This window comes from Grampus griseus (assembly GCF_964374135.1).
Source record: "Grampus griseus genome assembly, chromosome: 3".
Lineage (NCBI taxonomy): Eukaryota > Metazoa > Chordata > Mammalia > Artiodactyla > Delphinidae > Grampus > Grampus griseus.
Genome location: NC_139019.1, coordinates 154,205,873 through 154,276,876, shown reverse-complemented (window position 1 = coordinate 154,276,876; position 71,004 = coordinate 154,205,873). Strand labels below are relative to the sequence as shown.

General features: G+C 51.0%; 1 protein-coding gene across 1 annotated transcript; it reads right to left on the bottom strand.

Annotated features, from left to right (window-relative positions):
• Positions 1–31,965: 31,965 nt before the first annotated feature.
• On the bottom strand, positions 31,966–68,602 carry FLT4 (fms related receptor tyrosine kinase 4; the record flags this gene model as incomplete). Its single annotated transcript, XM_082651867.1, has 30 exons — positions 31,966–32,161; positions 34,343–34,428; positions 35,502–35,622; positions 36,573–36,724; positions 37,360–37,465; positions 37,825–37,924; positions 39,200–39,311; positions 40,437–40,559; positions 40,952–41,046; positions 41,528–41,678; positions 41,819–41,907; positions 42,106–42,219; positions 42,568–42,672; positions 43,147–43,282; positions 43,570–43,676; positions 43,845–43,976; positions 44,077–44,223; positions 44,482–44,844; positions 45,859–45,967; positions 47,073–47,199; positions 48,662–48,824; positions 48,914–49,068; positions 51,827–51,944; positions 52,233–52,401; positions 52,697–52,836; positions 53,043–53,205; positions 53,330–53,442; positions 53,638–53,882; positions 54,580–54,676; positions 68,539–68,602. 30 exons carry the CDS (start codon positions 68,600–68,602, stop codon positions 31,966–31,968), a joined length of 4,098 nt encoding a protein of 1,365 aa, XP_082507993.1.
• Between the last annotated feature and the right edge of the window lie 2,402 nt (positions 68,603–71,004).

Here is a 71,004-nt window from a genome sequence, read left to right as displayed (position 1 = left end):
GGTTACCACATAGACTATTTTCCCCTGTATCAAAATCATATGGATTTGAACATATTTAGTGAATTTCATCCATTGTTTTTACTACCACTACTGATGTTCAAGTTACCCCATCTTTGGCCAGTGGGAGCTTTATTCAGACTGGTCCCTGTGTATTTTTGGCACAATCCCAATAGTGTTTGGTAGCCTCCTTCTATTCTGTATGGAAAGATGTTCCAGGTTCATCTTTCACATTTCCTGCTTCAGGCCTGGAACTAGGCATTCCTCCAAAGATTCTTGGTTCCTTTAGTGGGAAATGTTATCTAGAGGCCACAGTTCTCATTAGTCATGTTACAGGATTAGTCAGTTTCTTGGTCCTTTTAGGCGACAGAGATAAGAGGGGTTTTTTCCCCCTAAGGATAAAATACATCAGGATAATTATACTTCCAGTTCAAATTATACTTCCAGTTCAAATCTTGAGCTATAAGGTTTTTACTCTAATCATCTCATATCAGTATCTTCTTTCAACTTTGCCAGAAATCTCAGGTTTCAATGACACTAACATAATTACTCATTTGACTTAGAATATGCAAAGAATGACCTCAGTATGGCAATGACACCAACCAGAAAACTTCCGTTTTTACAGTTCTTCTTGTCCTTGGGGTACAGGATGCAGAGTTCCAAATTACTGTGCTTTTGTGTTACTTGAAATAGTTCCTCTCTGCTGATTATACCATCACTGAAAGCAAAGTTAAGTTTATATGTTACTTTAAAAAATTTTTTTAATTGAAGTATAGTTGATTTACAATATTATAAATATTAGTTTCAGGTGTACAGAAATAGTGATGCAGTATTTTTATAGATTATAAAAGTTAAAGTTTTAAAGTTATCACATTGAAAGTTATTACAGAATGCAGGGGCACAGTCGAGATGGTGGAGTAAGAGGATGTGGAGTTCGCATCTCCTCACAAGTAGAGCACCTACGAGCTGGTGGGGGACCTCGGACATCCTAGGGGATGGGAGGAATCCGTGTGTGACCAGGTAGGACGTGCAAGAGAAGGAGGAGAGGAAGAAAAGTGGAGGCGGGACAGGACCAGCACCCCTGAGGTGGCGCTGGGGGAGAGAAGTTCCCATGATCAGAGGGGGCCACTCATGGTGGGGTATCAGCAGGGATGGAGAGGGACTTTTGGGGGACTGGGGGATCTGAGAGGATGCAGCCAGCATCTCCCCTGCCTACTCGGGCCCTGGTGAGCGTGATGGAGTCCAGGGCCTGAACACACCCCCCCCACCCCCCATCCTGCTAAGGCCACTTCCAGCCACATGAGTCCCAGATCTGAGCCCCACCCCCACAAGGCCTCTTCTGGCTGAAGCCCCGCCCCCTGGGTCCCCTCCAGCTGCGTGGGTCCCAGGCCTGAGCCCCGCACCAGCTGGGGCCTCTTCCAGCCACATGGGTCCTGGTGGACCTGAGTACCAGCCCCCACAAAGCTGCTGTGATGTGAGCTTTGCAGGTCCCAAGAGCCCACACACCACCCCGACAAAGCCTCTTCTGGCAGAGTGGGTCCTGGGCCTGAGCCCCACCCCCACCAAAGCCTCCTCTGGCTTTGTGGGAACTGGCAGCCCGAGTGATGCCCCTGACAGGGTCTCTGGCCATGTGGGTCCTGGCGGGCTGAAAGCTGTCCCCCTCCAAGTCCTAGTCCGGCTGCACCAGCCCCTGCAGTTATGCCTGTGGAGGCCTGCATCTCAGCTGTCCTGCGCAGGCACATGTGCTCCAGTCCAACTTCAGGAATAGATGCTGGTGAGAGAAACACATGCAGACACACGTGTGGGGCTGACACAGCACATCCAGAAACCCACCTAGAGGTCTTGGAGGCCTACTGAGGAGGCAGGGGTTGGTTGGCTGTAGCTCACTGTGGGGGCAAGGACACTGATACAGGAGGCACCAGGGAGTTTTAAATTTTTTTATCTTTTTTTAGTTTAGTTTTTATTATTTTTTATTCTTATCTTTTAATTAATTTTTTATTTTAAAATTTTCTTTATTTTCTTGCTGTTGTGGCTGTTTTGTTCTGTTGTTGTTCCATTTTTGTTGTTATTTTTCCTAAAATATTTTTTATTTTTCTAATTGTACTTTATTTTTTATTCTTCGTTATTGTTCTGCTCTTTTCTGTTTGTTTCTTTTTTCTTTTTTTCTTTCTGCCCGAGTATCTGTGGTGGGAGTGTCGGGTCCAAGCCACTGGACTAACAGAGAACTTCAGGTCCCAGGGAATATTAATCAATGTGAGGTCTCCTCGAGGTCCTCATCTCGACATCAAGAACCAACTCCACCCAATGGCCTGTAAACTCCAGTGCTGGACGCCTCAGGCCAAACAACAAGCAAGATATGAACAGAGCCCCACCCATCAGCAGACAGGCTGCCTAAAGTCGTACTAAGCTCACTGACACCTGAAATCACACCACCTGACGTGGCCCTGCCCATCAGAGGGAAAAGACTCAGCTCCACCCATCAGAGCATGGGCACAAGTCCCTCACACCAGGAAGCCTACACAAACCCCTGAACTAACCTCACTCACCAGGGGAGAGACAACAGAAGCAAGAGGAACCATGACTCAGCAGCCTGCAGAAAGGAGAACATAAACACAATAGGTTAGACAAAATGAGACAACAGAGAAATATGTTACAGATGAAGGAGCAAGGTAAAATCCCACAAGGTCAAATAAATGAAGAGGAAATAGGCAATCTACCCAAAAAAGAATTCAGAGTAATGATAGTAAAGATGATCCAAGATCTCGGAAATAGCATGGAGGCACTGCTTAAGAAGATACAAGAAATGTTTAACAAGGACCTAGAATAACTAAAGAACAAATAAACAGTGATGAACAACACAAAAACTGAAATGAAAAATACACTAGAAGGAAACAAAAGCAGAATAACTGAGACCAAATAACCAATAAGTGAGCTGGAAGATATAATGGTGGATAAAACTGTGGAGCAAAATAAAGAAAAAAGAATAAAAAGAAATGAGGACAGTCTCAGCTCTGGGACAACGTGAAACGCACCAACATTTGAATTATAGGGGTCTCAGAAGAAGAAGAGAAAGGGAATGGGCCTGAGAAAATATTTGAAGAGATTATAGTCGAAAATTTCCCTAACATGGGAAAGGAAATAGTCAAGTCCAGGAAGCACAGACAGTCCCATACAGGATAAATCCAAGGAGAAACGTGCTGAGGACACATGTTAATCAAACTAACAAAAATTAAATACAAAGAAAAAATATTAAAAGCTGCAAGGGAAAAGGCACAAATAGCATACAAAGGAATCCCCATAAGGTTACCAGCTGACTTTTCAGCAGAAACTCTGCAAGCCAGAAGGGAGTGGCAGGACATATTTAAAGGGATGAAAGGGAAAAAGCTACAACCAAGATTACTCTACCCAGCAAGGATCTCATTCTGATTCGATGGAGAAATCAAAAGCATTACAGACAAGCAAAAGCTAAGAGAATTCAACACCACAAAACCAGCTTTAAAACAAATGCTAAAGGAACTTCTCTAGGTGGGAAACACAAGAGATGAAAAAGACGTACAAAAACAAGCCCAAAACAATTAAGAAAATGGTAATAGGAACATACATATTGATAGTTACCTTAAACCCTCCAACCAAAAGACACAGACTAGCTGAACAGATACAAAAACAGGACTTGTATATATTCTGTCCACTTCAGACTTAGGAACACATACAGACTGAAAGTGAGGGGATGGAAAAAGATTTTCCATGCAAATGGGAATCAAAAGAAAGTTGGACTAGCAATACTCATATCAGACAAAACAGACTTTAAAATAACCATTACAAGAGACAAGAAAGGACGCTACATAATGGTCAAGGGATCAGTCCAAGAAAAACATAACAATTGTAAATATTTATGCACCCAACAGAGGAGAGCCTCAATACATAAGGCAAATGCTGACAGCCATAAAAGGGGAAATCAACAGTAACACAATAATAGTGGGAGACTTTAACACTCCACTTTACACCAATGGATAGATCATTCAGACAGAAAATTAATAAGGAAACACAAGCCTTAAAAGACACATTAGACCAGATGGACTTAATTGATATTTATAGGACATTCCATTCCAAAAGCATTAGAATACAATTTCTTCTCAAGTGGACACGAAACGTTCTCTAGGATAGATTACATCCTGGGTCACAATCAAGCCTTAGGAAATTTAAGAAAATTGAAATCATATCAAACATCTTTTCTGACAAAAACAAACACTATGAGAATAGAAATCAATTACAGGAAAAAAAACTGTAAAAAAACATAAACACATGGAGGCTAAACAATATGCTACTAAATAACCAAGAGATCACTGAAGAAATCAAAGAGGAAATCAAAAAAATACATAGAAACAAATGACAACAAAAACACAACAACCCAAAACATGGGGTGCAGCAAAAGCAGTTCTAAGAGGGAAGTTTATAGCAATTTAATCCTACCTTAAGAAACAAGAAAAATCTCAAATAAACAAACTAAGCTTACACTTAAAGCAACTAGAGAAAGAAGAACAAACAAAACCCAAAGTTAGTAGAAGGAAAGAAAACATAAAAATCAAAGCAGAAGGCTTCCCTGGTGGTGCAGTGGTTGAGAGTCTGCCTGTCGATACAGGGGACACGAGTTCATGCCCCGGTCTGGGAAGATCCCACATGCCATGGAGTGGCTAAGCCTGTGAGCCATGGCCACTGAACCTGTGTGTCCGGAGCCTGTGCTCTGCAATGGGAGAGGCCACAACAGTAAGAGGCCCATGTACCGCAAAAAAAAAAAAAAAAAAAAATCAAAGCAGAAATAAATGAAATAGAAATGAACAAAACAATTGCAAAAAATCAATGAAACTAAAAGCTGGTTCTTTGAGAAGATAAACAAAATTGATAAACCTTTAGCCAGACACATCAAGAAAAAAGGCGAGAGGATTCAAATCAATAAAATTTGAATTGAAAAAGGAGAAATTATAAAGGACACTGCAGAAATACAAAGGATCATAAGAGACTACTACAAGCAACTACATGCCAATAAAATGGACAACCTGGAAGAAATGGACAAATTCTTAGAAAGGCATAACCTTCCAAGACTGAAGCAGGAAGAAATACAAAATATGAGGAAACATCACAAGTAATGAACTTGAAACTGCCATCGAAAATCTTCCAACAAACGGAAGTGCAAGACCAGATGGCTTCACAGGCAAATTCTATCAAACATTTAGAGAAGGGCTAACACCCATCCTTCTCAAACTCTTCCAAAAAATTGCAGCTGAAGGAACACTCCCAAGCTCATTATATGAGTCCACAATTACCCTGATACAAAAACCAGACAAAGATACTACAAAAAAAAAAGAAAATTAAAGACCAGTATCACTGATGAACATAGATGGAAAAATGCTCAATAAAATACTAGCAAACAAAATCCAACAACACATTAAAAGAATCATACACCATGATCAAGTGGGATTTATCCCAGGGATGCAAGGATTTTTAAATACACACAAATCAATCAATATGATAAACCATATTAACAAATTAAAGAATAAAAACCATTATGATCATCTTGATAGATGCAGATAAACTTTTGACAAAATCCAACACCCATCTATGTTAAAAACTCTCCAGAAAGTGGTCAATGAGGGAACCTAGCTCAATATAAGAAAGACCATATACGATGAACCCACAGTAAACATCATTCACAATGGTGAAAAACTGAAAGCATTTCCTCTAAGATCAGGAACAAGACAAGGATATCCACTCTTGCCCCTTTTATTCAACATATATTGGAAGTCCTAGCTATGGCAATCAGAGGAGAAAAAGAAATAAAAATTGGAAAAGAAGAAGTTAAACTGTCACTGTTTGCAGATGACATGACACTATACATAGAAAATCCTAAAGATGCTACCAGAAAACTACTAGAACTCATCAATGAATTTGGTAAAGTTGCAGGATACAAAATTGATGCACAGAAATCTCTTGCATTCCTATACACTAAAACAAAAGATCAGAAAGAGAAATTAAGGAAACACTCCCATTTACCATTGCAACAAAAAGAATAAAATACCTAGGAATAAACCTACCTAAGGAGGCAAAAGACCTGTACTCAGAAAACTATAAGACACTAATGAAAGAAATCAAAGATGACACAAACAGATGGAGAGCTATACCATGTTCTTGGATTGGAAGAATCAACATTGTGAAAATGACTATACTACCCAAAGCAATCTACAGATTCAATACAATCCCTATCAAACTACCAATGGCACTTTCCACAGAATGAGAACAAAAATTTTTACAATTTGTATGGAAACACAAAAGACCACGAATAGCCAAAGCAATCCTGAGATAGAAAAACGGAGCTGGAGGAATCAGGCTCCCTGACTTCAGACTATACTACAAAGCTACAGTAATCAAGACAGCATGGTATGGCATGAAAACAGAAATATAGATCAATGGAACAGGATAGGAATCCCAGAGATAAAACACACGCACCTATGGTCACCTAATCTATGAAAAAGGAGGCAAGAATAAACAGTGGAGAAAAGACAGTCTCTTCGATAAGTGGTGCTGGGAAAACTGGACAGCTACATGTAAAAGAATGAAATTAGAACACTCCCCAGCACCATACATAAAGATAAACTCAAAATGGATTAAAGACCTAAATGTAAGGCCAAACACTATAAAACTCTTAGAGGAAAACATAGGAAGAACACTCTTTGACATAAATCACAGCAAGACCTTTTTTGACCCACCTCCTAGAGTAATGGAAATAAAAATAAACAATTGGGACCTAATGAAACTTAAAAGCATTTGCACAGCAAAGGAAGCTATAAACAAGATGAAAAGACAACCCTTAGAATGGGAGAAAATATTTGCAAATGAAGCAATGGACAAAGGATTAATCTCCAAAATATATAAACATTTCATTCAGCTCAATATTAAAAAAACAAACAGCCCAATCCAAAAATGGGCAGAAGATCTAAATAGACATTTCTTCAAAGAAGACATACAGATGGCCAAGAGGCACACGAAAAGCTGCTCAACATCACCTAATCATTAGAGAAATGCAAAAAAAAACTACAATGAGGTATCACCTCACACCCGTTAGAATGGGCATCATCAGAAAATCCACAAACAACAAATGCTGGAGAGGTTGTGGAGAAAAGGGAACCCTCTTGCACTGTTGGTGGGAATGTACATTGATACAGCCACTATGGAGCACATTATGGAGGTTCCTTAAAAACCTAAAAATAGAATTACCATATGACCCAGCAATCCCACTACTGAGCATATAGCCAGAGAAAACCATAATTCAAAAAGTCACATGCACCGCAATGTTCACTGCAGCACTATTTACAATAGCCAGATCACAGAATAACCTAAAGGCCCATCAACAGACGAACGGATAAAGATGTTGTACATATATACAATGGAATATTACTCAGCCTTAAAAAGGAACAAAACTGGGTCATTTTTAGAGATGTGGTTGGACCTAGAGTCTGTCATACATAGTGAAGTAAGTCAGAAAGAGAAAAACATGTATCGTATATTAATGCATATATGTGGAATCTAGAAACAAAACAGATGAACCTGTTTGCAGGGCAGGAATACAGATGCAGATGCAGAGAATGGACTTGTGGACACAGTGGGGAAGAGGAGGGTGAGATGAATTGGGAGATTAGGTTTGACATAAATGCACTACCATGTGTAAAATAGATAGCTAGTGGGAACCTGCTATAAAGCACAGGTAGCTCAGCTTGGTGCTCTGTGACAACCTAGATGAGTGGGATCTGGGTGGGGTGGGGTGAGATCAGGGTGGGGTGGGGTGGGATGGAGGCCCAAAAGGGAGGGGATATATGTATACGTAATGCTGATTCACTTAACTGTACAGCAGAGACTAATGCAACATTGTACACAATTATACTCCAATAAAAACAAATTAATTAATTTAAAAAATAATGAGCCTAACAGGGAAAAAGTTTCCTCGTTAATTTTCAAATCCAGTTTAATACAGATGCTTGCCTGATCCCTGTCACCTTTCATTATTGGCTCTATGCCACCTACCACATGTCAATTATAATTCTCTCTCTCTCTCTCTCTCACACACACACACACACACACACACACACTCTCTCTCTCTCTCTCTCTCTCTCTCTCTCTCTCACACACACACATAATCTGAGGGCATGGTGTACCTCCTGAGGTGTAGGGACCAACACAGCCTTAGCCCCAGGCTGAGGCCCCTCTTCCTTCACTATTGTTCACAGCAGGGAGAGGAACGGGAATTAGCATAAAGGTGAGAAGACATCAACCCCAAAGCTGCTCTTATCCATGTGTATTGAGAGAATAGGGGAAGGGTACGAATGCTCAGGGCTGGGCAGCAGGTCCCCAGCCTGTAGGTGGCAGCATCTTGTCCACAGGCTGGGATAGTCCAGCCTCAGCTCAGCCAGAGAATGTCAGGGCACCCTGAAAAGGAGAAGCCAAGCTTGAGTGTGCTCCCCCTCCAGCCACTGCCACTGGGAGAGTGAGGAGAGGCCGTAGACACCTGAAGCACCTCAGGGAGGAAGGTACAGCTGCAACTCTAGGGAGGGTTCCCAGGTGGGTCATGACACATACTTTGTGCTGGGACAGGCATGGGCAGCATCCCTGTGATAGGTACGTCCAGTACCTTACCCCTCCGGGCCTCCACAGCCCCCGCTGCCGTTCAGATATGACCATCATCCTGATTCCTGCCCAGGAACAGCTAGCTTCTCCTGGGGGTGGGAAATGAGGTTTCCTTGACATAGGACCCAGATGCCTCTTGTAGGATTTTGAGGAGTGAAGTACTTCCACTCTGCTGGAGGATGGCTGGCGGGGGCTGCTGGCACGGGGAGGGTGCCCACATTACCACAGAGCCTTCAGGGCCCCCATGGCCTCAGGGTCCAGCTCAGCCACACACTTCCTGGAGCCCTCCACGAGATGCTCCACTGGGTTTCCAGTGGAGGCTGGCCAGGATGAACTTCAGAGGGTTGAAGTCTTTGAGAAAGTGGTTGGCCGCAGCCCCAGCCCTGGTCTCCACGGGAGGGGAGAGGGCAGCCGAAGGTGGGGCCACAGGCTTGGCTATGAAGTTCACGAAGAAAGCAGCAGCTGCAAACACAAGTAGAGATTGAGAAATGGAATATTTCCTGCCATATCATTAAACAAAAGATGTCATAGTCATCAGCAAATGCAGCCACCAGGAATGTGAGCTGGTGAGCCCTGAGGAAAATCAGGAAGGAAAGGATACCTGCCATCTAGCAGCCATCAGACTGCAGCCACTCCTACAGTGAGCCCTGAGGAAACTCAGGATGTGAAAATACAGGATACTGGCCCCAGATAGCTGAGGCACATATCAAAGGAATGATTTCAGTGAGCTCAGACTCTTGCATCTTCCCATATATAGAAAAGCGCTAAATTCCTCAACTTGGGATATCTGGTTTTCTTTAATTTACAATAAACTCTTGATGGTCAGACCACCTGCCCTTTGTTGCAAAACTTCTACATAACCAGGTTTCCCCCTCGCCTCCTCAGAGCAGTTTTCTCAGGGTTACTTGAGATGCTGCCTCCTGGGCTTAAGTCCTAAAAATTTCCACTGAATGAAACATTAGGCTGTGAATAGTTTTTTAAATCCACAAGATGAACTGCCCCCCTGGACCTGGGGCCCCAAGGAGGCCTGCTGAAGGCGTGTCCCCTACAGGAGGTGCCCAGGGCGCCTTTACAGCCTAACCAGCATCCCTGGCCACGCACTCCCTCCCTCATTGACAGCTGGCCTGTGCTGCATCCAGGCAGGCCTGGCCGATTGGGAGAGGCAGCTGTATAAGCAGAGAGCTGGTGCCCAGCAAGGAGGTGGCTGGACAGGAGGACATAGGAGGTGGCTTAAGAGTGGAAGGAGGGCTTCCCTGGTGGCGCAGTGGTTGAGAGTCCGCCTGCCAATGTAGGGGACACGGGTTTGTGCCCCGGTCCAGGAAGATCCCACATGCTGCGGAGTGGCTAGGTCCATGAGCCATGGCCACTAAGCCTGCGCGTCTGGAGCCTGTGCTTCACAACGGGAGAGGACACAGTGAGAGGCCCGCGTACCGCAAAAAAAAAAAGAGTGGAAGGAGAGAAGGTGAACTCTGTGCAAGCAAGGGCAGGCTTCCCAGAGGAAGGGACATCTGGGCTGTGCCTTAAAGAATGAAGCAGAGAGCAGACGAATGTTCCCATACTAGGGCCCGTGCTTGCACCAGCTTAAGGGTGGGAGAGCCTGGTGTTGTTGGGTAAAGAAAAGAAACTGGGGTGGGCAGGGGCATGAGAGGAGGCCTGAGGGCTCAAGTGGGGCAGACCCCACAGGGCTTGAAGACCTTAGGGATGAGCAAGACTTCGTGCGCAGAGGGATGGGGAGCCCTGGGAGGTGGTAAGCAGAGGAATGTCCTGGTTCCTCCAGGGCACTAGACGGACCAGCATGAGGAGCCTGGTGCCCCAGGTGCAGAGGCAGAAGGGTCAGGACCGGCTGGAGTGGAAGAGGGGGACAAGCAGAACCACTGTCAGGGGCCCATGGCGAGGCGCCATGAACCAAGTCCTGAGGGCTTCCCAAAGCGGAGACTGGTTCTGGGGTAAGTCAGGACGATAGCACAAGGCGGGTAAGGAAAATGTGGACACAGCTGAGAGGTTTCTCCCAGTTTCAAACTGAGGAGATTCTGTCTTTCCCCACCTTCCTCTTCCCCATATCAACATGAATCTCCTGCCATTTTCTCAGCCCAAGACAGGAACGTGGAGTCCCCTGCTCTATGTCCCCTCCCAGGAGCACCACCTCTGCTTGGGATGGAGAATATTTGCCCTAAGGAGAAGTGGCTGGGGCAGCTGAGAATTGTCAGTAAAATTTCCTCACTGTGTGTGTGTGTGTGTGTGTGTGTGTGTGTGTGTGTGTGTGTGTGTGTGTTGGCTGGTGCCGGAAAGTTCTTATATGCCCTCTTGTCCCTTTGAGACTTGGGGACATGGGACTTGCAAGAGCAGGTATGGTTCATGCCAGCTTGGGGTTGGGGAGAAGTGTCAGTTTTTCCCAGGGGCCCCCGACTGCTGAGGTCCACCCACAGCTGAAGTGCCCCAGACCCACTGTGGGCCAGCAGTGGTGGGTACAGGGGGGTCTCTGGCCCAGGAGGGCCACATGGAAAGACCGAGGAGGGCTGAGGTCAGACCGCCATTTGCCGTGGGGATTTCAGTCAGGACTTTCTTCAGTTGACATTCTGTTGTGGGGATTGCAGAAAGGACTACACTCCTACAAATGGCAGACTGCAGGTCGCGGCATTGTCGGCTTCAGACAGACCCCTTTGTCGTCTGGTTGTCAAAGAGCAACCCTGTCTATAGAGCTTGGACAACACAGCTGAGCATGATTCCCAATCAGAACTGGAACATGGCAGAATTCGGTGTTAGTAGGTCCTCAGAGTCGACGTAATCACTGACCCATTTCACGGCTCTCGGGCTGCATCTAAGCAGCTTTCTTTAGGATACCAGGAGCCACAGCCATGTCCCTAATGGCCAGGATCAGTAGGTCCTGACACCGCCCCAGGCCCAGTAGGTCACACCCTTAGCTGTGAGAAAGAGTGGGTTACAGAAGAAAGAAAAAGATGGACCAAGTCTTCCTACAGGGGAAAGAGATCTCGGCCCCTCTGCTTCCCTGCCCCCACCCCAGCCACTGCCTCCCCCAAAAGATGGCTCCTGCCAGCCAGTTCCCTGCCTTGGATGGTTTGATGGTGCGTCCCCTCAGTAGTCAGCCCACTGCTCTTCCTCTTTTTCCTGGTGCATGTTGTTCATCCAGTGCTGACCTTGGCTCTTCTCTCTCGCAGCTACAAGACCAGGGAAGCAGCTCCTTAGACCTGCAGTCTAGGCTCTGGGCTCCAATCCAGCATACCAGACCTATGAGTTCAGGACCCAAAATACACTGGCGTTTTGCTTTTCTTTGCCATTGCTTCCTTGGGGGTCCCAAATGGACAGCTGAAGCAAGACAGAATTCCTTGCATTCTTGGCCAAAACCCATCTAATGGCACCCCAATCCTAAAAGCGGCTTCACTAGGGGCAGATGACTTTTTCTAGTGCTTTATCTGACCTTCTGGATCAAATAAATTAATGAGGGCCGGGGCTCAGCCAGGGAAGATGGTTGAAGAGTTGACCTGGAATTACAGAGCCAGGGTGTGCTGGGATCTAAACCTCCATGACCTTCTTCACCAGAGCCACACCACCATCACTGTGTGCCTAACTGGCTCTCACCTTTGCTTCTTGGTGCCAGGGCAAGCAAATATATGTTACATCTGAGATGAGAAGGGCAATTAAAGTATTTAATGAGGTTACATTAAAAACATTTTTTGTAATTTTTTTTCTGATATTAAACACAAGTTCCTCATGTTTTATTTGTGGAGTTTTCCCTGCTGCTAATTGCTGATTCTTCCCAAACTCTCCAGTGGAAAGCTTCATCACCAGGGTCCTCTATGGGATGTAGATTTGTTTATGGAGATGGCTTTGTCAAGACTTCTGTCCTGCTCCATTCCGGTGAAGGGGTTCTCATGGCTGTCCCGTCCTGGGAATTCCCTTTGTTCTCTCCTGGGTGGTATGAGTCCCATTACCCTCCACTTCCCCAGAGAGTCAACCACAGGCTCCAACCAGGATGGGACATTGGAGGTCAGCTGGCTGTGTGGGGTGGGAAGGGGACATGCGCCTTCAGCTCCTCCCCCCTCATAGGACCGTCAACTGGCCAGTCCTTTTCCAGCCCTTGCATGGCCTCCCTGAGCCCTGCACGGGGCAGTCCCTGTGCAGACTGTGGGCTGCTAATCCCTCCACCTTCCAACCCTCAGGAAATGATTGTTCTTTTGTTCATCTAATAAAGTTTTTAAGAAATTATTGTTGAGATGAGATTCACATAACATAAAAATAACCATTTCAAAGCAAACCATTCAGCAGCACAATGTTGTGCAACCATAACCTTTATCGAGCTCCAGAACATCTCATCACCCCAAAAGGAAACCTCATACCCACTAAGCAGCCCCTCCCTAATCCTGCCTCCTCCCCGGCCCCTGGCGACTTGCAGTTGGTTATGTCTGTCTCTATGAATTTGCTTATTCTGGATATCTCATATAAATGGAATCATACATTATACGACATTTTTTGTATTGGCCAGCTTCTCTCACTTAGCATAGTATTTTGGAGGTTTATTTATGCTGTAGCATATGTCAGTGTTTCATTTCTTTTTATGGCTGAATAACATTCTATTGTAAGAATATACTGCAATTTGTTTACCCACTTATCCATTGATGCGAGCTGTTTCCACCTTTTGGTTATTGTGAATAGTGCTGCTATAAACATGTATGTACAAGTATTTATTTGAGTACCTGTTTTCACTTCATCGGGATATATACCCAGGAGTGGAATAGCTGGGTCAAATGGTTATTCTATGTTTAACTTACTGAGGAACTTCCTAACTGCTTTTCCAGAGGGCCTGGACTGTTTTCCAGAGGACCTGGACGGCTATATAAATATAGCAATGTATGAGGCTTCCAATTTTTCCACACCCTCACCAACACTTGTTATTTCTTGTTTTTTTTTCTATTGTAGCCATCCTAATGTCTATGAAATGGTATTTTATTATAGTTTTAATTTGCATATCCCTAATGACTGGTGGCAAACATCATCTTTTCATGTTCTTATTGGCCATTTCTTTATCTTCTTTGGATAAATTTCTGTTTAAGTCCTTTGCACATTTTTAATTGGATTGTTTGTTTTTTGTTGTTGTTGTGAGTCTTAGAGTTCTTTATATTGATCAATTTTGATTGGTCACTGATCAATTTTAATTTTTTCTTTATTGGGCCGAGCTGCACAGCATGCAGAACTGCCCTGACCAGGGATCGAAACTGTGCCCCCGGCATTGGAAGCCTTAACCACTGGACCGCCAGGGATGTCTCATCACTGATCATTATTGAGTTAATTTTTTTTAATTTAATTTAATTTTTATAAGCAGGTTCTTATTATTTATTTTATACATATTAGTGTATATATGTCAATCCCAATATCCCAGTTCATCCCACCACCAGCACCAACACCACCACCCCTTCCCCACATTGGTGTCCATACATTTGTTCTCTACATCTGTGTCTCTATTTCTGCCTTGCAAACCAGTTCATCTGCACCATTTTTCTAGATTCCACATATATACATTAATATACGATATTTGTTTTTCTCTTTCTGACTTACTTCACTCTGTATGACAGTCTCTAGGTCCTTCCACATCTCTACAGATGACCCAATTTCATTCCATTTTATGTCTCAGTAATATTGCATTGTATGTCTGTACCAGATCTTCTTTATCCATTTGTCTGTCGATGGGCCTTTAGGTTATTCTGTGATCTGGCTATTGTAAATAGTGCTGCAATGAACATTGGGGTGCATGTGTCTTTTTGAATTATGGTTTTCTCTGGCTATATGATCAGTAGTGGGATTGCTGGGTCATATGGTAATTCTATTTTTAGGTTTTTAAGGAACCTCCATAATGTGCTCCATAGTGGCTGTATCAATGTACATTCCCACCAACAATGCAAGAGGGTTCCCTTTTCTCCACAACCTCTCCAGCATGTTGTTTGTGGATTTTCTGATGATGCCCATTCTAACGGGTCTGGGGTGATACCTTACTGTAGTTTTGATTTGCATTTCTCTAATGATTAGTGATGTTGAGCAGCTTTTCATGTGCCTCTTGGCCATCTGTATGTCTTCTTTGAAGAAATGTCTATTTAGGTCTTCTGCCCATTTTTTGATTGGGTTGTTAGTTTTTTTAATATTGAGCTGAATGAAACGTTTATATATTTTGGAGATTAATCCTTTACCCATTGATTCATTTGCAAATATTTTCCCCCATTCTGAGGGTTGTCTTTTCATCTTGTTTATAGTTTCCTTTGCTGTGCAAAAGATTTTAAGTTTCATTAGGTCCTATTTGTTTATTTTTATTTCCATTACTCTAGGAGATGGGTCAAAAAAGATCTTGCTGTGATTTATGTCAAAGAGTGTTCTTCCTATGTTTTCCTCTAAGAGTTTTATAGTGTCTGGCCTTACATTTAGGTCTTTAATCCATTTTGAGTTTATCTTTATGTATGGTGCTGGGGAGTGTTCTAATTTCATTCTTTTACATGTAGCTGTCCAGTTTTCCCAGCACCACTTATCGAAGAGACTGCCTTTTCTCCACTGTATATTCTTGCCTCCTTTTTCATAGATTAGGTGACCATAGGTGCATGTGTTTATCGCTGGGCTTCCTATCCTGTTCCATTGATCTGTATTTCTGTTTTCCTGCCAGTACCATGATGTCTTGGAATACTGTAGCTTTGTAGTATAGTCTGAAGTCAGGGAGCCTGATTCCTCCAGCTCCGTTTTTCTTTCTCAAGATTGCTTTGGCTATTTGGGGTCTTTTGTGTTTCCATACAAATTGTAAATTTTTTTTTCTCATGCTGTGGAAAATGCCATTGGTAATTTGTTAGGGATTGTATTGAATCTGTAGATTGCTTTGGGTAGTATAGTCATTTTCACAATATTGATTCTTCCAATCCAAGAACATGGTATATCTCTCCATCTGTTTGTGTCATCTTTGATTTCTTTCATCAGTGTCTGATAGTTTTCTGAGTACAGGTCTTTTACCTCCTTAGGTAGGTTTATTTCTAGGTATTTTATTCTTTTTTTTGCAATGGTGATTGGAATGTTTCCTTAATTTCTCTTTCTGATCTTTTGTTGTTAGTGTATAGGAATGCAAGAGATTTCTGTGCATTAATTTTGTATCCTGCAACTTTATCAAATTCATTGATTAGCTCTAGTAGTTTTCTGTAGCATCTTTAGGATTCTCTATGTATAGTATCATGTCATCTGCAAACAGTGACAGTTTTACTTTTTTTCAATTTGTGTTCCTTTTATTTCTTTTTCTTCTCTGATTTCCATGGCTAGGACTTCCATGACTATGTTGAATAATAGTGGCGAGAGTGGACATCCTTGTCTTGTTCCTGATCTTAGAGGAAATGCTTTCAATTTTTCACCAATGAAAATGAAAATTTTGCTGTGGGTTTGTTGTATATGGCCTTTATTATGTTGAGGTAGGTTCCCTCTATGGCCACTTTCTGGAGAGTTTTTATCATAAATTGGTGTTGAATTTTGTCAAAAGCTTTTTCTGCCTCTATTGAGGTGATCATATGGTTTTTATTCTTCAGTTTGTTAGTATGGTGTATCACATTGATTGATTTGTGTATACTGTAGAATTCTTGCATCACTGGGATAAATCCCACTTGATTATGGTGTATGATCCTTTTACTGTGTTGGTGGATTCTGTTTGCTAGTATTTTGTGGAGGATTTTTGCACCTATATTCATCAGAGATATTGGTCTGTAATTTTGTTTTTTGGGGGTTTTTTGTATTATCTTTGTCTGGTTTTGGTATCAGGGTGATGGTGACCTTGTAGAATGAGTTTGGGAGTGTTCCTTCCTCTGCAATTTTTGCAAGAGTTTGAGAAGGATGATGTTAGTTCTTGAAGTGTTTGATAGAATTCTCCTGTGAAACCATCTGGTCCTGGACTTTGTTGGAAGATTTTCAATTGCAGTTTCAATTTCATTACTTGTGATTGGTCTGTTCATATTTTTGTTTCTTCCTGGTTCAGTCTTGGAAGGTTATAGTTTTCTAAGAATTTGTCCATTTCTTCCAGGTTGTCCATTTTATTGGCATAGAGTTGCTTGTAGGATGCTTTGTTTTTCTGCAGTGTCCATTATAACTTCTCCTTTTTCATTTCTAATTTTATTGATTTGAATCCTCTCCCTCTTTTCTTGATGAGTCTGGCTAAAAGTTTGTCAGTTTTGTTTATCTTCTCAAAGAACAAGCTTTTAGTTTTATTGATCTTTGTTATTGTTTTCTTTGTTTCTCTTTTATTTATTTCTGCTCTGATCTTTATGATTTCTTTCCTTCTACTAACTTTTGGTTTTGCTTGCTCTTCTTTCTCTAGCTCCTTTAGGTGCAAGTTTAGATTGTTTATTTGAGATTTTTCTTCTTTCTTGAGGAAGGATTGTATTGTTATGAACTTCCCTCTTAGAACTGCTTTTGCTGCATCCCATATGTTTTGGGTCATCGTGTTTTTGTTGTCATTTGTCTCTAGGTAGTTTTTGATGTCCTCCTTGATTTCGTCAATGATCTCTTGGTTATTTAGTAACGCATTGTTTAGCTTCCACGTGTTTGTGTCCTTTATGGTTTTTTCCCTGTTATTGATTTCTAATCTCATAGCGTTGTGGTTGGAAAAGATGTTGATATGATTTCAATTTTCTTAAATTTACCGAGGCTTGATTTGTGACACAAGATGTGATCTATTCTGGAGAATGTTACATGTGCACTTGAGAAGAAAGTGTAGTCTGCTGTTTACAGGTGGAATGTCCTATAAATATCAATTAAATATATCTGGTCTATTGTGTCATTTAAAGATTGTGTTTATTTATTAATTTTCTGTCTGGATTATCTGTCCATTGGTGTAAGTGAGGTTTTAAAGTCCCCCACTATTATTGTCTTACTGTCAATTTCCTGTTTTATAGTTGTTAGGATTTGCCTTATGTATTGAGGTGGTCCTATGTTGGTGTATATATATTTATAATTGTTATATCTTCTTCTTGGATTGCTCTTGTAACATTATTTATTTTAAAGTCTATTTTATCTGATATGAGTATTGCTACTCCAGCTTTCTTTTGATTTCCATTTGCATGGAAAATCTTTTTCCATCCCCTCACTTTCAGTCTGTATGTGTCCCTAGGTCTGAAGTGGGTCTCTTGTAGACAGTGGGTCTTGTTTTTGTATCCATTCAGCGAGCCTGTGTCTTTTGGTTGGAGCATTTAATCCATTCACACTTAAGGTAATTATCGATATGTATGTTCCTATTACCATTTTCTTAATTGTTTTGGTTATTATTTTAAATAAATTTATTTATTTTATTTATTCATTTTTGGCTGCATTGGGTCTTCATTGCTGCACGGGCTTTCTCTAGTTGTGGTGAGTAGGGGCTACTCTTCGTAGCAGTGCATGGGCTACTCATTGCAGTGGCTTCTCTTGTTGTGGAGCATGGGCTCTAGGCACATGAGTTTCAGTAGTTGTATCAAGTGGCTCAGGAGGTGTAGCTGGGGCTCCAGAGCACAGACTCAGTAGTTGTGGTGCATGGGCTTAGTTGCTCTGTGGCATGTGGAATCTTCCTGGACCAGGGCTCGAACCCGTGTCTCCTGCATTGGCAGGTGGATTCTTAACCACTGTGCCACCAGGGAAGCCCTGGGTTTGTTTTTGTAGGTCCTTTTCTTCTCTTGTGTTTCCCACTTAGAGAAGTTTCTTTTTTTTGTTTTTTTTTTTACTTCTAAAAGAGTGTTTTTATTTTTTATTTTTTTATTTTTTTACATCTTTATTGGAATATAATTGCTTTACACTGGGGTGCTAGTTTCTGCTTTATAACAAAGTGAATCAGTTATACATATACATATGTTCCCATATCCCTTCCCTCTAGCGTCTCCCTCCCTCCCAGCCTCCCTATCCCACCCCTCCAAGCGGTCACAAAGCACCGAGCTGATCTCCCTGTGCTATGCGGCTGCTTCCCACTAGTTATCTACCTTATGTTTGGTACTGTATATATGTCCATGCCTCTCTCTCGCTTTGTCACAGCTTACCCTTCCCCCTCCCCATATCCTCAAGTCCATTCTCTAGTAGGTCTGTGTCTTTATTCCTGTCTTTCCCCTAGGTTCTTCATGACATTTTTTTCCTTAAATTCCATATATATGTGTTAGCATACGGTATTTGTCTTTCTCTTTCTGACTTACTTCACTCTGTAGGACAGACTCTAGGTCTACCCACCTCATTACAAATAGCTCAATTTCGTTTCTTTTTATGGCTGAGTAATATTCCATTGTATATATGTGCCACATCTTCTTTATCCATTCATCCGATGATGGACATTTAGGTTGTTTCCATCTCCGGGCTATTGTAAATAGAGCTGTAATGAACATTTTGGTACATGACTCTTTTTGAATTATGGTTTTCTAAGGGTATATGCCCAGTAGTGGGATTGCTGGGTCATAAGATAGTTCTATTTGTAGTTTTTTAAGGAACCTCCATACTGTTCTCCATAGTGGCTGTATCAATTTACATTCCCACCAACAGTGCAAGAGGGTTCCCTTTTCTCCACACCCTCTCCAGCATTTATTGTTTCTAGATTTTTTGATGATGGCCATTCTGACTGGTGTAGTTTTGATTTGCATTTCTCTAATGATTAATGATGTTGAGCATTCTTTCATCTGTTTGTTGACAGTCTGTATATCTTCTTTGGAGAAATGTCTATTTAGGTCTTCTGCCCATTTTTGGATTGGGTTGTTTGTTTTTTTGTTATTGAACTGCATGAGCTGCTTATAAATTTTGGCGATTAATCCTTTGTCAGTTGCTTCATTTGCAAATATTTTCTCCCATTCTGAGGGTTGTCTTTTAGTCTTGTTTATGGTTTCCTTTGCTGTGCAAAAGCTTTGAAGTTTCACTAGGTCCCATTTGTTTATTTTTGGTTTTATTTCCATTTTTCTAGGAGGTGGGTCAAAAAGAATCTTGCTGTGATTTATGTCATAGAGTGTTCTGCCTATGTTTTCCTCTAAGAGTTTGATAGTTTCTGGCCTTACATTTAGGTCTTTAATCCATTTTGAGCTTATTTTTGTGTATGGTGTTAGGGAGTGATCTAATCTCATACTTTTACATGTACCTGTCCAGTTTTCCCAACACCACTTATTGAAGAGGCTGTCCTTTCTCCACTGTACATTCCTGCCTCCTTTATCAAAGATAAGGTGACCATATGTGCGTGGGTTTATCTCTGGTCTTTCTATCCTGTTCCATTGATCTATCTTTCTGTTTTTGTGCCAGTACCATACTGTCTTGATTACTGTAGATTTGTAGTATAGTCTGAAGTCAGGGAGCCTGATTCCTCCAGCTCCATTTTTTGTTTAGAGAAGTTTCTTTAGCATTTGTTTTAGAGCTGGTTTGATGTTGCTGAATTCTCTTAGATTTTGCTTGTCTGTAAAGCTTTTGATTTCTCCATCAAATCTGAATGAGATCCTTGCCGGGTAGAGTAATGTTGGTTGTAGGTTCTTCCCTTTCATCACTTTAAATATATCCTGTCACTCCCTTCTGACTTGTAGAGTTTCTGCTGAGAAATCAGCTGTTCACCTTATGGGAATGCCCTTGTATGTTGTCATTTTTCCCTTGTTGCTTTTAATAATTTTTCTTTGTCTTTAATTTTTGTCAATTTGATTACTATGTGTCTTGGCATGTTTCTCCTTGGGTTTATCCTGCCTGGGACTCTCTGCACTTCCTGGACTTGGGCGGCTATTTCCTTTCCCATATTTGGGAAGTTTTCAACTATAATCTCTTCTTCAAATATTTTCTCGGTCCTTTCTCTCTCTCTTCTCCTTATGGGACCCCTCTAATGTGAATGTTGGTGCACTTAATGTTGTTCCAGAGGTCTCTTAGGTTGTCTTCATTTCTTTTCATTCTTTTTTTCTTTATTCTGTTCTGTTGCAGTGAATTCCACCATTCTGTCCTCCAGGTCACTTATCCGTTCTTCTGCCTCAGTTATTCTTCTATTGATTCCTTCTAGTGTATTTTTCATTTTAGTTATTGTATTGTTCATCTCTGTTTGTTCTTTAGTTCTTCTAGGTGTTTGTTCTTTGATTCTTCTAGATCTTTGTTAAACATTTCTTGCATCTTCTCGATTTTTGCCTCCATTCTTTTTCCGACGTCCTGGATTATCTTCACTATCATCACTCTGAATTCTTTTTCTGGAAGTTTGCCCATCTCCACTTCATTTAATTGTTTTTCTGGTGTTTTATCTTGTTCCTTCATCTGGTACATAGTCTTCTGTCTTTTCACTTTGTCTATCTTTCTGTGAATGTGGTTTTCACTGCACTCGCTGCAGGATTATAGTTCTTGCTTCTGTTGTCTGCCCTCTGGTGGATGAGGCTCTCTAAGAGGCTTGTGCCGGGTTCCTGATGGGAGGGACTGGTGGTGGGTAGAGCTGGGTGGTGCTCTGGTGGACAGAGCTCAGTAAAACTTTAATCCACTTGTTTGCTGATGAGTGGGGCTGAGTTCCCTTACTGTTGGTTGTTTTGCCTGAAGCGACCCAGCACTGGAGCCTACAGGCTCTTTGGTAGGGCTAATGGCAGACTCTGGGAGGGCTCATGTCAAGGAGTACTTCCCAGAACTTCTGCTGCCAGTGTCCTTGTCCCCATGGTGAGCCACAGCCACCCCCCACCTCTGCAGAAGACCCTCCAACACTAGCTGGTAGGTCTGGTTCAGTCTCCTACAGGGTCACTGCTCCTTCACCCTGGCTCCCGATGTGCACACTACTTTGTGTTTGCCCTCCAGGAATGGAGTCTCTGTTTCCCCCAGTCCTGTTGAAGTCCTGCAATCAAATCTGGCTAGCCTTCAAAGTCTGATTCTCTGGGAATTCCTCCTCCTGTGCTGGACCCCCAGGTTGGGAAGCCTGATGTGGGACTCAGAACCTTCACTCCAGTGGGTGGACTTCAGTGGTATAATTGTTCTCCAGTTTGTGAGGCACCCACCCAGTAGTTATGGGATTTGATTTTATTCTCATTGTGCCCCTCATATCATCTCATTGCAACTTCTCCATTGTCTTTGGAGGTGGGGTATCTTTTTTGGTGAGTTCCAGTGTCTTCCTGTCAATTATCATTCAGCAGTTAGTTGTGATTCTGGTGCTCTCGCAAGAGAGAGTGAGCACACGTCCGTATGTGTCCAACTTCATTCTTTTGCATGTGTATAATCAGTTCAGTTGAAGAGACCTCTATCCACTTTTTATCTTTCAAGAATTTGTTGGCATGTTTTGTCACTGTTTTATCTCCAATTTTCTTTGCCCTTGTGGATTTACAACTTAAAACAATTATTGTTAAGTCCATTTTCTGTAGAAATTTGGGAGAGAGTAAAGTGAATACATGTGTTGAATTTACTATGCTTAATGGGAAATGACAAGAATTAAATTTGAAAATGTCTCTGGTGTCTCCCTAGCAGCTCCATTCTCCTGCTCTCCTCACACTGATGGGAGCAAAGCTTTTCACTTCTAATGACCACTGTCAAATCAAGCACAGATAAAGCAAGACCCACGTTTTCCCAAACAAGTAATGACTAAAGTTGTCCTGAAATTTTCAATGATTTATTGATAGAAGACAAGAGAAGACTTTAGGGGAAAAAATTGCCAGTGTTTACAAAGGCCTGCAGACAATAGAAATCCCTCTTGAGATTTGAAGAGACCTCAGGGATCTAGACTCTTCAAATTCGGACCTCATTACTCTCCCTCTGTGCAAATCTAATTCAAGAAATTAGTCCTACAAATATAAGCAGACATGCCAACAAAAATACCCTATGGGAACGTCCATGACAATTTTTTTAAATTCATTTATTTTTATTTATTTTTGGCTGTGTTGGGTCTTCGCTGCTGCACGTGGGCTTTCTCTAGTTGTGGCGATTGGGGGCTACTCTTCATTGCGATGCATGGGCTTCTCATTGCGGTTGCCTCTTTTGTTGCAGAGCAACAGGAGCTCTAGGTGCGTGGGCTTCAGTAGTTGTGGGACACAGGCTTCAGTAGTTGTGGCTCACGGGCTCTAGAGCACAGGTTCAGTAGTTGTGGCGCACTGGCTTAGTTGCTCCATGGCATGTGGGATCTTCCAGGACCAGGGCTTGAACTTGTGTCCCCTGCATTGGCAGGTGGATTCTTAACTACTGCACCACCAGGGAAGCCCCCGTGACAATTACTTATAAGAGGAGGAAGGCCTGCATTGTGTCTTTTGTGGGCCCCGGGCACTTTTGCCTTAGTAAGTGGGTGTCTTCCTCCATAAAAACTGTTTAAAAAATACAGTTTATGACTGTGTTAGCATAAAGATGAATATAATCCAGGTTGATTGCGGAAAACAGTATGAAGTTTCCTCAGAAAACTAAAAATAGAATTGCCATATGATCCAGCAATCCCACTCCTGGGCATATATCTGGGCAAAACTATAATTCAAAAAGATATATGAACCCCTATGTTCATAGCAGTACTATTCACAATAACCAAGACATGGAAACAACATAAATGTCCATCTACAGATGAATGGATAAAGAAGATGTGGTACATATATACAATGGAATACTACTCAGCCATAAAAAAGAGTGAAATAATGCCATTTACAGCAACATGGATAGACCTAGAGATTATCATACTAAGTGAGGTCAGAAAGAAAAAGACAGATACCATATGATATCACTTATATGTGGAATCTAAAATATGACATAAATGAACCTGTCTATGAAATAGAAACAGAATCACAGACATAGAGAACAGACTTGTGGTTGCCAAGGGGAAGGGGATTGGGGGAGGGATGGAGGGGGAGGTTGGGGTTAGCAGATGTCAGCTTTTATATATAGAGTGGATAAGCAACAAGTTTCTACTGTATACCTCAGAGAACTGTATTCAATATCCTATGATAAACCATAATGGAAAAGAATATTTGAAAAATAACGTGTATATATGTATAACTGAATCACTTTGCTATACAGCAGTAATTAGCATAGCATTGTAAATCAACTGTGCTTCAATTAAAAAAATATAATCCAGGCTGGATCCATTATTTTATATACATGTATTCATTACTCTGACATTTTTTTGATTTAAAGAGAAATTAAAATGAAAACCTTTCCTTGGCCCTAAGTACATCGCTGATCCTCAGCTCTGGGCCTCATGTATCTCACAGAGAAGCCATCAACCCTGAGTAGAAGTAACTGGAGAACACCTAGCACATTGTCACAGAGGCTCTATGGGCCTCTCCCAGCTTCTGGTGGCTGCCAGCATTCCTTGGCTTGTGGCCACACCACTCCAATCTCTGCCTCATGGTCACATTGCCTCCTCCTTTTATATGTGTGTGTGTGAAATCTCTGCCTCCCTCTTATAAGATTTCGTGTGATTGCATTCAGGGTTCACTGGATAATCCAGGATAATCTCCTCATCTCAAGCTAATTAACTTCAGCACATCTGCTAAGACTATCTTTCCATATAAGGTAACATTCAAAGGTTCAGGAATTAAGAGCTGGATAGTTTGAGGGTACTTCTCAAGCCACCACATCCTCCAAGATCTGCATGACTTCCTCCCCTCCAGGTCAGTAGAGGGTGCCCAGAGGGATGTTGGAGCCCACTTGGCCCAGGGCGAGGGTGCAGAGGCGAGCAGAAGCCAGCAGCATCTGCCTGGGCCTCCCCTGTGGCTCTGACTTCAGCAAACACCTGGGGAGGGTGTCTGGCAGTTGTCGCTGTGCTGTGCCACAGGCAGCAAGGCCAGCAGCCCCTTCACATTGGGCTGGGGCCACCTTGCAAGGCACCCACTTCCTGTGAGGTCCCAGGAGCTCTCTTATTCTCTTCTCATTCTCTTTCTGCCAGACCAGCATCTGTGTTTCTGAGCCCTGTCTGAGAACCTGGCTAAGTAAATTATTAAGAAAAATGGAAAGGACTGTGGGCACCAATTCCACCTCTCAGTGAGGAGTATGGACACTCTGGGTCGGCGGACCCAGCTGCGCCTTTCACACCAGTGGGCAGCTGGTGCCTTGGTTAGTGCACATCGTTGGAGGGTCTTTAATGCCCACTTTTTTTTTTTTTTACGATAACTCACTATGGTGTACTCTCTTTGTACCTGTGATATTCCTCAAGTATAAACTTCTCCTCTGTCAATATCTGAAGCCAGTGCACACACAAGCCTGGAAACAGCCCTCATGGTGCCCTTCCTCATTCCTCTGTGCTCCTTTCCCACGGAGGCTGGGCATGGATGGGCAGTCCTCAGGGGCTTCCCAGGATCCTGGGACCCCTTTGCCATAGCCTGGTCTCAGAGACTCCCCCTGCCCATATGGCCACCCTTTCAGAGAAGTCCTCCTGGGCCAGGACTGCCACACCAACCAACCAGGAGACCCCTCCCTCTCCTGTTCTGAGCAGTCACCATGACTCAGGTCGACATATTCAGGGCTCTCCTGGGAGCCCAGATGAGGCCATCCCAGCAAGGCTTTGGGGCTTTCTCTTATACAAGTTGGAATGGCTGAAGATAAGAAGGCTGGGGGCAGGGCCAGAGCAGGAGGGTTGCGGGGCTCAGAGCTGTGGTGTCCTGCCCATGGTCATGCCATGAATCTATCCCAATAACCCACTGTGGGCTCCTTTCTCTTCCTCATAGCTCAGTCATCTGGGCCCTGGGGCTCTGAACTGTGTTACCAACATGTCTATTCCTGTCTCCATGGGCAGCTTCCCTTGGGTCAATACTGATCGGGCTCCCTCAACTACTTCCTTCTTCCTCTTTCCTGTCCACGGCACTCCTCCCCGCAAAACCCTGCTGTGGGTAGGGTGGACAGGGTCAGCTGCCATCCACATGGTTTTGCTGTGTGGGTTCCTGGCATTGGTGAAAGTGATGGCTTAAGCAAAGACTGAAATTCTGGTTTTTCAGATAGGTGTCTCCCCTGGGGTGACAAGCTGGCAGCCAGCAGTACCAAACCTCAGACACTGTTTCAGGCTTGGGGGACAAGCCACTATCCCCAGAGATCTCCCATGAGGTTCCTCCAGGTTGCACTGCTCTAAGTGGCTGTGCTGACTGCAGTGGTTGTGGCCAAGTTGTGTCCTGTATAATTAAGTCCAGTCCACCTGTTTCAGCCTGGGCTAGAGTGAGGCCCTACAATCCATGGACTGAAGGTGTAGCCAGCAGTCATTCCTTAAATGGAATGGTATTACCCTTACGAGTCAGAAGAAAGGCAGCTCAGAGAAAGTCAGTGACCTGCCAGGGGTCCCCAGGCCAGTTCCAGGTGTGTCTGCACACCTGGCTCTCTTCCCATGCCTTCTACTGCCCCTCAGGACTGGAAGGTCCCCCACTGACCAGCACCTTGTGCTGCCTCCACACACTGGGACTGGGAGCAGCTGCCTGCCAGGTGAGGAATGGGAGCTTGTGGATCAAACCCCAGGGGATGTCCCAGCCCAGACTGCAGATCAAAGCCCAACCCACAGACAGAAATGTTCCCTGCCATCCCAAAGTGAGGACTCTTTGAAGCTGATTCAACAGGTTAAAACCCAAGGGTTTAATAGCAATCCCTTCTATTACTCCCATCTCTCCAGGCCATGGAGGAAACCATGATACCTATCTGTGCCCAAGGGGGCCAGGCCTTCCATTCTGGGGAGAGGGAGCAGCCTCCTTCCAGGTGGTCCACACCTGGCTGTCTTGCTGCATGCAAACCAGCTCTGATGGACTTCTGGCAGTAGCCCAGAGCAGCCCAGAGATATCACCCTGGGAGCCATTCTGACCTGCCTAACTGGACCCCGTGTCCCATGGAGGGTGACCGAGGCCTTCAAAGATGCTGCCCCACCACCTTCCAAAGCCCTCAATTCTCTCTCCCCAACCTCTCTGTGTTCCTCCCTCAGCCCCTCCATTATCCCTCCTGCCCCCCACATTTGGCTTATGACAAACTTTGCCGCCTATGGCTCCAGCTGGGAAGTAAAGAGGTTTCTATCTGGCTTTGAAGAGACAGAAGTGCACCCACTCCACTGCGGTCCAGGACAGGAACGACTCACTTGCCCTGCAGTGGTACCTGCAGCCAGTTGCTCCAGCAGATCCTCAGAGGCTGCTCACTGACTTCTTGAACTCCCCAGTTTGGTCTCATACAAGGGATACATTTTCTTCTTTTAACAACAGGTTGACCCTAATCCTTCTAAAAACAGGCTTTCCACCTCCCCTGTCTGTTCTCCTCACTGAAGCCCTCACTGATTAGCTGAGAATCACTCTGTCCCCATCCTCCCTGGCTGAAGCCCCAAAAGGTCTCTGGGATTCCTGAAAGGGGCATTTGTGGGTGGGTTGAGTTCCCGTTTATTCAGCCACAGATGAATGGATGGGTGGGGAAATGGATGGATGTATGGATGTATGGATGGATACATGGATGGATGCATGGGTGGGTGGATGGATGGACAGGTCGGTGGATGGATGGGTGGGTGGATTGAGCAGTGGGTATCTGGGGGATGGGTAGGTGGGTGAGTCCATGGAGAGGAGGTGTTGGGGTTGGATACCACTGCAGACAGTGTCTTTCCCAGTTGACTTTTAATGTTGCTTTTGAAGGACATGACTTGGTGAGGGCAGGGCTTCCTCCTTAGTGTGGTCACTCCTAGGGGCATTTCAATTGTTATCTCATCATCAAGGTGGCAAGTCACAAATGAGAAACTAAGGCCCTAAGGGGCAGTGGCTGGCCCAGGGCCACCCAGCCTCAGGGTGCCACATTCTCCACTCTCAGCAGTGAACAGCCTTCAGAGCACAGCCTGGCCCAGGCTCTCTACCTGGAGTCTCATGGCACCCAGGTCTTGCTCAGGGGTCCACAGGGCAGGCCTCCTTCTTGGTGATGCTGAAGTTCCCTCTCTGAACTTGCATGTGGACATCTGGTGGGGTGGACCCCATGACATGGGCACTGGCCAGCACCTTGGACACTCTCTGTAGCTGATTATCTGGGCTGAGGTGCCCAGCCTCAAGAGTTGGCCCAGGCCTCCTAGGGACAAGTGGCCTGGAGGATCCACCATGGGGGTGGGGGAGGCCAGTGTCTGTGCTGGAAGCTGTTTCCTGGGTTCCACCTACTGACAGTGAACATCAAGGTCAGGGACTCTGTAGCCCAGCTTGACAGGGCTGGAGTCCTGACCTACCCACTCTGGGTGTCCCTCTGTCTTCCCCCAGGACATCAGCACTACCACCTCATCCAGAAGATCCTGGGTGCTTCCAGTGCTGGCTCTCTCCTCTCTTTTGAACTATTTCTTCTTCCATTTGGACTTCCATTTGGACTTCCCAGTCCTGAGGAAGCCAGGAAGACCCTTCCTTGGGTGTGGGTCAGGCTCTGTGTCCCCATCCTCTGCTCATCCTCTGGGCTCTTCACTTGGTACTTAGGCGCCTAGACCCTCCTCCTGGACTGAGAACACCCTGGGCCTCAGGCAATGTGGGTGGAGCAGGTCTTAGGACTGGCTCTTGTAGAAGACCATTTAGGAAAAGGGATTTTTGCACGTATCTAACCTGGATAAGGACCCAACTAAGAACAGAATTCCTCTGCCCTTCTGGCGTCTTCCAAAGCTGTCCTCTTCTGCCCCTCACAGCCCAGACTCTCCCCACCCAGGCCTCATCCATCTCCCAGGAGGTCCTGTTCTGCTCCTTCAAGAGGTGTGTTTCTCAGAGCATAAATGTAAGTCAGAGCTCATCACCACTTTCTCTAAACTTCACCTTAAAACAAGAAACCAACTCCTAATTTTGGGCCCCCAGGACCCATAGGATGGGGTCTTGCCAACCTCTCCTCTTTACCTCCACCCATCCCCCAGGTCCCTCCTTCCTTCTGACCCAAGGCCTTCCACACCAATCTTTCTCCTGTGCAGAGCTCCACCCACATGTCACTACTTACAATGGGAACTGTGGACAGGGACTCTGCCATGTCCCAGGGCCTAGGACAATGCGTGGCTCAGAGCAGGGCCCGATGCCAAGGAGCAGTGGTGACATTAGGACAGAATCAAGGGACACTCAAGTGTTCCCTTGGCCTGATTCCTTCTAAAGGAGGTAACTCATGGCTCTCTGGTAGAAATGAATAGGAGTGTGAGACTGGGGAGGAGGGGAGGTGGGACAAGGCGGTGGGTGGGCATCCTGTGAAGGGCTGGGGCCTGAGAGGAGGAGAGAAGAGAAGCTTCCTGGGATGTGGGAGGGGCTGAGGGACCCTGAGGTGGGAATACACTGCTGCCTGGTAAGATGCTCCTGGATGGTGCCCTTGCTGGCCGAGTTCCTATTCACACCTGAAGTCTCTGGTGCTCTGGGGAGTGAGGGCAGGTGGGGACATTCAGTGCAGCCCTGAGTATCCAGCCCAGGCAGGACCAGAGTAGCCCAGAAGGGCAGAACTGGAACTGAGGGCACTGGTTCCCACAACATGTGGGTGCACTTTGGGCTGGGTGAACAGGCAGGCATCCGGATGGCTGACACCTGGGTTGAGACATTTGCCAAGGGAAAGTGGTTAAATTCAACCAATGATATTGTAAAGTTAAAATGTCCAAACTCAGTGGGGGTCTTTTCCGTATTCACATTTAGAATTATTATAGGGGTAAAAATAACAGCAAACCCGCTACTGCCAAAAGCTGCCTTTGTCGGGAGGGACTTCGCCCATGAAAGTTGAAAACGAGGCCGGGACAGTGGGCATTGCAGCCACGGGGTATAGGCAACACAGCAGGTGCCCGAGGAGTGAGAGAGGCCTGAACAGGGTAGGCACAGGGCCTGGCCACAAAGTGGCCTCTGGCTCCTGACCTTTGCTGGGCTTCTGTCTGCTCACTTGGGTGAGGTGCCCGCTGTGCTGTGCTGACAGCTGGGTCCATGTGACATGGCCCGTTTTCCTTCCTGAGTCCCTGGGACTACTCCTGGGCTAGCTCTTTTGGGAAGCCTGCTGAGGCCGTGTCCAGAGGGCCAGTGTCACACCCCAATCTAAAGCCACCTCTATGCCAGCCACTCACTTGTGAAGGGAAGGCATACAAACATCCCAGGGCAGGGCCCTGCCACACTCTCCGGGCTGGAGCTCATCTCTCTGGGTCGGGATTGAAGTAAGGGTCCTAGCTCAGAATCCCCTGATATTGGAGTCCAGGAGTGCACTCAGTCATGGAGGTGACCCTGGGTGCACGCTGAACCCCTCTTTTCCTGTCCCCGTCTGTGGTCTGTGATGGAGGTGGTCATAGGCTCTTTCTGGGGTGGAGGGTGAGACTTGGGGAGCTGATGGCAGGGACCCAGCCTGGGCTGTGCTCTCAGGCCCATGGGCCACCGGTGCTTAGGGCCTGAGGCAGCATTTGGTTCTAGTAGGTGGGGACAAAGCACTGTCACTTTATTCATAAAGTAAACATTAGGGGAATGCATTCCTGGCTCTCTCGGGAGCCAAGCTGGGCGCTTCCCAGCTCTGAGTGGAACCCCGCGTCCTGGTGCTTCCAGCACCCTCTGCTGGTGGCTTTGGGAGACTCCACAGCCTACTGGGCAGAGAAGGGGGGCTGAGCTGCCTCTGCTGCCCTTTCCTTTGCGTGGCCAGTCCTGTGACCTTGTGGGGCTGATGATCAGCAGGAGGAAGGCTGATCACAGAGACCTGGGATTTAGCTGCGAACCCATTCACTGTAACTCAGGACTGGCATCAAATTTATTATTATCTTTTGTTAAATATTTTATATTTTCAGAGCATATGTTCTACAAGGGGGGTGGGGCTAGATTTTCTTCCCAGTACATTTTTGTGTGTGCAGTTATGTGACAGGAGAATAAGTGACACAAACAGGTGGTACACATGTGAGAGGGGTCTCAGGCCTGGGCCCCTGCACGCAAATCATGAGTTGCTCCTCTGATTGAAAACAGCCTCTGGACTTCCACCAGGTAAACCTGAGACCCAAATCTCACAGGCAGATGACATCAGAGGAGGTCCACTGGGGACAGTCATACCTGCATTCACCATATCTTAAAGGAACAATACACAACGTGGGGGGGTTCCTGCCGGGCAAGCCCCTGCTCGCTGCACGGCCGCCTGTCCTGCAAGCGTCTCATGGGGTGGGGGTGGGGTGTCAAACATTGTGGTGCTAACTGGGATGAGGGTCTTTCTCCTGCTAGGGGTGTGGGTAGCTAGGGAGTGTGAACTGGGCTGGGGGGGTGGGCCCTGGGCAGAATGGCTCCAGCCTCCAGATGGTCCTCTGCTGTTCTGTGAGAGTAGAGGCTCGACCTGCCTGACTCACTCCCCAGGGCACTGATGTCAGGTACAGATCAGGGGGCAGAAGACAGGGCCTTCCTGGGGCCACAGGGACATCCACTGATTGCCTCCTGGTACAGAGCTATGCCGGTGGGTCCTCTGGGCCAGCCCCAAAGCCTTCCTTGGTGGAACCCACAGTGTTTGCCTCTCATAAGGATGTTCACAGCTTGGACGGTGCCTTGGGTGGCAGATCTAGGTCCCAGAGGGAAGAACCAGGTGATTCTCAAATGGGGCAGCTCTAGACCATTGGGTGATTCTTCCAGTTCTGGGGTAGGCAGGTGAGGCTGGGGACTTTCTCCAGAAAGAGGTGGCCACAGTGGGGTCTGTTATGACAGCACTTGACTGGGTGTCAGAGGCAAGGATCATCCAGATTCAGAAAAACCTTCCCTGGGATCCCTTCAGACTGAAGTTTTAAAAAGTAAATTCTTCACAGCAGCTCAAATAGTCTCTGAAGTTCTAAGGAAGAAAACAATGTTGAATAGTACTTCTCAACACGCAGGAGAAGACGGCTTGCTGTAACTGGCTCGGCACTGCAGAGATGGCTACTCTGAGCTGTTTGGCCAGGCTCAGGAGAGGACACCCCCATTCCCCCCACAAATTTCTCATTTGTTGCTTTGAGGTGGAATGCATCTTTGAGCCATATGCATCTTCTCCTGAGCCTTGGAGTGGCAAGTGAAGAAAGCCATTCCCACGGGAAGAGAGGCTGCATGGAGGGGGCAGCATTTTGGGTGGGTGCTGGGAGACCACAGCTGAACCTTGATTACTATGTGATTCTCAGACCCTCATATTCCTCATCAGAAATCAGGGATCACACCACCCACCATGCTAAGAGGAAGCACCCAAAGAGATATTTCCCATGAGAGTGCCTGACCCAGGGCTGGCCCCTGTGGATGTTGAGCTAAGTGGAATCTGAATCTGAAGGGGAGAAGGGCCCCAGGGATCAGCAGGGTGCTCCTGGGCAGGCATGGTGATGGAGTTCAAGAGAGCCCTGAAGCCTGGGTTTTACTCTTCCCCAGACTGAATGAGATGAGTTCCTGGCCTGGGCCTCCAGCCTTCTGCTCGCTGGTCAGGCATGGTCCCCATCAACTGTTGGAGCCCAGGGTCCAGTGGACCTTGCCCGAAGTTGCTTTAGTAGCTGCTGTCTGTGAAGAAGGGCACTTGGGCAGATGGGATGCCATCGCTCTCCTCTGGTGGCCCTGCCAGCTCCCCGTACTCGCTGTTGTAGAACACCTGGCCCTGGGTCCCTGGGTTTGGCCTCTGCCGCCTCCCTGGGGGGTCAGGGTGTGCCATGGTCACATCCATATTCCTGCCTGGTCCTTTACAGCTGCTGAGACAGGGAAGGTGATGTCAGTAAGAAAAGAAGAGAAGAGTGATTGAAACCATGTTGGGTCTTATAGGAATCACCAGACACAACCGGAGCAATAAGAAAAGCCAATGGAAGCACACACAGACTTGACTTAAATACAAAAACAAACCGATGTGACTGTTGGCAAACACCAGAGCTTTCTTTGTCTCAAGCCTGGGTGTGGGACAATGGAGAAAGCCCAACTTCATCCCCCCAAACCTGCTTCTCTCCCAGTCTTGCCCATCTCTGTAAATGACACCAACGCTGATTCAATGACTCAAGCACCTGGATGTCATCCTTTCTTCCTCCCTTTCCCTCATCCCTTATATCCAGCCCACCCAGAAGTCCTGTCCTGTCTATTCCAAAATGCATCCATGCCCCTCAATCCATGCTCTTCCCCTACTTTAGAGTGAGCTGCCATCACTGCATGCTCTGGGCTGCCCTAGCACATCTCTCTTCTCTCACTCATGCCACCCTATAGGCCAGTCTTCAGAGATCCTTCAAGTTAGATGGTGTCCTCCTCTTGATACACCCTTCAGTGGCTTCCCATCACCCTCAGAATAAAATCCAAGCTTCTCCCCCTGGCCCAGGAGGCCTTGCTGCTTCCAGTCCCCACCTGCCTCACTGATGGCCCTATGATTCTCCCTCCTTAGCACTCATTTTCTTTGAGATTTTTGAAAATTTGTTTCTTTGCTTTTGCTTCTGTTTTTGCTTTGCATGGTGCTATTGAAAAACCTGATGCCAATCTCTCTCTCTCTCTCTCTTTTTTTAAGTGACTTGGCCTTTTTGCCTGAATTCCCAGAATGTTTATCTCTAAAGTCTAATAGTTCAACTAGGATATGCCTCAGAGTTTACTCTTCTTGGACCAGTTTTTCCAGGTACCCTTCCAATATGTAGATTCAGGTCTCCTTTTATTTAAGAGTTATCTTGAATTACATATTTAAAATATTAGTTCTATTTCACTGTTGGCATTCTTCTTCCTCAGAGACACCCATTGTACATATTTTGGATCTTTTCTATTCAACTTCTAAATTTTTCACGTTCCTTCTGACACTTTTTTACCTCTTTACTTATTTCAGTTTTAATTTCTTGACTTCTTTTCGTGTCTATCAAATGTGCCCTCCACTGTAAGTCTGATCATATCTAATTGTCCCTTGGGCACTCTGCTCTTCATTTTTGAGAGGATTTGTGTTTTATTTCAATTTCTTCCATGAATTTAGTCAGCTCCCATTTGATATCTTCACACTGTTCATCCATTTCTATTCTGAATTTTTGAATTTATGATTCATTGTGCAGCTGCTTATTTAATTATAAATTAATTCATGTTGATGTGTTGTATCACAGTTTTTCCATGCTTTTTTTTTTTTGGAGTGTTTACAGCTACTGAAAACTTTTAATTCTAATTTTCTTTTTTATTCTTATATGGATAGTGCTTATTTTTTCACCCTGACACCCTGACAGACACAGGTGTCAAAGGTGGAAGTGAACGGTCTGAACACAAGGATCTGAAGAAAAGAGCACAGCTTTATATAGGTAGGTAGGTATAGACAGGTAGGTCCTGTCATTTAAACAGCTATGAGCAAGTCAACTAGTAAAGTGGATAAGTAGACGTTTAACTACTTTATATATACCCTTAAAAGTTTAAATATTCAGTTTTTTCATTTGTTTGTTTGTTTTTTTAGAGACGGGGGCTATTTTCTTGGGCAAATGGAGGTCACTGTTTTATGCAGGTCACCCCCCCCCCCCCATGCAAGCACACAGGAGGATTTCTCTGTAACCATATTCTTATCAAGGTAGGACACCAGCCAGCTCTAGGTCACATGATCTGTGGCCTCCCCTGGCTGGGGGAAGGGTGTTACACACATTGGGCATGGTGGATCTTTCCTGGTTTCACAAAGAGATATTGTCTGAGCATCTGTCGAATGGCAGGGAGGTTTGGGGACCAGCACCAGGCGTACTGGGTCAGGACAGTGATCAGGGAGAGGGGGCCTTTGGTAAGGCTGGTGGACACAGGCCTCAAGTCCCAGAGTGGCCTGCCTTGAACACACAGAAAAGCACTATGGAGCCATGAAAGGATTCAGGTAAGAGAGTGACAGGCACATGCCGGCCTGGCCTCCCTTCCCTGGCCCCTTCCAGTAGAGGAGGCTCCAGAAGCCCTACCTGAGCCCACTTTCTTGTCTGTGCCTGCTCTCCAGCCGCTCAAATTCCTCGGAGGCCAGCACCATCCCACTGTCCGTCTGGCTATCCTGTGCAGAGAAAACAAGTTAAGGCTGTGGGCCCCAAGGACCTGCCCCGCTGCCAACCTGACACTCATCCTGAGCCAAGTGTGTGGGAAACAGGCATCCGTTCCATCACCAGGGCCTGTAGGTTAGGGTCATGTGCCCCCACCACAGAGGGAGAAACTGAGGCCTGGCGGGGCCATGCCTCACTACTCAGGAGGGTAGCAAAACTGGAACACCTCACTGGGAGACATAAAAGGTGGCTATACACATGCTCAAGGCACAGGCAGAGCAGGAGCACGGGGAGAAACAAGGAAGTATCGAAAGGATCTGGCAGCTCATAGTATAGAAGAATGATCCTTAGACACATTCCAGGTTTAGGGGGCCTAGGTCACCTTTAACCTGACTTGGCGTGGTTTTCATTTTGATTTCCGTGGAGGGGAACTGCACTCTTGTCAAAGATGGGGGTCCCCCAGCATTTTCATCTGGCCCTGGGAATGGGAGCCCAGGTCTGCATGGCTCTGGTCCAGGGCACCCACTGCCGCCTCTGCACCCAGCCTCCCCTGGGCCTGCGCTCACTCACCAACCCCATCTGGAGGGAGGCTGGGAGGCTGTCTGTGCCTTCAGCCTCACGGAGCTGTAAGAGGTCTACTCTGCTTGACCGCATCTGAGAACACAGGTGGTTTTCCATGCCCCTTACCCCAGCCTCCTCCTCTAGTGACACAATCTCCTCCTCTCTGGCCATGCGGCTTGATGACCAACAAAGGGGGGTCCTGACTCAGGTCGATCCCAGGAGAACCATCTAGAAGGAGTCATTTTTCCACTGGGTTCCTACTGGGGTTTCTACCTTGCTGGGAGAGAAAGGGGGTGCTAGGGAGGTGAGCCCCTCTGTGAGGGAGGTGAAAGTACAGGTGAAAGCAGCAGAGACATGGTGGCACTGCATGGGTGCCCAGACCCCACCATGCCTGAGGCACAACCTGGACTTGACATTTTCAAGCTGGTTTCTGCTGCTGGCCTCAGGACTTCCTGACATCTGACTCCCTGTGGAAAGAGCCCAGTGGGCCTGACCTGGGGTGCACAGGTGCACCCACCCCACTTACCACTGAGGCCTTGTAGGTTGTCAGGGTCATGGGAAATTCTTCGAACGTTTTCATCCTGAAGGGACCCTGGGTCTGAGTCCCCCTGGCAAGGCATCCCGGAAAGGACACACAATTATAATATCTGTGGGGAGAAAACGTTAAGTGCTGAGAAACGCACTCCAGCACCCTTCCTGAAAGCTCTTTCCACCTCTCATTCTGCACCCCTCTCCAGTGGGGAGGGTGTGGAAGGTGAGTGGAGGGCACCCAGCTTATGTGTGACATGGAACTTGAGAGAGACTGGAGGAGGACTTCACCCCAGGATGGGCCACCCTGTACAAGGCAGTCAGTCCCGGTGCTGCAAGCTACTGCCTGACCTGCACGTGCGTGTATGTGTGTGAACATTCGAGTGCCTGTTCGGGGGCTGGTGGAAGGAGCCTGCCAAGAACCAGCTGGGTGTTCCTGTCCTCCAGGCCTGGCTTTGCTCTATGCTGGGGAAGATGGGGTGGGGAGTCTCAGAGTCCTTCTCCCAGCAATGTCAATGGGAATGTGGATACACGACTTTCTTGGACTGTAGACATACACTGGCAAGAGACTTCTGACCCCAAACTCTGGGAACTTAGGCTGCATTCTAAATCCTAAATACAGGTTAATGAGTGACCTGCCCTGTTCCCAGGGTCCCTACCAGTGGCTCTTGAGACTCGCCCCTCTCCCCACCAGCTCCACTTTCTTTCCCTGCAGTGTGGAGCTGGCCAGGGCATTGTGCCTGAGATGGGCACTTCCTTGAAATTGTCAGTGGGAGGGCCTCTCAGGGGCTAAGAGTGCGGGCAAGCAGAGGATGGCAGAGGGAAGAACTGAGGAGGTGTGGAGAAAAGCAAAGTCGCAAGGCTGCATGGCCTTGCGGGGGCCCCGAGACTGACCAGGTCCACCAGGGCGTCACCGACACTGGCACTGTCATTTAATGTCACTTTGTTGAGCTGGTATACAATGGCCTCTCAAGTCCTTGTAGTTCACTTTTGCTGATGACTGATGAGGATAAAACATACTATGTCCCCCTTGCCTGGGGGACCCCTGGACCTGGAGAGGGTGGCTAACCTGGCAGCCAGGCTGTGCCGGTGCAGGCTTGGTGGGCTGTCCTCCATGTCAGCATCAGTCTCCATGACATGCAGGGCCGTGGTGGACGCCTGCAAGAAGCTTCCCTCCTCTGAGCTCTGAGAGCCACAGGAAACCACGCAGTCCTCCTCTTCCTGGCAGGAATGGCACAAATGGCCAGGGTCAGAGGCCCTTGTGCCCCCTTAGCCCCACGCCTGCACTCAGGACTGCTGGAGTTCCTCGCCCTTCAAGTGCTGTGCTCAAGGGCACCAAGGACTAAAGGAGCAGGCAAATTCTCTCCACAGCCCTCCCAGGTGCCCCATCAAAGGAGGAGGTAGGCACAACAAGAGCATCCTCACTCCAGAGCCCCAGCTGCTCCACAGCCTCAAGAACCAGCACTAGTGCTTCCCACCCTCTTCCTGGGCAGAAGTGGACCCAAGTGCCAGTCTCCAGCCCCTGAGGCTGGGGCAGCAGCAGCTCCCTGCTCCCTCCTCCAGGTCCCAGGGCACTTGCTGAGGCCCTGAGCTGCCCTGAGCCAGCCCTGAGCTGCCTTTGTTCCCCACCCCTGTGGGGGGAGATACAAGTCAAAGGCAGGTGAAGGGGGCAGAGGGACAGAGAGGGAGGTAGAGGAACACATCACTATTCTGCTGGGAGACAGGGCTCCTTGTAGGCTCCCTGAGGACCAGCCTGGGGCTCTTCATGGGCAAAGTTGGGCTCTGACCATCCATGTGATGGTCCCTGGGTTGGAGCCAAAGGTTGCTGTAGCAGGACAGGGAGAGTGGGGGCTCACCTGATGACCCCTGCCCTGAAGCAGGTCCCCCAGGATCTCCACCAGATCTGAGAATGCAGGCCTCTCTTTGGGGTCTCCGGCCCAGCAGCTCAGCATGATGCGGCGTCTGCGGGTACAGCCGGATGCTGGATTGTGTTCTGAGTGCACCCCTCACCCTACCCCAGCAAACCCCAAGCCCCCTGCCTAACGATCCCTCACACCTGCTCTGCCTCCCTCCCTCCCCAGGGCCTAGGTAGGGCTGTCCCTCCTGCCTGCAGGGAGGAGAGTTGTCAATGGACCAGTGGTGGAGTGAGAGACTGTGTCTGCAGGCCTCCACCCCCACCCCTGTGACTGAACAACCTCCCACCTCCCACCCTTGCCTGCATACCGCCCTTCCCGTGCCCGTACACAACCCCTCTTCCCCTTTCCTAATGCCCACCCACCCCTCTGGCCCCCCAGTGCCTCACGGCTTCCCAACAGACTCACATGGCAGGAGTGGCCAGCTCTGGGGCCCTCATCCGGGTGCCTTCTTTCAGCCGTTGGCAGAACTCCTCATTGATCTGCACCCCAGGGTATGGGGAGGCCCCTGAGGGCAGGAACAGGATGGGTGGGTGTGTGGGGAGCAGGCTATTACTGTTCAGCCCAGACCCCAAATCGCCTCTGTCCTGGTCCTCCATGGCAGAGGGCTTGGCCTGCTGCTCCCCTCCCCCACTGCTAGTTCTTCATCTGGTTAAGAGGACGGTGGCACCCGCTTGCTAGAGCTGCCATGAGCATCACCGCTTATTACAGGCACATTAGCGAAAACATGTCCCATCCTGGGATCATCAGGGTCAGTAGAGCTTCGACAAGCCAGTTGAGCTGTCTTGTCACAATGACCCCTCTTAGGAGAAGCTTTCTCTAATTCTTCCTTAAGTCCTGTGGCTGTACCAGCAAACAGGACCTAACCCTGCCTAGCTCCCTCCTTGCCTCTCCTGACCACGGGAAAAACAGCTCCTGCAAGCCATACAGCAGTGGAACAACCCTTTTAAGACAAGAGTCAGACTGCTCTATCCCTCCCCCAAAACCCTGCATGGCTCCCAGTAGACTTAAATTTCAGGTCCTCAGCCCAGCAGGCCTGCAGAGGCTGCATGAGCCACCTCTCCTAGCTCTCACTGCATCTCCCGATGCCACCTGCTTATACCATGTCCACCTCCAACACGCGGGGACCATGGCCATGGCTAACCCCTCACCCTGGACTGCTATCCTCCCAGGCCCACCTGCCTCTACTCCACCCACCTTCATCAGCCTGGGCCCTCCTGGCCCCTCTGGCTCACACACAGTGCTGTCCTTCCTGCACTCTTCCATGCTTTTTTATTTTTAGTAACAGCATCAGTCACGGCTGCCATTCAGTGTTTTCACTTTCCCACTTGTTTACCGCCTCACCCCTACCCTGGTGCGGGGGGGGCTTCACCTTGGTCCCAGCAGGGCCCAGGTTCCCATGTGAGGTTCTTGCAGGTGTGGTCATTGAGTGAGCACCCTGTCTCCTCCCAGCTGCTCCCAGTCCTGCAAAAGCAGGAGCAGCATCCCTAATGGCAGGTGAGGAAGGGGCTCAGCCAGGGAGGGAGAGATCTGGGGGAACTCGTATGGTGTTACCCTCTGTGACCTGTGTTGACCCCAGGGGCTGCTGAGTGAACACAGGGTTCTGCCCTGGCATAGGCTGGAGGTGAAGGGGAGAGGCAGGGGGCTCTCCAACCACCTGCCTCAGAATGACCTGGGCTGCTCGCTCCAGGTTTGCACAGCCCCCTGTGCAGAGGGGCTGGTGGAGTGACCTGGAACCTGTGATCCTGCCTCCCCCCTCCCCTGCACCCTGCCCTGCACTCACCCAGGGAGAAGATCTCCCAGAGCAGCACCCCAAAGGACCACACATCGCTCTGTGTGGTGTACACCTTGTCGAAGATGCTCTCGGGGGCCATCCACTTCAGGGGCAGTCGGGCCTATGGGAGGAACATGTGTCCCCAGTGGGGGAGGGAAGAGAGGGAAGAGGCCAAACCCTTGGGCAGCCCTCCTCCTGCCCCCAGTCTCCCCAGGACTCTGTGGAGTCACATCCCAAGAAAGTCTTTTTGGTTACATCCACCTTGTGTGTATTCAGATGGCTCTTGAAATTTGCCCCTCCCCCATCCTGCAGGTAGGATGCAGAAGCCTTCATTCCTCCCTTGAAGGCTTCTGCCCTGCTACTGTTCTCCTGGGTCCATCTGGGCCCCTCTCTTCCTCTGTGCTCTCCCAGGGAAAACTTGCAGCCCTCCTCCAGCTCTAGACCCTTCGGCCCAGCATCCTGAGGAACACCTGTATCCCTGCACACCCTCACCAGCTCCACCTTTCTCCACTCACTTGGTCCCCAAGCTGGAAGCATGACATCATTCCTGACCTGTGGCTTCTGATGTGCTTTTCCTCCTATGGCTTCTACCTGGGAGCCCTGAGGGCCATGGCCCTTCCAGAATTGCCTCTGCCTCCACCCCAGCACCCCCACTCCCCTCTCCTCACAGCCTGCAGAGGGGGGTGCTTCTGGACGGCACACCTGACTCTTACCTCCACACCCCTGCCAGTTAGAATGAAGGACAAAAGCCTTCACGGTGGGCCTCTCATAGCCTGGACCCATTTTGCCTGTTGACCTCCCTCTAAGCCTCTTCTTTCCTCCCCTGGGGCAACACTCTAATCAGCGATGGATGCTCAGATGCCTGCCTCTGAGCATCACCAATGAGACACAAGTTGCACCTAGCACCCATGTACTTTGCTGTGACCCTGCTACACCAGGTCTGTCCACCTCCAACACAGACACCATGTAGGGTCCACCTCTGCATGTCCAGCCCCTCGTGGGTAGGCATGGGGAGTCAGTGCCCACCTAATGGACCAAGGTACGGGGCCAAACACAAGCTCCAGTTGGAGCGCTGTGGTCCCTGTTTGTCAGCTCCTGTCTCCACTCACCTGCTCCAGGTGCCTCAGCAAGGTCACCAGAATCCCCGTAGGCGCAGGCCCTCAGACCTTCCATGTGGATGGCGGTGAGTCCACCACCCTGCTCCATGGCCCCCAACCCCCATCCTTCCTCTGTGGTCTGCACTCACACTGCCCTTGCGCACGTAGTCAGGGTCTTTGTAGATGTCCCGGGCCAGGCCGAAGTCACAGATCTTCACCACATCACTTTCTGACAGCAAGATGTTCCGAGCAGCCAGGTCTCTGTGGATGCACTAGGGGTGCAGTGAGGTGCAATGCAGTGATCAGTGCAGGCCCCTGGGGCCACACCCACACCTAGAGCTCCAGGGTGCCCCACCTGAGCCCTGTTCTTTGAGAACAGATTTCTGTGTGCCCCCAGGACTTGCCATGGAGAGAGCTTGTGGAACCGTGTGGACAGCAGAAGAGGCTATGCAGCGGGACAGACTGATTCTATATCTAGCTCTGCCTCTGACTAGCTGGAGACCTTGGGAAGTCAATTCCACCCTTTGGGCTCAGTTTATAACTCTGTGAAGTGGGAGAGATGCGCCTTGATCATAGCTGTGCTGTGGGGTGAGCTGGGACCAAGCTTGACATGCTGGTGAGTTTTGGCCTTTCTCCCCTCTGAAGAGCCTGCTGGGGCAGTCACCTTGCGAGAGGCCAGGAACTCCATCCCTCGGGCCACCTGGAAGCTGTAGCAGACAAGGTCTTCCATGGTCAGTGGGCTCAGCCACAGGTCCTCAGCTGCACAAAGAAGCGAGGTTGGCTCAGGAGGGTCCTTATCCATGACTCCCATCTTCCACCCAGCCCCAAAGGGAGTATTTGTTCACTGAACCTGGCTGCATCCCTCCTGGCCAGGCTTAACAAGCATGTTGGCCCCCTCTCCTGCCCCTCAGCTTCCATTCTCTCTGTGACACCCACTAACCACTTTCCAGAGCAATGAATACTGTTGCCACACTAGACCTCTGTTCCTGCTACTTCTGCCTGGACTGCTCCCCACCATGTTTGCAGGGCAAACTCCTGTTCATGTCTAGATGTCCAAATCAAACATCAAAAGTCTCTGTGAAAACTTCCTGAGGTGTCCTCCCTTCCTAAGGCAGAGTGCATTACATGCTCTCCCACATAATTCTCTCCAGGAGGGCCCCAGGCTGGCTTATCCCAGGGTCCCTGATCATGAGGTATGAGTGTGCCAGCCAACTCAGGCAAGGGGAAGCCAGAGTCTTACCTTCTTGGACCGGAGGGGCTCGTCCTGCCCCACCCTTGCCCATCAGGAGCCTTGTGAGGAGGGCCCTGTCGCTGCTCCCTGGCCTCCTCCGGTCAGCCTTGGCACCCTCCACCATGGAGCAGAAGCGCCTTCGCTGCTCAAGGGACTTCTCCTGCGATGCACGAAGCAGGTCCGAGGGGGAGGAGGCTGCCATCTACTGCAAAATCACTCCCCACACCTTCTCCCCAGCCTATCTAAGAGCCTTGCTTGCTCACCAGCAGAGCTCTGGCCCCTGGTGGGGCGCCTACCTACCGCGTAGGGGTTGAAGGCCTCCCGCTTGGCACGCAAGAAGTTGGAGAGGTTGCCGTACTTGCAAAACTCCACGATCACCATGAGGGGGCCTGGGGCAGGGCAGGAGCCAGGAGCTTGTTGACTGAGGGTACGCTGGAGGGTAAGCACCACAGCCACGGCCCTGCCCCAAAGCCCTCCTGCGCCCCTCCTCATCCCCGCCCATTCCCAGCCCAGCTGGCCCTTTGCACCTACAAAGACAGAGCACCCTGGGGGACTCACCCTCCCGCCAGGGCACCCGAGCTCTTTACCGTTGGGCTTGGTGCACGCCCCCAGGAGGTTGACCACGTTGAGGTGGTTACCGATGTGGATTAGGATTTTGAGCTCTGACATCAGGGCACGGTGCTCGCTGGCTGTGGCGCCCTCTGGAGGGAACATGGGGGCTTCGCGTGGTGCCCAGCCCACCACCCAGCCCCTGCACGACCCTCTTTCTGCACCACTAGCTTAGCTGAGGCATGGCCAGTGCTCTTGCTGGTGTGGGCGCAGCTCATCCCACCTGCCTCTCTGAGGCAAAGGGTTTAGGTGGAACTGGTAAGTATTACTCAGAGATGAACCCCAGGCTCAGCTCTAATTCCCATGGACTCCCTGTAGAACCTAGGGTAAGAATCTGTTCTGAACCTCAGTTTCCCCTCCTGTACCACAGACCCACCAGCCCACCCAGAGCTGCTGATCCTCACCAGCTCAGCCACCCCTTCTACCAGCTGACCCCACACCTTTCAGCATTTTCACGGCCACAGTGTCACAGCTGCTGCCCTTGTTGATGCCAAAGGCCGAGGCTTCCACCACCTTCCCAAAGGCCCCATGGCCGAGGACTCTCCCTGTGGGGGCAGGGAGCCGGTTCCAGGTGAGCTGTATGGGGGTGAGGGTGGAGAGGATTGGGCAGAAGGGACAACCCCTGTGGAGGGCCAGGAAGGAAGGCCCAGGAGGCAGAGGAAAGTTGGGCTCCCCTCTGCCAAACAGGAAGTGCATGGGGAGTGGGAGTGGGAAGAGAGGGAGAGGAGAGGCAGACAGGAAGGCCTGCATCCTCTCCCAGCAGGTGTGATGGGCCCACCCTGCTTAGAGCAGCAGGAAGTGACCTTGGGGGCCTGGGAATTGAGAGCCCCAATCATTGTTCTGGGGATGCATGCCTAGATGGACAGGTCGGGCCAGGTGGGGGCTAGGTGGGACTTTCTGGCATGAGTTCTGAGAATGGAGGGATTTCAAGGCTCTAGCCTGCCCAGCCCCATAGCAGCTGAAGCTGTCTCTGCCCAGCAGTACAGGGTGGGTGAAGTAGGCTGGGTGCGGGGTCTCACCGAGGTGCAGCCGTTCCCTGGGGAACTCCCACTGACTGGCATCATAGGACAGGTATTCACACTGCTCCTCCAAAGGCACTTCCCCAGGGTCCATGATGATGGACAAGTAGCCGGTCTTGATGTCTGCATGGGTTGGCTGGGGGTGCGGATGGGGACAGCTCATTGACTTGGCCATACCACCCTGGCTTGGGTAAAACTTTGTCTGGGACAGATGGGAGCTCCTTAGGGACTTTCAATATAGGAGGGGACAGATGGACAGACAACCTCTGGTCCTGTAAGAGCCCAGCATGGAGGGGACAGGGAGGCCTCCCAGGATACAAGGCTTCCACGTGGAACAATATTCCTTAACTTAAGGGCTAGCCAGGGTGGAGAGAGACCACATGAGGAGCTGGAGAGAGACTCAGCTGGGGGAGGAGTGCTCACCCTCCTCATGTTACAGAAGATGAGGAGGAGGAGGACCCAGAAGAAGACGGCGATGACCCCGGTGCCAATAAGGATCACGATCTCCATGTTGCCTTTATCCTCGGAGCCTGAGTGGGCAGAAAGAGGCTAGTGTGTGCGTGTTGTGAGGAGGGAGAGGGTGCACCTTGCGGGAAGTGCCCCTTCTGGTGGGCACAACTAGCAGTGAGGTGGCCACGAGAAGACGGCGCCAAGGGCAGGCGGAGGGTGGGTGGAGGGGCGTGAAGGGGAGGCCGGACCTTCCACGGCCACGCTGGCAGAGGAGTTGACGCAGCCCTTGGCGTTGCACACACTGCACAGATAGCGCCCAGCATCCTCCTCGCGTACGCGCTGGATGCTCAGCCTCTGGTTCGAGTCCGCCAGGTCGATTCCTGCAGCGAGTTGGTGCAGGTTCGAGTTCAGGTAGGTCTGGGGCCTGGCCTCACCAGCTTCCGGACCCCCTCCCTCCTTTACCCACGTCCATCCCCCTACCGGACTCTTCCTCCAGCAGCCTCTCATCTTTGTACCACACGATGCTGGGCATGTGCGCCCCGGCCACCGGGCACCTCATCTCCAAGGAATCGCTCACATTCACCAGGAGGTCAGTCAAGTTCTGCGTGAGCCGCGGGACTTCCAGGGCTGGGGGCGGGGTGGAGACGGAGCTAATTGGAGCTTCAGAAAGCGGGAGGGCCCTCCAGGAAAGGGCCCTCCAGGGCTGGGAACTCTCGAAGCTGAAGGGTCAGGGCCGGGCTGTGCACCTCCACAGAAGGGCTGGGGAGGGTGACGCTCTTGCAGGCTCGGGCTCGGGAATGGACCCCCCAGGCGCATGCTGGGCTGGGGGTGAAGGCTCCTTGGGAAGCGCCGCCCTGCCCTGCCCTCAGGCCCTGCCTGCCTCACCCTGCACTGACAGGTACTTCTTGTGGCAGTGCTTGTCGTGGCTGCGCCGGTCCTGCACCTCGCACACGTAGTCGCCTTCATGTTCTGGTGCCACGCTGGGGATGGTCAGGCTGAGCGTGGCGTGGCGCACCCCGGGCGCCGCCTCCTCCAGACTGGCGGCCAGCGGCGTGGCGAATAGGTGCACGTTCTTGCAGTCGAGCAGCAGTGGGTTCCCGTGAGCGTCATGCAACGTGGACAGGTTGAGGCGGTACCAGCGCAAATGCTGATAAGTGTAATTGTCAGCCCGGCAGCTCAGGCGCACGGCCTGTCCCTCTAGAGGATCTTCTGATGGCTCTGATTCTATGCTGAAGCCATCGGGGATGGCTGGGGAGGGAGGAGGAACTACTATGAAGCTGTGTCACAGTGTTGGCTCACTTACCCCCTGCCCAGGGGCTCTCTCTCCCTTTTTCATTGGCCTTTGGACTCACTCGGCTCTCAACTAAGGGTGTACATCACATGTATCTGGGGCAGGGACACCACTCTGGAGCCCTCTTTTCCCTCTCACTTACAAGAGACCAGCTCTCTGAAGTCATTTCCACCAGGGTCTCCTCCGGCCTTGCCTCCTTCTAGCTTTTTCCTAGACAAGCCCCAACTGGCTGCTGCCCCTACCTCTCCTAGGATCCCAGATCATCATTGAGTTCCTTGCTACCAGGCTCAGCAGGGGCCTAAGTCCCCATTCTCCCTCACTGCTGACCACACTCCCCACCACTGTCCTCTCCTTGAAACAATCTGGTTTCATTAGCTTTTGGCAATGCCTCCCAATTTCCTTTTGTCCCTCTGGCCATTCATTGTCAAGCTCCTACGGGCTCCTCTCCCCTCCAAAGTGTTCTCTTTGGATCCATCTTTCTTCCACATGCCCTCGTCTACATCTCTGGGCCCAGTGACTGTCCTTCCATGATCTTTTTAGCTTTTCTGAGGTCACTAACAAGTTTGAAAATCTGAGGAAACTATGGACCTTCCCCCCAGGGCAAAATGCACATAGGAACCAGCTGCTGTGCAGGATCCAGGGCTTAGGAAGAGGGTGGGAGGGAAGTGGAGTTAGGCGGAGCTGTGGGGAACAAGAGGGCACCCGTAGGGGAGGCACTCCAGGTCTGGGGGCAGACGGTGCCAATCCATCCCAGTGGATTACCACCCCAGTCCATATGCCTATGACCTCCAACTCTATCCCTCCTGCCCAGACCCAGGGGCCCAGTGGACACTGGATATCTCTCCTGGGTGCCTCAAGGTCACCAGAACTCAATGGACCCCAATCTAGGCATATCATCTTCTCCCAGGCCTGTTCTCCTCCTGTGCCCACCTGGCTCCTGACCTCCATCCAGGCCTGCCCAAGTCACTCACTGGTCACGTAGAAGTAGATGAGCCGCTCATCCTGGCCCACTTTGTTGAAGACCACGCACTTGTACATGGCAGACACATTGGCGTCCTGGATCACCAGCTTGCTCACCGTCTGGACAGGACATGTGTCAGGCATAAGGATCCCTTTCCTGCATGAGTTCCCCTACCCCAACCTCCTTTTCTGCATGGAGGTTGCTGTGCCCACCAGAGTAATGGGGAAAACTGAGGCTCTGAGCTGGAGATGACCAAAGCTCAGAGACAGTACCAGGAATGGTGAGGCAGGGAAAAGGTGGTGAGACCCTTGGGCAGCAGCAAGAGGTGGCTCCCCAGAAAACCCAACGAACAGCACTATGGACAGTTGGCCTCAACTGTGGCTGAGGTCAGAGGGCAGCATTAGGCAGGACCAGAGAGACCTCTGGCTGTGGATGGGCTCAGGCTGTGGCCATATCGAGGAGGGGACAGGGGCCTGGTAGCACTGGGATGGTCCAAGCCAGAGTTAGGATTCATGCTCTGGTCACATCAAGGGTCAGCCTGTGGTCCAAGGGGAGAAGCTGGTCACTGTGTGAGATCCTTGTGATGTGCCCATGAACGCCCCAGGGCTTTTGTGATGTGCCCACAAGTGCCCTGGGTAGTGGCAAGGGGAGGGGCTGGGTTCCAGGGCTCCAGAAGGACTCTGGCCTGGGGGAGTAGGAAGCTTGGAAGCAGAGGAGGAGAGAGGGCCATAGGCCCTGCCTACCATCCAAAGACCCCACCCCCCAACCCCAAGCCGGGCACTTCCTGGCCAGCCTGGAACAGGAAGAGGCTCTGGAGGTGTGTAGGAAAACAGGAAGTGACTGTAGGAAGTGGGTGCCTTTGTTCAGTCCTTCCCCTGCCTGGCCTTTTCTAGGCATTGCCCCCAGCCTGAGCCAGCAGCTCAGCAGCCTTTGGTAAGGATGGAGCCGGCCCCCAGCCCCAACCCTCCTAGCCCTGGGTGGCTTGGGCCCATGGCCTTGAATCTCAGCTTCCCTGTCTGGGAAGCAGTTGGAGGTTTGGCCCCCACAGTCTACATGCAGGCAGGGAAACTGATGCCCAGAGACACTGCAGAAAGGTTACTGACTCTCAGCTACTATCGCAAGAGTTCTGCAAGCCCAGTGGAAACCTAGAAGGCCAGGAGAGGGCCCCACCCCGCCTCCTTTCTTCTTCTTCCCCAGCCACTCAGTGGCCTGGTTGGCCCATACCTTATTTTTGCCCTCCACAAACTCAGTCCAGGTGTCCAAGCTCTCAATGGGGTTCACAGCATCCTGCATGGTCACCTCCCTCCAGTCCTGGCACTGTGGCATTTGGTCTCGCTGCTGCCGCCGCTGGCTGCGAAAGACAAGAAGGGGCAAGGGCAGGTCAGGGATACAGGGAGAGAGGGCCCACACTGGGGGTAGGGTCAAGCTTTTCTCCTACTCAGATTCATCTCACATCATGGTGGGTAAGGCTGGCCCTTGGGCTGAAGTGAGGTGGGGAGGCTTTGTTTCTGGGACACTGTTCAGGGCCTGGCGAGCCATCCTGCATGAGCTGCCAGACACAGCCTTCCCCAGTAAGCCAGGACCTGCGCCTGCAGAGCACCACAAGCCTGTGGCTCTGCGGTTATCCTCTAGTCTGCTGTGCCTCCTGCTTCTACCTGCATGTGTCCCTTCCTGCAAAGTCCACCCAGATCTCCTAGGGCAGCAAAGTCACCAATCCTGTTACAGGAAGCCCTCTCCCTCCCTACCCCTTCTAGAGCTGCAGCCCCTCCCTGGGCTGGCTGTGCATCCCAGCACCTTTGGTCTCCTGCTGGGATGGGGGTCTGGGGGGAAGGGGTGGCCCAAGGGAGGCTCTTGTCTGTCCCTAATGGAGCAGAGTTGGCCCCAGGGTTCTGTAATCATGCAGAGCATAACGGTAGAGCTTAAGAGGGAAGCACATTTGGAGGTGCCAGGGACCTGCAACCTCGTGGTCTAGAAGAATCTCTTATGAGCCTTGAATGTTGTGGACTGGCCACCCTGACTGAACCTTCCTAACTGATCATGCCAGGGCCACAGCCCCTTTGCCGGTATAAGCCACCCTGTCTCCCTTGGGTTCCCAGCTCCCAGCCTGTGACCCTGCACCCTGCCCATTAGGATCTCTTGCTAAAAGGCAAATGTGACTAGTTACTCCCCTGCTCAACACCATTCACTGGTTCTCTAGTGCCTTCCAGACCACTGACCACCTTGGCCCCTCCATTCCAGGTCCTTGTTTGTCCAAGTTTTCTCTGTTCTCCCAGACTGTCCTGTTGGCGCCCAGTCAGGTAGGGCAGTGTGGCCCAGCAGTGGGGCAAGATCTGCTGCTTATTTTGCCATGACCTTAGGAAAGGTACATCCCTTCTCTGACCTTACTTTTCTCCTCTCTAAGGGGTCATGGTGAGCGCTGCACAGATGAGCTGATGAGCATTGGACATACTTAGTGTGCCTTGGGGCTTGGTACAAGTCTCACAAAACTAGCCTAGGTCTGCCTGTTTCGTGAGAGGTGTCCTCCCTGGTGCCCAGAGGTCCTCTCCAGATATGCAATTGTGTGTCAGGAGGGCTTTGCTTTCAAGGGAGGTGGGTGGGCTGGACCATCCCCAGTGTCCAGCCCGGCCTGACTGATATAAGTGAGCCTTGCTCAGGTGAGGTGAGGTCAGGGATTGGCTACAATTCCTGAATCGCGATAGGGTTCGGGTTTAGAGCAGGGGTCTGGGGAGGGCTGTGGACAGTAAGTGGGGGTTATGACTGAGGTTGGAGATTGGGCTGGGAAGTAAGGGGAGACAGGGTGGAGCCACACTCACAGGCTGCGCTGGGTGAAGGTCTTGCAGGGCGTCCACGGCCGCCAGTGCCACTGGATGCTGAGAGGAGGGGGCACTCCATAGGCAGTACAGGTGAGGGCCTGGCGACTATGGCGGGAGTAGATGCTGGGGGAGGAGGCTTCCTTCTCGTGGATGTGGGGAGGCACTGGGGACACAGGCAGACAGCCAATCAGTCAGCCTCCCCCACCACACCCGCCTATCCACCATCTCCTCTCCTGTCCTGCCCACACATACCATTTACCACCAGCTCCAGGCTGATGTTGCGCCTCAGGCCGGCCGCGGAGTTCCACAGGGCGAGGGTGTAGATGCCCGCACTGGCTTCCGTCACCTCCTTGAGCACCAGAACGTGTGGACTATGGCGCCCCGACACTGCCTTTCTGTCCTTGTACCTGGACCAGGAAGGGAGTTCAGGGGGCTTTGCGGACCCCACCCTGGCCCTGTCCTGGCACTCCTTCCATGAAGCACCCCAGCCCCTACAACTGAGATATACTGTCAGGAGGCAGGAGTGGCCAGGAGCAAGAGGCCCCTCCTGCACCAGACCAGGCTGCTGGGAAGAGTAGTAGGGGTGTGGGCTGCGGCAACTGACTCTGGACTGGGGAACAGATGGCCTAAAGGCTATGGGGATGGTCTCCAGGCTCAACCTACCGGGTCTCACAACACCTATAGGCTCAGGGACAACTGCAGTCCCCAGGGGGCCTTGTCTGTCTCTCATAGGCTTCACCAGTGTGTGCTGTGAAGGGGTGGAGGTGCAGTCCCCAAGGGGCACAGCTCCTTACCACATGGGGGTCCAGGAGCCCTGACCCTGGCTCTGCCCTTTTTGGAGCTCTCCAGATATGGGGACTTCTTGTTGCCCTGCCCCCTCCCCAGGGCTATGCAACTCACTGTCCTGCCTTGCTTGGATGCTAGACACCTGCAAGTCTCCCTCTCTCCTATATTCATATCACCCACTCGTCAGAGAAGCTGTGTGAACCGGGAGCTGGCCCTCGGGCCTGTGCCTGCCCATCTGCATGCTAGTGTTCACACGTATGTCTGTTAACTGTCCGTCTCCCCTACTGAGCTGTACAGGGACTGTCCCCTCACTGCCATATCCCCTACACGTAGAGCAGCGCCCAGCACAAGTAGGTGCTCGATGCACATGTGAATGAATAAATAAACTCACATCCCAAAGGAGACTCCTCCCCAGTACTGTAGGCAGTGCTCCTGCAACCCAAGCTCTGGACTCTGCCTGGAAGCTGCCCTCCCTTAGGCAGGTGCCTTACCCTGGTTTACTAAGCCAGAGAATCACTAGGAGAAGCACAGCCCTCGGGGCAGAGAGTAACAGTGAGGGGGATGCGGGGGTCTGACCCTCAGCTGCAACACCACAGCCCAGTCAGAAGAGACGTGACTTGCCAAGAGTCACACAACAGGGCAGAGCAGGACCAAGGCTGTGAGGCCTGCTGGTCTCTGGTGCAGAATCCTGGTTGCCACCTGCCCCATTTGTGATCCTAGGTGAACTGCTTCACTGACCCAAGCCCCTGTGTCCTCATCTGAAAACCAGGGAAACCAAATGAACCTTCTTGCAGGTGTCGTCAGGCCTACCCAAGATATGGCCTTTAGGGTCAGCCCGATGCCGGCCACACAGAGGCTGCTTTGGGAACCAGGACCAGCCTGTCTGTCTGTCCACTAGATATCCATCCATTCACTTACTCATAATCATCACACGATTACCTGGAAGAGTTGGCCCCTGTGGAGCTATGGTCACCGTTAGTGCCCTGGGGCAGGTGTCTCTGTGAACAGTGGGCCCAGCTGAGCACTTCTTGGAGGAAGGTATTGGCCAAGTGAGAAAAGAAAGGCCAGATGTGGTGGGAATGGTGAGAGGCAGTCAGCTGCCAGAGGATCAGGCCTGGGCCAGATCTCTGATGCAACAGAGCTGGCCACCCTCCTAGACAGGGTCAGTACTACTGGCCTTGAAGGGCAGGGTACTGGGCCCTAGGCGTCTCCAAGAGACCGCACCTGTGAGGGAGGCTCCAGACTGCATCAGCGCCCTTCTGGACCCTGTCTCAAGGGTCCCGGTCCTGCACCAGATGCCCCTGATGGACCCCAAAGCCTGTGGCCTCAGAGGTAGGGTCACAGAAGGCGCAGGCCCAGGGCATCTGGGCGCTCTCCCAGGAGAAGCCTGTTTCCAGCCTATGGCCAATGAAGTGGGATGCTGGCTGAGAATGTCTGGGCTTCTGCTTGCCCAGCTCCAGGCTTTCAGCAAATGTCATCCTGCCTGGTGGGAGGTGCTCCTGGCTGGGAAGGCAAGGCTCCTCTGGCCAACTGTGAAAGAATGGAGCAGACTCCTCCCAGGAGGCTCAGGGCTTGGGCAGGAATGCCATTCCCCTTTCCTGGCCTGTTTTCCTCATGTGTACGATAAGGGTCAGGCTAGAGTGTGACCTCCCAGGGTCAGGCCAAGTGGACTGCTCAGATGGCCGAAGGGTGCATGGTGGGGTGCTATGCCTTCCTGAGCTCTCTGGGAGCTCTCTGGGAGTGCCCGGTGAGGGTGAAGCCACCAGTGAGGGACCCCTCACTGACACTTGGCATACCCTGCAAGGGAGACCATACTCTCAGGTCACACACCAGAACTGGGGATCTGGAGCCTGAAGGCCTTCCGGAAGTTCTAGCCCACTGCCACACACATCAGCCCAGGGCCCAGCACCATAATAATTTGTGAAACCCCTGTGACATCTCCAAAATTCTGGTTAGAAGGATCCTGGGTGTGGCAACCTGTTTGGAGAGGGGCCTAGGAAACCTGAAGTCATCCCTCTATGACACCCTCCAGCGGGGGCCCTCAGAGAGGCTGAGTGGGTGCAGGAAACAGTTAGATAAAGCCCTATGTTGTGCCCACACACACCCACACATAACAGGAGACCGGTATTTACACTCTTTCACAGTTTAGCGGCAATTCAGGCCAACCTTTCCTCTAGCCAAAATATCGCATTATGTGCATATTCCTTAGAATCTTCATAAGGGTTCCCTGCCCAGGGTGCAGGCTCTGATAGTGGGGACAGTTCCCCATCCAAGTCTCAAGGAGTAGGCCGTGGTGGGGAGAATGCTGCCCTTCCCTCCCTGTGGTTCTTTTCTGCATTGGACCTGGTGGGTAGTGAGGGGCAGGAGCGAGGGAGGTACCATTGGAACTCCGGCGGGGGGTATGCTGCCAGCTTCACGGGCAGTTTCACCAGCTCGTCTCCTGCCGTGGCCTCCAGGATGGGACCCTTGAGCCACTCGACGCTGATGAAGGGCTTTTCTGCCAGACGGGAAGCATCAGGGTAAAGCTGGGTCCAGCATTGCTGACCCACCACCACCCAGGGATTCACAGCCACCCCCAGTGGCCAGATGCCCTGCTTTCTGTGGTGTGGGAACCGGGCAGTCCGTCCACTCACGGCCCTCCCTTCCCTCTGGCTGGACGCCACACTGCTCAGGTGCACCATGACCTATGACCCTGGGCCCACACTGCACAAGAACCCTTGTTCCCCAGGCTTGACAACTGACCTAGCCCAGGCCATGCTGGGCACAATGACCTGACAGGCCGTACCATGCACAATGACCTCAGTGCTCTCCTGGAATTGCTGGATGCCATTGTTGGCCAGACACACATATGGGCCCAAGTCGTGCTGGCTGACGTTGTGGATGGTGAGGATGCTGGAGAGCTCTGTGTGAGTCTGCTGGGATCGCCGCTCCGGCACCCACTTACCCCGCTCTGCCTGCCCAGGACCAGGGGAAGCATAGGGTCAGAGCAGGCTGGCTCTGAGAGAACTAACCCCCATAGGCACACACCCCAGCCCAGCCAGCAATAGCTCCAGAAGCCTTGGACCCAGACCCAGAGTTTTCCTCAGGATAGGAAAACTTCTGTATCAGACAGGGGCTCCTGGGGCAGGACTGAGCCTGCACCTCTTCTACACAGAGGTAAGTGTGTGCCTGACCAGGGTGAGTGTGGGTAGTGATGGGGATTCCTGGGGATGATTCAGTCACAGCCCCTGGCAGGGCTGCTGACCTCACCTGCTTCCCTGGATAGTCCCAGTCGAAGGTGACACCCGAATTGAACTCAGCCCACACAGTGCAGTTCAGGACCAGCTTTTCCCCAACCAGCAGCTCCAGTGATTTCTTGGGGAACAGCTGGATGTCATAGAGCTCATTTCCTGGTGACACACACACAGTGACCCCCATGTCCCTCATAGGACAACGTGCACAGAGTACAGGGCACCCACTGAGACCAGCCAAACCATGGCACCTACAGCTTCATTACTGTGAAATGGGGGGTCCCTGTCCTCTTCCTGCAGTTCTCCTCCCAAGACATGGGGAGTGGTTGCTGGGTGAGGGCCCTACAGCCCTAGGCAGCCCCTACCTGTGATATGCACGAGGAAGGGGTTGGATAGGAAGGCCTGGCCACCCCAAGTGGTCTCACACTGCAGGTACAGGGCATCGCGCAGCAGGGGAGTGGGTACACGCATGCCCCGGCGGTCGTCCCACACCACTTCCTGCCCATCAGGCCACAGTGCTGAGCTTTGCTGTAGAGACATGGTGGCTGTCAGCGCCCAGCTGCCCCCTTCCTCTTGGCCAGAGAAGCAGCAGTTTTCCCAAGGACAGGACTGGAGGGCCAGATCCAGGGTGGGTGTTGGCGTGGGGTTGTACCGAGCGCAGCGTGACGTTGAGGCCGGGGATGGACACCAGGCAGGGCACCCACATGGAGTCCTTCCTGTTGACCAGCAGTGTGTCCGGCTTGTTGATGAATGGCTGCTCCAAGTCTGAGGAGAGGGGGCATGTTGTGGGAGGGGAAGGCGGGGCTCAGGGGGTCTCTGCCCAGGTCTGAGGCTGCAGGGCAGCCCCATGGGGTTCAAAGGCTGGGGGTGGGGGTGCAGGTGCCAGCCACCCCTCCAGGACCCAGGACCCTGCCTGTGGCTCCTGAGTGGCCGCATGGGTGAGTGCTGGACCCCTCTCACCTCTCACAAATACGTAGGTGCTGGCTGCAGTGGTGCCCTCAATGCGAGCCTTGATATACTTGTAGTAGCAGCGGTAGCTGCCCGTGTCATTGGCGTGGGCCTGCTGCAGCAGCAGAACCTTGCAGTAGGGCCGGGCATCTGTGCCCTCACAGTCTCGCACGATCCCCATGTCCTCGCCGTCCTTCTCCCCTGTGACTGGTGCATCCTGAGCCCCTGGCCAGGCCCACTCCAGGGGGTGCTGCCCCCTGGCAGAGGATGCAGGACATCAAGAGGGGCCCAGGCTGCAGCCCTGGGGGACAGTCCCTGTGGAACCTCCTCAGGAGCCAAGCCTGGCCCATAGCTTATCTCACCCAGAGGTCAGGGCAGACCAGCGTTTGGGCACATACCATGAACCTGGGGCAGGGTGCTCCCTGAGACCCTTGGGGCCTCTGCCTGGCTCCTGGGCCTGCATGTGGCAGGCTGTCCTGCAGAGAAGCCTGAGCCTCAGATTATAGCTGGGGCTGCAGGGAAGATAACAGGTCTGGGGTCTGTGTGGGTGGGCCTGGGGCCAGTGAAGGGTGGCTGAGGGTGGGTGCAGGCAACCTGGGGTCCATGCAGGATGACCTGGGCATGGGCATGGGGTGGCCTGGGGTCAGTGTGGGGTGACCCAAGGGTGGATGCAGGGTGACTGATCTGTGGTCCATATGAAATTAAGAGGGGTGGGTATGGGTGAAATGGGGGTGGGTGCAGGGTGCCTGTGTCTGCAGAGCAGGGGATGGTCTATGCCTCCAGGCACCTACAACTCAAGCCACTTGGAAGCAACCCTAAGCCTCGAGGCCTCTGCCCTGGGGAGAGGCTGCCTTCTGGGTGCTCCGCCACCATCTGCTTGGCCTTCTGTAGTCTCCTTGGCCTGCCAGGTAGGAGGGACCCAGTCCCCTGCCCTCCTGGCTGAGGGCTGAATACCTGCAGGAGATGGACAGGCTGTCACTGGAGTCGATGACGTGTGTCTCCTCCGTGATGTTCAGTGTTGGGGGGGTCATGGAGTAGCCACTCGCCAGGCCTGGGGTGGGAGATAGGGTTAGCATGGGACTGGGTCATGAGTTCACATGATGACATCCATCCGGTGCTGATGGGCCCCTCCCCGGGCAGGGGCTGCCTAGGCTCTCAGCCCTGAGCAGTACCTATAAGGCCCCAAGACAACTGGTAACCTCCACCTCAGGTTGCCCCCTGGCTGCAGACTGGGCCCAGCCCCAAGTGAGCCCTGATTGAGCCCTGGACTGAACCTCTAGCCCCGCATGAGCAGAGCTGTCAACATGAAGTCAATAGGGGAGACCACAGGCCTCATCCTACATTGGGTGAGGCCTGGAGCACATCTCCTCGGCATTGTGACCCCCACATTTCTGCCTGAAGGCTCCTCCCCCCAGATGCACAGCTACTGTTTGTGAGGGAGACCTGCACAGTGCAGACTGCCAAACATGCACAGAACTCAGGCCTCGGTTTCTCCCTGGAATTCTGCCTGTGACCTCGCCCTCTCCCATGTCCCATGGAGTCCAGCTCACATGTCCTTGGTTCCATCAGTTTCTCTTCACCCCCAAGGCGCCCTCTGGCTGCCCCAGCTCTCCTCTCCCTGCTCTCCCTGCCTCAGCCCCCCATTCCTCCAAAAGGGCTAATCCCCAAACAGGTAACTGCCTCGCCTGGTTAAACACCGTCCTGTGGCCCTCCAGGACCTTGGCCCTGCTGCCCACGCAGCTCCTTACTCCCCATCCTCCTCCCAGCAGGATAGTGTGTGTAGTGTTTGCATGTGTGTGTGCACATGCACGCGTGTGTGTCGTCTCTGTGTGTGCATAGATCTGTGTTTATAGGACTGATATGTGAGTGTTGTGTGTGACTTTGTGTGTGTGTCATTGACATGTCTGCGTGTGCACGCATGTGAATTTGTGTGTGTGTGTGTGTGATCCTGGGGGAGGGTGGGAGCAGGCCCCAGGGGAGGTCTGGACCTGGAACTCTAGCAGATGCATCCTGCCAGGACCATCCTGAGACAACAGGAAGAGAGGACTGTGTGGCCGGAGGCCCAGGGCTGCGTCCTGTCCCTCCCCCAAGTCCCTGTCCTCCTGGGGGGCACAGCCCACTATCCTGCCCCAGCCCCCAGTCCTACAGGTTCAGCTCCTCTGCCCTTTCCAGCCCAGCTCCCTGAGGCTTGGGGTCTTGCCCTGGCAGCTAATTGTGGGAGGCAGAGGCTGGGGGAATCCCCACCATACTTGGTTCTACACCACCCTGATCCCAAGCTGCCCTAGGAAGAGGCACCAGGACGGCACACTCTGCACCCCAAGGTCTCATTTCAGCATCACCTGGACAAGTTGGCTGCCAGGGCCTGGCTGGCCTCTCCCTCTGTGCCTCCTGCTGGCCAAACTTTTCTAGGTACCCCACCACCGTAGGTCAGAGGCAGAAGGCCCTCATCCAGCATCTAATCCCACTAGTATCTAGTACAGCCAGGGAAACTGAGACCCTCCAGCTGGACTACACCACAGCCCTAAGAAGGCAGCCCTTCATCTAGCCGGATGCTGTGAACACTGAAGTCTCTCCTTAACTCGAATCCAGTGCACCCACTCCTGGCACTCAGGACAGTGGCCCCACCCTGGGGCCCCGAGATGGGAAAGTAGCCCTGGGCTCTGCCACCAGGTCCACTCCTCCCCAGGGTGGTACCAGCCCCCGCATCACATCTCCCCACCATGTACCCCCAGGGCTGCTGGGGTGTAGGAGCCCCACAGTGGGTAGGCTCTGCTCTGGTGTTGAGGGGCCAGGAAGGAATCCGAGGCGGACACCACTAAGATGGGCTTTGAAAGAGAAGTAGGGATTTTCCAGGCAGTGGAAAGTGAATAAAGCCGTGTCAGGCAAACTGGCCTCTGAGCTACATAAGTGGGGGGAGAGGGGAATGATGGACTTGGGTTTGGACTTGTGAGGGGATGAAAGAACTGGCTGTCCCTGTGGACCAGTCAGGAGTCAGGCCTGAGGCTGGCATGTGGGCACCAGAGGAGAGGTGCAGCGGCCAGGACCCACCTGCCCTGGGTTATGTATGCCTGCATGGTGAGGCCTGCAGCATTGCCCTGGGGCCCCTGGGGAGGCCAAGCAAGGGTCCCCTTCTCTGGGGTGCTCCTCCAGGGCACACACCTGGCACCCTGGCAACAGAGCTATGGCATTTGTCAGCCCAGCTTCCTTGTGCAACTCCTCTTTGCTTCTAAGATAAAGTGGGGGACCCCAGCCCTCTCCCTTCTGCCTACTCCCCTTCTCTCCAGCTTCAACTCCTGACACATCTGAGAGGAACAGACCTCTCACCATTGTCCCAAAGTGCCAGGTTTTTCATATCTTGAAGTCTCTGTCTGCTAATTTTTTTTGCCCTGGACATTTGTACTTCCTTCCCTCCTGTGGAGCTCCCTCTTTAGGGTCTAGTTCATGAGTCCCTTCTCTATGGGGCAGTCACTGTTACTCAGGCAGTGTTGGCCTCCTAGGCTCATGGTGTTAGAACACTTATTGGACTGAACTGTGGTTTTCTGGTCACATCCAAACAGAGGCTGTATGTTATTCATCTTTCTAACCTTAATACAAAAGAGGTGCACACCAAAGATTGAGGGTATGGATAGAAGGATGGTCGGATGGAAGATGGATGATCAGATGAATAAATGGATGGATATGTGGGAGGGTGGGTGGGTTGAGTGGATGGATGGGGGATGGAGCCTATAGGAGTTTCCTCCCTAGAGGCCACCATACCACCAAAGGAAGCATCTCCATCAGTGTGCTAAACGGGAAGATCCATAGTGTTTGCCAACCATTTCACCCATCTGAGAGAGCCTTTCCTTTGTTGCCACGTGCCCTGAATTTCCCCAGTGCTTCTCTTTCTTCAGTCACTTCCACTGGACCCTGTGTGATCAGTAGTCTTCACTGCAGACATCACTGTCCTCCTCCATCCTTCCTGCCTTAACTGAAACCTGGCTTTCTGAGGACACCACTGCCCCTGGGGTGATTATTGCTCCCATTGCACACATCAGAGAACTCCTTGCAGTCACTTCCCCTTTTCCAGCAGCACCAGCCACTCCCCACTAAAGCTGTCATCAGCTGCTGTCCTGGTCACTTCCCCTCATTCTCTGCTCCGAGCTCTTCAGGCCCCTCCACCCCAACTCAGGCCATTCCTCATAACTTCGACATCCACACGGGTGAGTCACCAGCACCCTGGCCTTTGCAGTCCTCATCTCCATTGTCCTCCCTCCTCCCTTCAGCCCCTCACTTCCTGGGCATACCCTGGACTTGGTCCCCACCAGAAGCTGTGCCATCACTGAGTGCCTATCTTCTTGCACTTCTCTCCTTGCCTCCTCTGCCTCCTGCCAGGTGCCACTGTCCCACCACTGCTAAGTTCTTCAACCTCATCAAAACTCTGAGGCCAAGGACCCCTCTGCATTGCTACCTCCTCCTGGCCTCACCTCTCTTTTGGCACTGCATGTCCCATGGCCCATCATTCTGAATGCTCCCTTGCCCCTGCTCTCCACCGCAACCCTGCAGCACCCATGTCCCTCAGTGGCTCGGCTTGCAGCACAAAGCCAGAGCCCCATGCTGCTGCCTCCCCTTTCTTTTCCTTTTGGCAGACCCTAAATGACCCCCGGGCTGCAGTTCAGGGTGTTCCCTTCTCTCTCACTCTCAGCACTAATGAAGTAGAGCCATCAGATGGAGACACCTCATCTTCCCACATCTAAATCCCACACCCTTGCCCTAGGCCCTGGAAACTCTCTGACATTCCTGCTCCCAAGGCAAAGCCCTCCATTGAGCTAGGGATCCCAACCCCCCAGATCTGACCACTGTAGATAATTTCTTTCTTTCCTGATTACCAATTTTTCTCTATGGAATCATCCCGCATCTTATAAACAAACAAAAACTCCTCAATTCCTTGATCCTATATTCCCTTCCTCTTTTCTATTCCCATTCCTAGCAAAAACTCTGCTCGCTGACTCCTTGCTCTCACATTTGCTCATCTTCCCACAGGGTGCAGCCCCCTCCCCTGCTTCATGGAGCCACTGGTCAAGGTATCCTGTGACTTCCATGCTGCTGTGGGAGGCCCTCCAGGGCAGAGAGCAGAGCTGTTCCCTCTTCTGCTAGCTTCTGTGAGCTCACTCTCCCCTCGTCCTCCGTCCCCTCTGTCCAACACCAAGTGCTGCAGCTCCTCACTTTCTCTTCTGTACCAGTCTCTCTCCTAAGCGTCCATATACTTGCGAAATCTCTACCTCTAGCCCAGACCCCTTTGCTCAACTCCAGCCTTAAGTATCCAGCTGCCACTTCACTTGGCCATCCCACAGACACCTTGAGTTCCACATTTCTGTTGCTGAACTGCAGACTCACATCCTCTCCACCCCTGCCAAAGCTATCTCCTTGATAGCTCCCACCTCCCCAGATGGGAGCTCCTGTGGATGCCCACCTCTCCCACCCTGGCCCATTCACCCACCACCAAAGCATCCCAGAGCCAGCCCCCACTCTCCTGCTGGAGCCTAACCAACTGCACTCACCCCCACAGTAGCCCCTGGCCCACTCTTGCCCTCCTCCAATCCTTCACACAGTTGACAGTGATAGTTAACGCAAAGGAGACAAATCATGCTCCTGCTTAAATTTCGTCAGTGACTTTCCACTACACTTTAAAGAAAATCCAAACTTCTGACCGTGGCCTGGCCCCCGCCCCCCCTCCACACCCTCTTGGTCCACTCTCACGTCCTATTCTTGTCCTCCAGCCACCATGGCCTCCAGGCTGTGGGGACCCAAACAGTCCTCTTTTCTACCCCACTCCATGCCTAGCACTGACAGAGAGTCAAGGCTCCATAGATCCTTGTTGAATGAATAAACGAATGGACAGATGGACGAATGGATGGATGGATGGATGAGTGGGTGAATGGAAGGTTGAGTGGATGGATGGATGGGTGGAAATATGGAAGGAAAGATGGTTAGCTGAATGGACAGACGGATGGATGGATGGAAGGATGGAAAGGTGGAAAAAAGAAAGAATGGCTAGATGGAAGGACAGATGGACAGATAGATGGATGGACAGGCAGATGGATAGATGGATGAATGGATGGATGGATGGAAGAATGGGTGGATGGAAGGAGGGATGAATGGCTGACTGGTTGGCCTAACAAACCTCTGAGGTCTTTCTTTGGGTTGGAGCTTTGTCAAACCTTGTTGTTCCTTTGGAAAAGATGTTTCTGGTTTTAAAGGCCAGGCTCCCTGGTGACCATCTGTACAGGCTGCTCAGCAGCTGGGGCAGATTCAGGCCTAGTTTGCCATGCCCAGAGGCTCCGTGCTGCCCAGCCCCCACCTGAAACCCCAAAGAAGGTGCATCCTTCCTGCCTGGCTGTTGTCTGTCCCCGCTGTCCTTCCCTTCCCGAAGCAGGAAGCACTGTCATCCTGGCTTCTGCCGCACTCCCCCTGCCTTCCTGTTCCTGACCCAGGAACTGGCTTCTTCCTTCCCCTGGCCAGCAGCCCTGGCCCCCTAGCCTGAGCAGAGCAATCCGGGCAGGCGCCAGGCCGAGGTCAGGGAGGCCAGAGAGCATACCTCCTCTTCTCTGTGCTGTCAGCAGCCTTGGGCAGTGGGACCCTGGGGTCAGCCACAGGCGCTGGCTGTGGAAGCAGCACACCAGGATCCTGGGTGAGGGGCAGGCAGGAGGGGTGGGAAGTCCTGTGGGTTAGGCACTGAACCACAGCCCAGCAGTCACTGCCTCATTTGATCCTCACGTAGCCTGGGAGGGAGGGAGGGATCACGAGTCCAGTCAGCAATGAGGAAACTGAGGCTCCAGGCTCCACATCAGTGATAACCAGCAGCTGTGCAGGAGCCCAAGTCTGACCAAGTCCAGGCCCATCCCTGCCTGGGACTCAGCCCTCACATCTCTCCATCTCCTTCTCTCCCACTGCCACCCCGAGTGCCAGTCTCCCTACCTCTCTGCTCCCTAGCAGTCTCCTTCCTGGCCTCCAATTTGTTGCTCAGCCCAGCGGACACCTTCACTGGCTCCTTGTGGCCCTCTGGAGCTGTGAATGCCCTTGGCCCGGCCTCCAGGGTGATGCCCTGCCCAACAGGCCCCCCCTTCTAACCAGCTTCACCTCCCAATTCTTCTGCCACACAGTCAAGACACCAGCCACACCCAGTATCCACCTGCTGAGCACACCAGGCCCTCACCCACCACATGGGGAAGGTTTGTACCTTTGTGTGGCTCCTGGGGGCCAGGATGTCATTGGCCCATGGCTCTGTCCTCAGGTTCAGCACAACCAACCCAGGGATGATGTCAGGATGGTGTGTAAGCTCAGGGGTGCCCCTACATACTCTGGCAGAGTGTAGCAGTAGTGGTTTTTGCATTTGCAATTCCTTATTTCAAGGAAATGTCATGGTCACCTGGTGGATGACAGGCGCTGTACTGCAGTCCTGCTAGTCTGGTCCACACTCTCCTTAGCATCTGTGCCCTGGAGGACAGAGGCAGCCAGGGCCAGGCCCATGGCTGCAGATTGAAGGCAAGCTGAGGGGAAAGCACTGGGGGCAGGTGAGGCCAGGTTGGGGTCTCCATGCATCAGTCCCAGGGGTGGGCCGAGTTGGAGAGCCGGCTCTAAGGCCCTCTCCCTTCATTCTTGGGGCCAGGCTTGTGCATAGACCTTGGAAGAAGGCTCAGGGGTGTTCTGTCTTGGAGTCCCCCCCCCACCACCTGGATGGCAGCCTCTGTGCCTCCAGAGGTCAAGGGTGAGGTCAATAGTCCATCAGTCCTCCTACCTCCCACCCTGCAGGGCTGAGATGGGAGGGGCTGTACTGAGAGAGAGTGCCCGAAGCCCCGTGAGCCCAGCTGCACACCCTACAATGTCATTCTGACTATGACCTCAGGCAAGTCACTTCCCCTGCTCCAAACTTATGAAATGAGAATTGTCCCCAAGATTACTGGGAACCACAGACCACCATAATACCACACTAAGAACCATTGTAAGGATAAACTGTTGCTGGCTCAGGCACACTGAGACCTTCACTGTCACTGTCTGTCCACTGTTTTGTATGTCACAGCAGTTGCATCTCACTGTGACTCTGTGCTTTGGTCAAAGTGCCAAGGTGGGGGACGGTCAGAGAAAGCCTTGCCAGTGGGAGGGAGTGCTCCTGTGAGTTGAAATAGGCTTTGTAGACTGAACAGGAGCTTGCTGGCCCAGGAGGAGGGCACAGAGGGCAGAGGGACATGTGCAAAGACCAGAGTGCAGGTGACCTTGGACTGTCAGGTAGGTGGAACAGATGGAGCATGGTGTGGAGGAATGAGGCCCCAGAGAAAGGCCCCGGGTTACAGGCCCAGCCTTAGGCTCTTGGTGGCTCATTTAACTGGAGCTGCTCAAGGTGCGCTCCTTCCTCCCGGAGGTGGCACAACCCCAGGGCTTCAAGCCTACCTCTGAGCCCCCCACCCTCCCTGGCAGCTCTCCTGAGCTCCAGCCCCAGAGGACTCTGCTTCCCAGATGTCTCCTGCCAGGCGCCCCCAGCCCTCATGCCACACCACCCACTGAGGAGAACAATGAGCCAAAGGGCACAGAAGTATCCCCGACCCAGATGAGCAAGTGTTAAAACTATAGAGGATTCCCAGTGTTGGCAAGGATGTGGACAAACAGGCACTCACAGTAATTAAAAAAAAATGCTCATATACTTTGACCCCCAAATTCTGCTTACCTCAATATACCCTGTTACAACAACAGACAACAAGAGCAAACATTTTCTGTATGCCAGCACAGCCTATGCACTTGTGCATACCACACCCCTCTATTGCCCCCCTGGGTACTATTCTTACCATTTTGCGGATGAGAAAACGAAGGCACAGAGGTTAACTTGCTAGTCAGAGGTTATCTTTGGGGGACAGGATTATGGGAAGCTGCTATTTACTCTATACTTCCTCAGAACCAGCACCAACAGCAGCGTGGCTGGAAGCACCAGGCCTGCCCCTCTCCTCTCCCTGCCACTTGGCAAAGTGCTTTGCACTCGCAGAGCTCAGACGCTTAGCAGTAGATGCCTTCCAGCCCGAGTGCCACCCCTAGACATTCTGGGGCTGCCTTTTCCAGTCCCCTTCTTTGCCACCCCACTGCCTGGCCAGCCTCAAAATCCCTCCTCTGGCTCACCACACCAGTGTCTCCCCACTGGTCCAGGCCTTTCCCAGTGGTCAAAGGAGTCTTCTAGAACACAAATCACTCTTCTGCCTAAAACAATTTCCTGCCTCTCCACTACTTAGGGATGGAATCTGATCTTCTCAAGGGACTCACCAGTCACTCTCGTCACCTGCCTGGTGCCTGCTCTAGCCCCAGGGTCGCAATTTTAGGTCCCCTCCTGGGGGCTTCTCTGCATGTTTCCACAGCTTCATGCAGCGGCTTGACTCACTGCACTTGACAGTTCCTCAGTGCAAGGATGAGAGCCTTTCCAGGGTGGCATCCCCAGCATGGACTTGACCCTGGATTGTTCTTGACTGGCTTTGAGGATCCAGGGAACAAAGCAACAGCACACAGTGTGTGGGCAGGTGTGGAGGCGAGGGATGGAGGTGCAGATGTCCTGCCCTGAAGTAGGCACATCTGCCAGGGGTAGGCCTGGGGGAAAGCAATGTGTCTAGTGGCATGCTGCTTTTGAAAGCTGTACAGGACATCAAGGTGAAAATGTCCATGAGGTGGTCAGAAATTTAGGATCCCACATGCCCACCTCTCTAGTGCTTTCCCTGGAGAATGTGGACAACACCTGCCATGCCTGCCCCTTCTTGCCCCTCAGCCCCTATGCCATCTGGCACCAGGCACCAGACACTTGTCACTTCCCTCAAAGCTGCTCTAGCATCTAATGAGCCATTTCATTCCTCTGGCCTTAATTTTCTAATCTTTAAAATGGGCACAATAGCCTATGTCACAAGGTTAAAATCTTCACACATGCTAATGTGAAGAAATTTGATTAACCATTTCACTGGTAGACACTCCAAGTGTGTGTGCGTGTATGTGTGCACATAAGTGCTGCTTCATACAAACAAAACTCCATTTGGTAGAATTCAGGATAGCTTTGAGGATGGTGCTTTAGGTTGGATAAGGATAAGAGCTTCCCCTGAACCTACCTGAAAGCCTAGATTCTGTGCTCCTGGGGCACACAGGGAGTGGGAATGAAGCCCCCCTCCCGCCCTAGTAGACCCCTCCCACTTGGAGCGGCATAACCTTCTGCCTGGAATTCTCAGTAGCCTTCTGCATGTATCTGGAGCAGGAGAAAGGTCATGTGCTGAGGCTGGGGTATGTGATGGGTGCAGGCTAGGTGGATGTCAGGCTACATACGGCTGCCCTTGGGACCCTAGCAGGAGGGCCTGTACTATCAGCCCAAGAGGGGCCGGCGGGGGCGGGTGGCCCGAGGAAGGCTCAGATCTTTGTTTTAGAGTGGTCCTGCTGAAGCAGCCTAGAGGCAATTTTGGGAAGCAGGGAGTGTTGGAGAGGCTGAGTGGGACCGTGGGCTGCCTGAGTACCCCCTGGGGGTGAGATGGGGAGGAAGGGCACCCTGGTAGATGTGGAGCTCCCAGTGCAGCACAGCTGTGGGTGCAGCCAACTGTGCCAGGCAGTTGCCCTGGCCTTTCTGGGATCAGGGCTCTGCTCTGTGGCAGCGGGACGGGTGGTGTTATCAGACAGCCCAGCTGGCTCAGAGGTGGCCCCCCAGCGCTGCTAAATCTGGGCCATGGGCTCCTGCTGCAGGAAGAGGGAAATGCAGGCAGGATGTCCTCTCCTGTGGCTGACAAGTCCTTTCCCATGAACCCATGCTGACCTCGCTGGCCACGTGGCGGGGCTCCCCCACTTGCCACCCTGAAACCTGTGTCTGCTCACTGGGCCACCCACACCCCAGCCAGGCCTCGGGGATGGGGGTGGCCTGGGGCACCAGAGCCAGGCAGCAGCGTGCCTGCTGTCAGCCACACCCAGCCTCAGCGGCAGCCAGCACCAAAGCCCGCATCTTCCTGCTCCCAGGCTTCTCCCTTTGGCGTGACCGGAAAACCGAGATCCCAGAGGAAGCCAGTGTCTGAAAAGGATCGAAACTCAGGAATCCCTGGCTCCAGCTGGACACGTCGGCTGTGTCTTGCTCAGAGGTCGGTGCAAGGAGTGTGAGAGGCTCTCCGGACCCCTCTCCCTATGCATCCCCCCTCTCTGAGGGGTATCTCAGGGCTGTGGGGCACAGGCTAGGCCCTAGTGGAGAGAAATCTACAATGGCGGGGCGGTGGGGGGACACCCAAGCGGCAGCAGGAGGGGTGTAAGCTAGACATAGAGAAGAACTTCCCCTAATGGCTGAGACCCCACTTAATTTCCCTGGGTTCCCCGACTCCCCTCTGCCTCATCACACTCAAGTGCTCCCAACTTTCCTCCTCCCTGCCTTCGACTTGAGGCCCTGCCTCCCTAGTGGAGTGTCTCATCTTTCCCCACATTTCCTCCTCTTCTCAGGGTCCCCATCTGGTAAACAATTTCATGACCTGTTCTGTTGCTTAAGCCAGAGACTGGCACTTGTCTCTTTCTCTCCACCATCCCCTGCTACCTCCTTCCCTGGCGTATCTCCTGGGTTCACCCACAGCCTCCTTGCTGTGGGCTTGCATCTGGTTTTACCCCTCCGGTGATGCCTTCAGGGGAATCTGACCAGGTGACTCCCTGCTCAGACCTCCCCTTTCCAGGTGTGCTGCTGGCTCCTGCCACCTCCACTTGCCTGTCTCCTCCATCTCATCTCTCCGCCCCTAGGAGTCTAGCTTCATCTGATCACCATCTGACTCTTCTGCCTCTGGGCCTTTGAGGGGGTCTTTGCCCTACCTGGAATCCCTTTCCCTGGAGTCTGCAGGCCCCTCCAGGAAGCCCCAAGCTAGAAGCAGCCCACAGCCACCAGCTGGGCCCCACTGGGTCACTGAGCACTTTCGCCCCTGGGCTACGATACCATGTTTGTGTTCCTGCTAGTCTGGCGCTCAGGAAACCCCTGCAGGATGTGCTTGGTCCAATCCTCCCTAGACTGCCTAGAGCAGACACTATACCTTTCAACTTGCACAGAACTGCAGTCCCCTTCCCCAGGTTGGGGTGCCACTGCCTGGGGGTCAGGGTGGGGATGGCACAGCAAGGAGCTGGCCAGACAGTCCCCTTGTTATACCTCATGCCCAGTCTGGTGCCTGGCCATGTGGGCACTGGGCTCTGGGGAGGCAGAGAGCCTTCAGCCACACTGACCTGGTGCCTCCGGCATGCTGGGGATGTGAGCAGCACCTACACTTGAGTCCCCAGAGCACTGAGCCACTGATCCACAGGCACCAAGTAAGATGGGCCCAGCCCCCACATTCTGCCTGCACTGACTTGCATCCACAACCCCCACCCCCACACCTGGGTCTGGCTCAGGGCTGAGGAGCAGGGACAGCGAAGAGCTGGGATGGTCATGTGTGCCTCAGCCCATGGCAGGAGCCAGCAGCCTCAGGCTGGGCCAACCAAGCTTCCCAGCAGTTGCCTCCTTCCCCACCATGTCCCTGAGCTGACTGCCCACTGTTCAGAGGCACAAATAGCCTCACTCTAGACTAAGCTCCAAGAGACAAAGTCTGTTGGAGGTGACCTCTGCCACCTCTACCTTCTCTACAGGGACACTACTGGGGCAAAAAGCCCAACCCCAAGCACAGCCCCTCAGTGCTTGCCAGCTTCTTGCACTCCTATGCATGGGGAAACTGACGCACAAGGAAAGGAAGAGAGGAGCCCAGGTGATATAGCAAGGAATTTAGGGGTAGAGTTAGGACAAGAGTCTCGTTCTGGGACCAACATCACACCTTTGAAGTCAGCTTCACGGCCAGGCTGCTCACCTGCCAGCACTTGGCCTCCTACTCTGGCTGCACTGACACTTGGCTGCACTGGAGTGTTTATGCTTCTGCTCCAGTATCCCCCATCAGGCTGGCAGCTCTTAGGGCCCTCCTCAGCCCAGAAATGGGTGGTGCAAATGCAAGGCTCAGGGACAGCGGCAATGGTCTGTTTTCCATGGGACATCTCCCCACGAGCCATGACCTAGTCCACCCCCCTTCCAAGGGCCACTTAGCTTCATACTCTCTCTTCCCCTTCATTGCCCAACTTTGGTAAGAATCACCTGCACTCACTGCAAGACTGACCTCATCCCCGCTCCCTCCTCCACCTTCCACTCTGCTCCACTCAGGAGCACCAGGACACAAGCCTCTCCTGGTTTTCCTCAAACCCTGCATGCCGAATGTTTCCCGTCTCCCTGGAAGCCTCTCCCTCTCTGGTCCCCTCCTTGGGGGAGAGGTTCCCATCCTAGACCCTTTGGTCTGCTTCCTCTCCAGCTCTCCAGCCCAGCCTCTCTCCTGAGCCTTGGACACTACACCCAGTGCTTGCTGGATGTCACCTCAAGGTGGGATCTCCCACTCCTCTGCCCCAAAGCCCAGCCATGGCGCCATTCAACTCTTTCCCAAACTCATTCAGTCACTTAACACATGCTGAGCACCTGTGAGAGCCTGGTCCTGGGCAGGGTGCAGGGAAGCGAGGAAGGGCCAAGTGGCAGCCCCTCTGCTCAGACCTGCCCTGACTTGGAGGCCAGATAGATGTCTTCCTCCCTCCTCCTCCCTCTAGGTTCACCCACGCCTTCCTCACCTCCACTATCCTCAGCTCTTCAGCCCATATAGGCACAGAGAACAGAGCTCTGTTATTCCAAAGACCTGGGTTGACAATTTCCCTTACTACTGGCTTCCCGGGGACTTTGGGGGAAGTTATAAGTGTCCTTCGTCTAAGTGTTCCCATCTGTAAAACGGGTCTAACACTCCCTTGTGAGGATTAAAAGAAATGAAGCATGTAAAGCCACTATTCAATGCCCATGGTGTTTAAAAATAGCGAGGTCCCCATCTTTCCCTTCAGACCTCCCAGAACTCCTCCCTCAACCACTGGGGACCCATTACCCCTCCTCCACCCTCTGATTTCCACGGTCACCAGATCTTGCATGGGCTTCCAGCTCATCCTCCCCTTATTCCTGCTGCTTTATCCTGACATCTCCGAACAACCATACCTCTCTGCTCCCTCCGTCATCCCCCACACTCTCTTCCCTCCAATCCCTCAGCAGCAACCTCCAGTCATGTTCCCATCACAAACCAGACCTTGCCTCTCCTGTGTTTAAGACCCGTCCTTGTCGGCCCCTGCCTTATGATCCAAGATCCTTAGATTGGCCTTCCGGGGTCCTACCCCTCAAACACGGCGAGGGCCGGCCTTCTGCCTCTTCTGCCATGCTGATCACTTACGAGTTGCCGACTCAAGATTCTCCTCAAGTTCCAACAGGCACCTGCGCCCAATCCGCCACACAGCGCCTATCTCCCACGATCCCGAGCCCCTGCCCCCGCAGTCCTTGGCCTGGGGAAGGTAGACACCAACCAGAGTTCCCTCTGGAGGACCAATCTCGAGCGCAGACTAGAGGTGTCGGGAAGTGCGCACCCAGGTCTACGACTCGGCGGGGATTGCAGCCTCTGCGCGGGGGTACAATCCCCAGTGCTCTCGGGTTCGAGGACAGAACAGTACGGTGCCTGGACTTCGCGGGAAAGCGTGTAAGCAAGCGAAGGATCCAGGCTGAGGGTGCAGCACGAAGGGGCCCAGGTCCAAGGGAGCTGAGCCACAGACTGTGGAGCGCAGTCGGGGACTGAGCACCACCTCTAAGCTGCGGTGCAGCCCCGCGCCCCGTCCCCGCCCTTTCCTCATCCCGGCAAGCCCGGCCCGACTCGCCGTGCTCCTTCCGGTGTCTGAATCCCTGGCTCCCGACCCTGTCTCGTGCCGGAGGGTCCCGCGGGCCCTGTCCCCCGCCCGTCTCCCATCGGTGAGGTCCCACCATTTGCCCAGGGAAAATGTCCCCCCTCGTGGCCAGCTGTACACTGGGGCAGGCGGAGGGCTCACCACGCTCGCTGTCGAGCAGTCCGAGGCAGAGCCACAGGCACAGGCACAGCGCGGCACCCCGCTGCATCTCCGGCCGCTGTGGCTCGGGTCAGACGAGCGACCGCGGCTCGGGCTCTGAGTGTGGGCGCGGGGCAAGGCGCGGGCGGGGCCGGGGCGGGGCTGCGGCCGGGCCTGGGCGGGGCCTGGGCGGGGCTCCCGGGAAAGGGCCTGGCATCTAAAGCAGCCCTCGCACCTCTCAGTCCCGCCCTGCAGCCTAGGGAGAATCCCGCCTAGACAGGAGGGTTGCTGGCTTTGCACTGTGGAGGGAAGGCTGGTCCGTGCCCCACTTCCAAATCAACCGCAGCCCTTCATGCCGGCCCTGGGGCTGCTCCGACCAGTCCTAAATTGTGCGCTAAAAAGGGAATGAATCCCGCTGTCAAGGTTGGACAAGATGTGGCACTACGTATTTTTCTGTGATTTTCTTCCATCAATAAATGCTATGTTTACCACTAGCTATCTATTTTACGTTTGGTAGTGTATATATGTACATGCCACTCGCAGCCGCACAGCACAGGGAGATCAGCGCCGTGCTTTGTGACCACCTGGAGGGGTGGGATGGGGAGGGTGGGACGGAGGGAGACGCAAGAGGGAAGGGATATGGGGACATATGTATATGTATAGCTGATTCACTTTGTTATAAAGCAGAAACTAACACACCACTGTAGGGCAATTATACTCCAATAAAGATGTTAAAAAATAAATACTATGTTTAAAGTAAGAAAAATGAGCAATAAACATATTTTAAAATAGCGATATATCAAATATTTGAGAACATTCAGCAAACTTTATGTTACCGTCTACGTGGTGTAGATGGAGGCTGTACCCTTGAGCCAGGCACCCAGTATAACCAACCTCCATCCTGCAGGCATGTCCTCTTTAGATTTCCTCCAAATAGTTTTGCTCTGAGCTCATTCATAAGTCCTTTTATCAGGTGACACTTTGCTCTCTGACTTGGCAAACCTCTCACAGACTTCCTCTCTCTTTTCGGTTCTGTCTCTAGAATTTTCCTATTTAAAAACAAATCCCATGAGGATGACTATCTCCCACTCCTGCTTTTTTATTTACACTTTTACTATCCCTCCCCTTTACCCACCCCTCGCAAAAGTCCATTCATCCTTGCCAAAAACTATTGTTGATAACAACAGTTACCAAATCTCAAGTGCAAGTAAGAATGGAATATATTAAGTTGTAATCACATATAGATGGTTTAATAAGTAATGTTGGGGAAAGTAGGCAACCAAATAAACGAAGTTAGATTTTTTTTCTCAACCATATATTGATTTTCTTTCAATTTTTGTCTAGTTTTAATATACCGAAAGTATATATCAATGTATTATAAATGTAAATTTTAAAGCAAACACCTATGTTTCAACCCTCCAGATCAAGGTATATAGAATGGCACTAGCTTTCCAGAAGCCCTCCCTAACCCCCAAATCCTGGCTTTATCTTTTCCCTGCTTTTCTTTATCATTTTATTGCCCAAATATGTTTTACTTGTTTTTTAACCTTACTTAAATGGATTCATCACACATATATTCTTTTGCTCAGCATCTTTTGTGAGATTAATGTGTACTGCTATGAAAACCTATACTTCACTCATTTTCATTGCTGCATAGTCTTCTGTGTGATACAGCATAGTTCACTTGTCCATCTACTGTTGATGGAAGTTTGAGTTGTTACCAGTTTCCAACTTTTGCTGCTACAAACATGCTTTTATATGTTTTTTGGTGTACATGTGCCCTCTTCTCTAAGTTATGTGTCTAGGAGTGACACTATTAGGTCGTAGTATATGTATCTTCAACTTTGTAGATGGTACCAACTATCTTTTTCATTATTTGTATCATTTTGCACTCCACAGCAGTATAACTAGCTCCCTGTGCTCCACATCTTTGCTGACACTTACTGTCAGTTTTAATTTTTAAATTTAGCCATTCTAGTTGGTTTGTAGTGGCATCTTTTTATGATTTTCGCTAGCTTTTCCTTAATTAATGTTGAGTTTGAGCACATTTTTATAATGGTCCATTTGGATTTCAAGTCTTTTGCTTCTTAGTACTACCTTTTTCTTATTTATTTGTAGTTCTTTATATATTCTGGATATGAGTCTTTTGCCACTTCTCATTATTATTGTTCTGGTTATCATTGCTGTGCATCTCTTTGTTTTCTGACTTTAGGGTTTATGGTATACATCTTTAACTCATAGTGGTCTACCTTAAACTGATAGATATACCACTTCATGTATAATATAAAAACCTTACAACAGTTTACCTCCATTCTTCCCTGTCAGCCCTTATGCTATTGTTGTCATTCATTTTATTTGTATGTATCATAAACCCCACAATATAGTGTCATTACTTTTGTATAAGCTAGTTACTTATCTTTTAAAGACATTTAAATAAAAAGAAAAGTATTATATATTTATTATTTATGATCT